Here is a 71,931-nt window from a genome sequence, read left to right as displayed (position 1 = left end):
AATCCTAACCATTAGACCACCAGGTTTGATCCCTGGGTCAGGAATATTCTCTGGAGAAGGGACTGGCTACCCACTCCAGTATCCTTGCCTGGAGAATCCCATGGACAGAGGAGCCTGGTGGGCTACAATCCATGAGGTTGCAAAGAGTTGTACACAACTGAGCAACTAACACATACACACACACACACACACTAATTTATTGCTCCTTTGTACATTCTAAGTTTTTAATGCAATGCATTTTGTTATCACACACAAAAAGGGCACACTAAACTTGGGAGAAGGTAAATATCATTTTTGTCTTTTCCATTATAAATGCCTTTGCTGTATCATCCATTAATTTGTATCAAGCAAATTATTTATAAAGACCTATTTATAATGATCTTTGCTCATGACCATGGGAAGTCTTCCAGCCCATCAAATCGGAGCAACACTGCAAGTAATTTGTATTCTGACAGGGGTTAGTTCCCAGGCTGTAGCAGTGAAAGCACAGAATCCTAACCATTAGACCACCAGGGAATTCCTTGGTATTTTATTAATAGATTCAGGTTTTACATCTTTGGAATTGATTTCACAAAAGTGGTGCTGTGTCCTTCTTAATGGACCACATCAGCAGGTATGTGATGTTATTTTTGTCCCAATAATAGTAATGTTAATTTTGATTACTTAGGTGAAGTGATATCTGCCATGTTTCTCCTCTATAAAACTACTATTTCCCCTTTGTAAGTAGTAAATACTCTGAAGGGAAATACCTAAAAACAATATAAATATCCTGCTGTTTGTTAGCACTTATTTTGGCATCTACCATGACCCTTGCCTGGAATAGTTATTACTATGATAGATGATTCTCTGTTATATTAATTCTAGTTCTATATTAGCTTAAAAATTTTGTTTGATAGCCTTCTTCCCCATTGTAAATCAATACTATAAATATCCCCTAATTAACAATGTTCATTGACACTTTGGGCTTCTCTGGTGGCTCAGATGGCAAAGAATCTGCCTGTAGTATGAGAGACCCAGGTTTGATCCCTGGGTCAGGAAGATCCCATGGAGAAGGGAATGGCAACCTACTCTAGTATTCTTGCTTGAAGAATTCCATGGACAGAGGAGCCTGGGGCCTGGTGGGCAACAGTCCATGGGCTTGCAAAGTGTTGGACACCAACGAGCTACTAACACACATACACACAGTCGATATTTAAGCATATATTTTGTTTTAATGTTTCACCATAAGATTTACTAAACTAGATCATTTTGCTTGTTTCTACTTTTCCCAGTTTTAAATAATGACACAATAAATGTTCTGTAAATACATCTTAGCTCATATTTATCAGTGTCTCCTTAGGATTAATTAGTAAGATTGGAATTAATGAGTCAACAGGTACATATTTCTACAGTCTTGGATCTATTTTATCAAACTATGCTCAAAGAACTCCAAAACTTGAGAACATCAGAGAACTCCTGACTCCAGGGAACATTAATAGACAAGAGCTCACCGAAAAGTCTCCATACCTAATACCTACACTGAAACTAAGCTCTACCCAAGAGCCAACAAGTTCCAGTGCAAGACATACCATGCTAATTCTCCAGAAAAGCAGAAACACAACCCTAGGCATTGAAAGACAGGCTGCTGAAAGCCATGCAAAACCTATAGACACCCCAAACTCACTAGGGACACTTCATTGCACTCCAGAGAGAGAAGAAATCCAGCTCTGCCCACCAGAACATGGATGCAAGCTCCCCCAACCAGGAAACCTTGACAAGCCACTAGTCCAACCCCACCCACAAGGAGCAGACTCCACAATAAAGAGAAACCACAAATGTCCAGCCTACAGAAAGGGCACAGCAATCTAAACAAAATGAAAAGGCAGAGAAATATTCAGCAGGTAAAAGAGCATGATAAATACCCACCAAACCGAACAAAGGAGGAGGAGATAGGGAATCTACCTGAAAAAGAATTCAAAATAATGATAGTAAAATGATCCAAAATCTTGAAAACAAAATAGAGTTATAGATAAATGGACTAGAGACAAGGAATGAGAAGATGCAAAAAATGTTTAACAAGGACCTAGAAGAAATAAAGAAGAGTCAGTCAATAATGAATAATGCAATAACTGAGATCAAAACACTCTGGAGGGAACCAATAGTAGAAAAACTGAGGCAGAAGAGAGGATAAGTGAAGTGGAAGATAGAATGGTGGAAATAAATGAATCAGAGAGGAACAAAGAAAAAAGAATTAAAAGAAATGAATAGAACCTCAGAGACCTCTGAGACAATGTTCAATGCCCCAACTTTCGAATCATGGGTGTCCCAGAAGAAGAAGACAAAAAGAAAGGGCATGAAAAAATACTTACAGAGATAATAGTTGAAAACATCCCTAAAAGGGGAAGGAACTAGCCACCCAAGTCCAAAAAACCAGAGAGTCCCAAACAGGATAAACCAAAGGCAAACCACCCCAAGACACATATTAATTGAACTAGTGAAGATCAAACACAAAGAGCAAATATTAAAAGCAGCAAGGGAAAAGCAACAAATAACAAACACACAAGGGGATTCCCATAAAGATAACAGCTGATCTTTCAACAGAAACTCTTCAGGCCAGAAGGGAATGGCAGGACACACTTAAAGTGATGAAAGAGAAAAACCTACAACCCAGATTACTATACCCAGCAAGGATCTCATTCAGATATGAAGGAGAAATCAAAAGCTTTACAGATAAGCAAAAGCTGAGAGAATTCAGCACCACCAAACCAGCTCTCCAACAAATGCTAAAGGATATTCTCTAGACAGGAAACACAGGAAAGATTTATAAGCTAAAACCCAAAACAACAAAGTAAATGGCAATGGGATCATATTTATTAATAATTACCTTAAATGTAAATGGGTTGAACGCCCCAACCAAAAGGCAAACGCTGGCTGAATGGATACAAAAACAAGACCCCTATATATGCTGTCAACAAGAGACCCACCTCAAACCAAGGGACAAATAGAGACTGAAAGTGAAGGGCTGGGAAAATATATTTCATGCAAATAGAGACCAAAAGAAAGCAGGAGTAGCAATACTCATATCAGATAAAATAGACTTTGAAACAAAGACTATGAAAAGAGACAAAGAGGGATACTACATAATGATCAAAGGATCAATCCCAAGAAGATATAACAATTATAAATATATATGCACCCAACATAGGAGCACCTCAATACATAAAGCAAATGCTAACAAGTATGAAAGGGGAAATTAACAGTAACACAATAATAGTGGGAGACTTTAATACCCAACCCATACCTATAGATAGATCAACCAAACAGAAAATTAGTAAGGAAACACAAGCTTTAAATGATACAGTGGACCAGTTAGACCTAATTGATATCAAAAAAAAGCAGAGACATTACTTTGCCAACAAAGGGTTGTCTAGTTAAGGCTATGGTTTTTCCAGTGGTCATGTATGGATGTGAGAGTTGGACTATAAAGAAAGCTGAGTGCTGAAGAATCGGTCCTTTTGAACTGTGGTGTTGGAGAAGACTCTTGAGAGTCTCTTGGATGCAAGGAGATCCAACCAGTCCATCCTAAAAGAGATCAGTCCTGGGTGTTCATTTGTAGGACTGATGTTGAAGCTGAAGCTCCAATACTTTGGCCACCTGATGTGAAGAGCTGGCTCATTTGAAAAGACCCTGATGCTGGGAAAGATTGAGGGCAGGAGGAGAAGGGGACGACAGAGGATGAGATAGTTGGATGGCATCACCGACTCAACGGACATGGGTTTGGGTGGACTCTGGGAGTTGGTGATGGACTGGGAGGCCTGCTGTGCTGCAGTTCATGGGGTCACAAAGACACGACTGAGCAACTGAACTGAACTGAGGACATTTCACCCCAAAACAATGAGTTTCACCTTTTTCTCAAGTGCACATGGAAGATTCTTCAGGATACATCACATCCAGAGCCATAAATCTAGTCTTGGTAAATTCAAAAAAACTGAAATCATTTCAAGCATATTTTCTGATCGCAATGCGGTAAGATTAGATGCCAACTATAGGAAAAAACTGTTAAAAATACAAACAGATGGAGGCTAAACAACACACTTCTGAATAAGTAACAGATTGTGAAAGAAATAAAAAAGGATATAAATATGCATATAAACAAATGAAAATGACAATACAACAACACCAGACCTACGGGATTCAGTACAAGCAATGCTAAGAGGAAGGCTCATAGCAGTACAAGCTTACCTCAAGAAACAAGAGAAAAGTCAAACAAATAACCTAATTTTACACCTAAAGCTACTAGAAGAAGAAGAAATGAAGAACTCCAAAGGTAGTAGAAAGAAAGAAATCATAAAAATCAGAGCAGAAATAAATGAAAAAGAAAAAATGATACTACAGCAAAAATCAACAAAACTAAAAGCTGTTTCTTTGAGAAGATAAATAAAATAAACAAACCATTGGCCAGACTCATCAAGGAAAAAAGGGAGAAGAATCAAATCAACAAAATTAGAAATAAAAATGGAGAAATCACAACAGATAGCACAGAAATGCAAAGGATCATAAGAGGCTACTATCAGCAACTATATGCCAATAAAATGGACAACCTGGAAGAAATGGACGAATTCTTAAGAAAGTGTAACCTTCCAAAACTGAACAAAGAAGAAATAGAAAATCTTAATAGACCCACCATGAGCATGGAAATCAAAACTGTAATCAGAAATCTTCCAACAAACAAAAGCCCAGGATCAGATGGCTTCACAGGTAAATTCTACCAAAAATTTAGAGAAGTCCTAATACCTATCTTACTCAAACGTTTCCAGAAAATTGAAGGGGAAGGTAAACTTCCAAACTCATTCTGTGAGGCCACCATCACCCTAATACCAAAGCCAGACAAAAATGCCAGTAAAAAAGAAAACTACAGACCAATATCACTGATGAACATAGATGCAAAAATCCTCAACAAAACTCTAGCAAACAGAATCCAACAACATATTAAAAAGATCATACATCATGACCAAGTAGGCTTCATCCCAGGGATGCAAGAATTCTTCAATATTCACAAATGAATCAATGTGATACATCATATTAACAAATTAAAAGATAAAAATCATATGATTATTTCAATAGATGCAGAGAAAGCCTTTAACAAAATTCAACACCCATTTATGATAAAAAAAACTCTCCAGAAATCAGGCATACAAGGAACATACCTCAACATAATAGAAGCCATGTATGATAAACCCACAGCAAACATTATCCTCAATGGTAAAAAATTGAAAACATTCCCTCTAAAGTCAGGAACAAGACGAGAGTGCCCACTCTCACCACTACTCTTCAACATAGTTTTGGGAGTTTTAACCACAGCAATCATAGAAGAAAAAGAAATAAAAGGAATCCAGATTACAAAAGAAGAGTAATACTCTCACTGTTTGCAGATGACATGATCCTCTACACAGAAAACCCTAAAGACACCACCAGAAAATTACTAGAGCTAATCAATGAATATAGTAAAGTTTCAGGATGTAAAATTAATACACAGAAATCCCTTGCATTCCTATACACTAACAGAGAGAAAACAGAAAGAGAAATTAAGGAAACAATCCCATTCACCTTTGCAATGAAAAGAATAAAATACTTATGAATAAATTTACCTAAAGAAATAAAAGACCTATATATAGAAAACTATAAAACACTGATGAAAGAAATCAAAGATGACACAAATAGATGGAGACATATACCATGTTCATGGACCAGAAGAACCAATATAGTGAAAATGAGTACACTACCCAAAGCAATCTATAGATTCAATGCGATCCCTATCAAGCTACCAATGGCATTTTTCACAGAACTAGAACAAATAATTTCACAATTTGTATGGAAACCCAAAAAACCTCAAATAGCCAAAGTCATCTTGAGAAAGAAGAATGGAACTAGACAAATCAACCTGCCTGACTTCAGACTGTACTACAAAGCTATAGTCATCAAGACAGTATGGTATGGGCACAACGACAGAAATATAGATCAATGGAACAAAATAGAAAGCCCAGAGATGAATCCACACACATATGGACACCTTATCTTTGACAAAGTAAGCAAAAATATACAGTGGAGAAAAGACAACCTCTTCAACAAGTGGTTCTGGGAAAACTGGTCAACCACTTGTAAAAGAATGAAACTAGAACATTTTCTAACACCATACACAAAAATAAACTCAAAATAGATTAGAGATCTAAATGTAAGACCAGAAACTATTAAACTCCTAGAGGAAAACAGGCATAACACTCTCTGACATAAATCACAGCAAGATCCTCTATGACCCACAACCCAGAGTAACGGAAATAAAAGCAAAAATAAGCAAATGGGACCTAATTAAACTTAAAAGCTTTTGCACAGTGAAGGAAACTATAAGCAAGGTGAAAAGACAGCCTTCAGAATGGGAGAAAATAATAACAAATGAAGCAACTGACAAAGAATTAATCTCAAAAATATACAAGCAGCTCATGCAGCACAATACCAGAAAAATAAAAGACCCAATCAAAAATGGGCCAAAGAACTAAACAGACATTTCTCCAAAGAAGATGTACAGATGGCTAGTAAACCTATGAAAAGATACTCAACAGCACTCATTATCAGAGAAATGCAAATCAAAACCACAGTGAGGTATAATCTCATGCCAGTCAGAATGGCTGCTATCAAAATGTCTGCAGACAATAAATGCTGGAGAGGATGTGGATAAAAGGGCACCCTCTTACACTGTTGGTGGGAATGCAAACTAGTTCAACCACTGTGGAGAATGGTGTGGAGATTCCTTAAAAAACTGGAACTAGAACTGCCATACGACTGAGGAATCCCACTGCTAGGCATACACACAGAGGAAACCAGAATTGAAAGAGACACTTGTACCCCAATGTACATCCATTTGGCAGATGAATGGATAAGAAAGTTGTGGTACATATACACAATGGAATATTACTCAGCTATTAAAAAGAATACATTTGAGTCAGTTCTCATGAAGTGGATGAAACTGGAGCCTATTATACAGAAAGAAGTAAGTCAGAAAGAGAAACACCAATACAGCATATTAACACATATATATGGAATTTAGAAGGATGGTAATGATGACACTATATACCAGACAGCAAAAGAGACACAGATATAAAGAACAGACTTTCGGACTCTGTGGGAGAAGGCAAGGGTGGGATGACTTGAGAGAATATCACTGAAGCATGTATATTACCATGTGTGAAATAGATGACCAGGCCAAATTCGATGCATGAAACAGGGCACTCAAAGCCAGTGCACTGGGACAACCCAGAGGAATGGGATGGGGAAGGAGATGGGAGGGAGTTCAAGAAGGGGAGACATGTGTACACCCATGGCTGATTCATGTCAATGTGTGGCAGAAACCACCACAATATTGTAAAGTAATTAGCTTCCAATTAAAATACATTAATTAATTCTTAGAAAAAGAAGTGCAAAAAATAATAATAATCTGTGAAATAAGAATGACTCTAGAAACCTTTTGATGGGACATACGATGGCTTCTTAGTGGAAAGCTCAGCTAATTCTGAAATGTTTGCCTATTGAAATTACATCCCAACTAGTAAATAACAACATATTAAGTAAGTTTGCTTTATGTTTTTATCAATTTATTTGTCACCTCTGACTTCTTCCCAAAAGTATCTGAGACTATAATAAGGATGTGTTTATATTCTTCAGCAAACTGATCAAAATAAAGGGATCTTTGAAATTATTACCTTTGGGCAACTTGCACAAACTCTTCACTAGCTTGAACCAGCTCCTCTGCCGTCTTCTCCAAAGAGGCAAACACTTCGTTCTCCATGCCTTTTTTCTCCATTGAGAGGATCAGATGACAAAGCTGAACAGTCATCAGTGAGATGATTCTCTCGATGGCTTTGTTGTCTATCATGGAGCCGACGTCATTCAAGAGGAAAGACTCCATCTGTGGACAGAAGTGTGACACAAATGAGATGGAAAGAAGAAGGCTTGGACTTAACCATCTAGTTAGGATGTAATAGATTACAACAGGTCCAAGTCCCTGCTATGACAGAAGTCAGAGAAATGGTAAAAATTACATTTCAAGCACATCAGAGAGCTTAGGCAGCAAGGATTATGAGACATTAAAATTCCAGAGATGAGAGTCTTTTGGAGATGAGTTAGTATAAATGATTGTTCTCTTGGGGGAATTTGTTAATTCTGGGCACAGTTTGAGGAACAGGGCCTGCTGGACTTCCCCAGTGGTATAGTGGATAGGACTAGCCTGCCAATGCAGGGGACATGAATTCAATCCCTGGTCCAGGAAGATTCCACACACCGAGGAGCAACTACGTCCATGCCACAACTCCTGAAGCCTCAAGCCCTAAAGTCTGTGCTCTGCAACAGAGAGTGGGCCCCACTCGCTGCAGCTAGAGAAAGCCCACACACAGCAATGAAGACCCAGGGCAATCAAAAATGTTAATAAATAAATAAAGAAGAGTTAAGACCAAGTTAAAAAAAAGAAGTGCTAGAGGAAACAAAAAGAAAATTTTTATAATAAAAACACCCTCCCAAACTTTAGAAACATTACATAGTCCAATTGCTGAAAACTAAATATAAAAAGAAAAAAATTATAAGCATCCAGAGAAACAGTTATCCTATCTCTAAAGGAATACTATTAAATTTGACAGGTGACTTCCCCATAGGAAGAAAAGAATCCAAAAGATAATAGAATAACACCTCTAAAGCAATAAAAGAAAATAAATAAATATTTTAAACTTATTTCTTCTGTGTCTTAATGGTTAAAAAATTAAAATATAGAATTTATTTTTATTTAGTATTTTTAAATTTATTGTCTTAGTGGATCATTTTTAATTGGATACCCACACAATATTTCTAGTATGAACTCTGTTCATAAAACATTTTAATGCACCAAAAATGTATTATAAAATAAATTATTCCAGATAAGAAAGAGTTTAAGAGTTTATTCTAGATAAAAAAAATATTACTCCATATAAGAAAAGGAGAATATGATTATTCCTGCCTCTGAGTATGCTTAGATATCATCCAATACCATCTTACAGCAAGAGCATGATTTATAAAAACCATTTGATTCACCTTTGACTGACAACCATGAAAGTGTAGCCACCCACAGAGAACCAACAAGGGGGGAAACACGGACATTTTTGCTTACCTTGATGGGAGATGCTTTCCACATTCTAAGCCAAAGAGCAGAAGACTGGATTCACTGTATATGTAAAAAATCCAGTTTTTTAAAACCAGCCACAGGAATCGATTCACATCCACACTGCAGTTCGAGACTGTGGTATCTCCTGACTGTTAGCTGACTCTGTCACTGACATCACCGACAGTATTACTGGCAATCAAACATCATAATTTATGCATGGAACTATTGAAGGTCTACTGTTTCTGCAATATTGAAAGTCCTGCTTATTTACAGAAACAGGAATCAGATACAGTCTGAGAAAGAATCTAAATGTTTTAATCAATTCAGTCATAAAAATAAGACTCAGCTGTGTGTCTTTGAAAAGTTTTGTTGTGGGCAACTGAAAGGAAATTAGGCTTCTAAAAGTAAGATCGCTAAGCAGTTTAATTAACCTGGCTCGTTTCCAGCTCCCTCATGTGTAGATTTTTGCAAGAATCTGGTTTGTGAGTGAATATTCAGGCTGGTGTTTCCTGGGAACAATAAAAGAAATGGAGTCTTAAAGAGGAGAGGAAATAGAATTAAATATGTATTTAATGTGTGTACTGAGTCCCAAGGGCATCCCTGGTAGCTCAGATGGTAAAGAATCTGCCTGCAATGTGGGAGACCAGGGTTTGATACCTGGGTTGGGAAGATTCCTGGGAGAAGGAAATGGCAACCCACTTCAGTATTCTTGCCTGGAGAATTCCATGGACAGAGGAGCCTGGCACACTACAGTCTGTGGGGTCAGAGTCAAAGAGTCAGACAGGACTGAGTGACTCACACACACACACACACACACTGAGTCCCAGATGTTTTCCGTACATCATCTTCCTTATTTCCTAAAACAATTTAATTAGATAAGTGTTATGAATTTCACTTTGAATTTCTCTTTACAAGTGAGGAAACAAAAGATTGGGGCACATGAATGGTGCCAAACCTTTGAGAATTATTTCCTATTCAAATTATCACTCATTACTCTATTTGCAATAAGTTCCTAAAGACTGCATGGTATCTGAGTTGTGTCTAATCAGGAAATCAGTTTAGGTACTTAAAACAGAGGGAATTTGATTCAAAGAATTAAATATGAAAGCTTTGGGAAGGATAGTTGATTTCAGGCAGTACTTCTGGATATGGTTGAGTGAGGAGACTGTAAAGTGTTTTCCCCTAAAAACAACCATGAAGATGGACATAATTGCCGCCAATCATTTCTGCACTCTGGAAATTGGCCAGAGGCATTTAACAATCTGAGAAGTTTACGCTTGAACAAATGCTGAACTTGGTGGAAATCAATGGCATTCTGGTCTGTGTCTAATCCCATCTCTCCCTTCAACATGGAGTTCTACCAGGGAGGAAAAAGCCATGAGAACTAGCAACTTTTCTTTTGCCGCTAAAGGGGACTCACTCAGTTTGGAGCTGTGGACAATGGCCACACTCAGGATCCTTGTCAGGATCCCACTCAGTGAAAGTGTTTTCCCAGAGCCGGGAGAGTCTAAGAGAGTCAAGGACTCGTTTCTACTGGCCAGAGGTTGAGGTTGTGATTGGGGCAAGCACATTCCCAGCTAACACTTTGCATATATGTAAGAGAGATCAAGAATCCTCAAGCTATTTATGGACTCCTGACTGTCACTAAGGTCTTGGACATAAGCATAGAAAACCAAAAAGCATCCATCAGAAATGAAACCACTTGCACAGACCTGAGAACAGCCTACATCATGAATGGGCTCTTCTGTCTACATACAAATGCATCCGCATAAGATGAAGCCTAACTGGTTTGAGATGTTTGAGTACAATCTCTGTCCAGTCACTGGCTAACCACTGAGCTGTGCAGACATAGGGAAACCATAAAAAACAAGGATAAAAAATAAAAACAAAAATATATTCTTGAGTAAAGCCATCTATGAATATGTGGTTACACACCACAGAAGAGATAGGCAGATTTTGCAGATATAGTCCAAGCAAACTAGTACATGTTGTTGTTCAGCCACTCAGTCATGTTTGACTCTTTGCAACCCTGTGGACTGCAGCATGGAAGGCTTCCTTGTCCTTCACTATCTCCCAGAGTTTGCTCAAACTCATGTCCATTGAGTTGGTGGTACTATCTAACCATCTTATCCTCTGTCACCCCCTTCTCCTCCTGCCCTCAATCTTTTCCAACATCCCAACTTTTCTAATGAGTCAGCTCTTCCAAGGTGGCCAAAGTATTGGAGCTTCAGCATCAGTCCTTCCAATGGACATCCAGGATTGATTTCCTTTAGGCTTGACTAGTTTGATTTCCTTGTTGTCCAAGGGGCTCTCAAGAGTTTTCTCCAGCACCACCGTTTGAAAACATCAATTCTTCAGTGCTCAGCTTTCTTTAAGGTCCAACTTTTACATTCGTTCATGACTACTGGAAAAACCTTAGCTTTGATTCTACAGACCTTGTTGGCAAACTGATGTCTCTGCTTTTTAATACACTGTATAGGTTTGTCACAACTTTAGGCGAAAAAAGAAATCCAGATCACTAAAGTGACCCATTTCTAACAAAAATTATGAGACATGTAAGAAAAAGGAAAGTGTTAACAGTATTTAAGAAAAAAAGGCAATCAATAGAAACTGTCTCTAAGTGACTAAAAATGTTGTTTATTCACAAAAAAGTTATATTAATGTTTTCAAAGCAGATATAGTATGTTCAAAGAAAACTATGTGCAAAGACTTGAAAGACATTAAGATAACAATGAATTTACAAACAGTGCTTCTCAAGGATGGTCCTTGTCAGGGAACTAAGATTCCACATGATGGAACAAATAAGTCCAAGAGCCACAATTAGAGAAAGCTCACAAGCAGCAATGAAGACCCAGTGAAACCAAAAATAGATAAATGATTTTTTAATTTATGCCAAGTGGCAACTTCCTGGATGTCTTGGTTTGAAAAGGTGCCACCAATATGTAGTTAGTTGGTTATTCACAGGTCTGTCACCCTGTGTGTAAACTCTGAGCAGGGATCACATTGCAGAAACGTGATCCAGGCAGAAGGAGGGTGTGGGCTCCACTGAATAGGAGGCATGGGTGTCACCTCAGTCACTGGTACCCTGTAAATCCAGATTTCACAATGTCCTTTGACTGCAGCTCGCTGAGTTATTTTTCTATTTTCCAATATCTCTGCATGGGAGTCATTGCATTCATTCCAGAAAGAACATGAAGACAGAAGAAAATTTACTTCCTCTGACATGGTGAGGTGTGAGGTTTCTTGAAGGTATTCTTGTCCCTTACAACTGTCAACCCCACCCAGAACTGCAGCTGCAGAGATAGTGGAAATAAGTGCTCCTCCAGTTAAAATTCCTCTCGCTAGCATCTGGGAAAATCCAGACTTTCCCAGGAACAGAAGTTCTGTGCAGGCAGCATCTTGTGTCCTCTGTGCCTCGGGGAGCGAAATCTGCAACAAGGATTTGTTAAATATTGAATGAGCAGTTCATGCCTTGAGAATAAAGCATTTCCTGTGTTCCAAAGCCTTTGTTTCAACCACCCATGCTGCTAGAAATACCAACACAGTCTGCAATCTCAGCATTAAGAAGTTCGATTGAAGTGGAAAATATTCTCATTGTGGTATGAGAGATGCTTGGATGGACCTAAAGATATACCCTAGTGCGTCAATTTGATGTCCATTGGCTGCATGGATGGGCTGAATGAGGATAGAGGAGTGCAACACTCTCCAGGCAGAGTGGCTCCAAAAATGTTGAAAAATCTGTTAATTAGCAGATTAACACATTTTTAAAATTTATTTATTTTTAATTTTAAGGTAATTTCTTTACAGTATTGTGTTGGTTTCTACCATACATCAATACGAATCAGTCATAGGTATACATATGTGCCCTCCCTATTGAACCTCCCTCCCACCTCCCACCCCATCCCACTCCTCTAGGTTGTCACAGAGCACCAGGTTTGAGCTCCCTGCGTCATACAGAAAATTCCCACTGGCTACCTATTTTATATACGGTAATGTATACATTTCAATGATACTCTGTCAATTTGTCCCACCCTCTCCCTCTCGCACTGTGTCCACAAGTCTGTTCTCTATGTCTTGGCAGACACCTCTTGACATAAAACGCAGTACAAAAAAAAAAAAAAACAAAAACACAATTCTCAGGACTTCCCTGGTTTTCCAGTGGTTAAGACTCTACACTTCGATTGTAGGGAACTAGGTTTCAATCCCTGGCCAGGAACTAAGATCCCACATGCCCTGCAGTATAGCTTAAAGATAAAAATAAAGCAAAAGCAAACCAAAAGAACCCCATTGATTCTGGTATTACCCACCATTGACAGACCTCGTAGCTTCCTGCAGTCCTGTTCCATAGTCATAATTGTGGGTACATTCTGGTCTCTTGTGGTCCTATTTCCATGGCTCTATTCCATGGTTGGATGTGCTATTGTTCAGTCACTAAGTCATGTCCAGCTCTTTGTGACCCCATGAACTGTGTAGAGGTAGGTCTCCTCTTTGTGTTCATGGGCTGCAAACCCATCCCACTCTCAAGGTCCAGCAGGAATCTAATGGGAAAGGAGTTATCTGGTCACAGCTTACCCCGCTGCCTTAAAAGAATGGCACCAGGATGTGCAGTGGGGCCCTGGCTAGTGTGGGGCATGGGCTGAGCTGGGGTAGGGTCAGGGAACTAGTTCCCACATGCTGCAACTAAGAGTTCACACCTGAAACTACACGATCCCAGTTGTCACAAATTACAAGGGGCGCAGCCAAATAAATTTTTTAACTCTTTTATTGAATGTTACAATATTGCTTCTGTTTTATGTTTCTAAGTATCTTTTTCTTTTCTTTTTTTTTTTTTTTTTTGCCCCCAAAAACGTGGGATCTTAACTCCCTAATGAGGGATCGAAACCACACCGCCTGATTCAGAAGGTGAAGTCTTGATCACATACCACTGGGGAATTCCCAGTAAAAAATTATTAAAAAAAAAAAAAAAAAGACCTGTGTGGTTCATGGACTTTTGTATACAGCATAATATGCAGGAAGAGTGCTGAAATCAGTCTGTCAAAGGCAGAAGGAGTGATTCCAATTAAACTTCTCCTGTATGTGAAAGCTTTTCATTTCATAGTTTCACGTCCTGATTGGAAAAACAAACAAAACTCTCCCATCATGTGTTCACAACAGTTAGGACGTTTTTTTTTCTTCTTTCCTCAGAAAGTATTAAATACCTGCCATGGGAAAGCCTGACAAGAAATGCTGAAATGTAAAACTGAACATGGTCCTTGAGCTTATGATCCAGGGAATGTAACATCATGTGGTTAGCATCATGAGAACAGCAATGCAGGTTCTCTGGGGGCAGAGGGTGTTGTGGGCATTCTTCCTCAGGAAAGGGGTCAACGGCTCCATTGAAGGGTATCTCCAAAATGCTTAGGAGAAACTGAGACCTCAAGCTAAAGAAATAGTAAGTCTTATTTTACTTAGCATAATTATGAGAAAGAAAATGCTGGCTCATTAAAGATTTTGATTAATAAGGACTTTACAATTCATATGGTATTTGGTTCATCTATTTGGGCAGGTTCAGTACACACTCAACATTAAAACACAGTTTCATTTGACTTTGGTATCAGGGCACTTTAGAAACTGGCTGAAGGAGTGTGGGAGACACTGTAGGGAACTTCCAATGGTAAGACTTAATGAAAGGCTATGAATTGAAACTAAGGATGCTGGTTTCAATGAACCATTCCAGTTTCTGATGGGTGGATAGACATGATGAATGCTGTGTTTTGGAAAGATTAACCCAGTAATGATGTTCAGGGAAGAGGGAAGATAAAGGAGCTAAAACAAGAAGAACAGCCAGGAGGCACGAGCAGTAACGGAAGCATGCAATGATTGTGGTGATGTTACAGATGGTAGAAAGTAAAACAACTTTGAGTTGCTTCAGTGTCCAAGTAGGAGACACAAAGAGCGAAGAGAGGGGAAAGGGTGGTTGAGGATTTGCAACTTGCATCTTCAGAGCATCGCCCTTAGGCTGTGTAAAAAATGTCCATCCTACTGTATACTGAAGAACTCTGTTCAGTGTTACGTGGTGGCCTGGATGGGAGGGGAGTTTGGGGGAGAATGGATATCTGTATATACATGACTGAGTTGCTCTGCTGTGCATGTGAATTTGTCTCAGCATTGTTAATTGGCTATACACCAATACAAAATTAAAAGTTAAAAAAAAAAAAGGTCCTGCTTTAGAAGCTCCCATTCTTTAGAAGTTCCCATTCTAGCCAAGTCCTTCTCTATGTGTGTGAGATATCTGTGAGGTCAAGGGGATATGGCCACCCCAAGACTATAATCTTCCCACTTTCTAGACTAGTCTAGATACCTGAGAACCAGAATTCACTGTCCAAGCAGCCCAGCTCCTGGGCACTCACAGCCTTCTTCCCTGGGTCCATGCTCCCAAGGGTCAGTGGCATGGCTAGTGTGGGCACCTCTAGGCCTGCAGGGTGGGAGAAGACCAGCTGTTGTGGGAGGTGTTTGGTAAGTGGGTGGAGCTTAAATTCCCTGGCTACCAGGTGTCCCCATGAATGATGCAGGACTCTTCACAGCATAGGATGGAGTCAAGGAGGTGGGCTGTGGGCAGGGGCCAGGGCCATTTCTTCTGGTATTACCAAGGTCTGGCATGGAACTCCTATGAGTCACAGAATTCTAAAAATCCTGACCTTCCAGGTCATTCTCATAAATATATATTTGTAAGGTAGAGGGATAGACACATTATTTAGCAACTTATTGGCTTGGTTTATACCTTTAAAATATTTAGACATACGGCTCCCTTTTCACTCATTGGAGGATAATTTCTTTACAGTGTTGTCTTGGTTTCTGCCATACATAAACATGAATTAGCCATATGTATACATATGTCCCTCCCTTCTTCCCTTTTCTAGAATCAATCTTTCTAATAGATATGATTATTCAGATTTTGTATTTATGTGTCAGTCTTGGTAAACTGGGTTTTTCAAGAAATTTGTCTATTTTTATCCAAATTGTCAAATTAACTAGCAAAAAATTATTTCTAGTATCTTATTCTTTCTAATGTCTTCAGGATTTCTAGTGATGTCTACTTTTTAATTTTAATACTGGTTCTTTGTGTTTCCTTTCATTTTTGTTTGTTTGGTTTGAATCTGTAACAATTTGAACTGTCTTTAAAATTTTTTTTAAACCTCCTTTTGGCTTACTTACTTTTTTATTGTACATTTGTTTTCCATTTCCTTGGCTTCTTCCCTTATTCCTTCTTTCCTTTCACTTACTTTGGGTTTGATTAGATATTCTTTTTAAATCTCATGACGTGAAAGTTTAGATAGTTGATTTTCAGTCTTTCTTCTAACATATGAACTACAGACTATAAATTTACATTTAAGGACAACTTTAGCTGTGTTATACCAGTTTTGATATACCACATCTTTATTACCATCAGATAGAAAAAAATGTTTGCATATTATTGTGATTTCTTCATTGACTCATGGGCTATTTAGAAGGGTTTTACTTAATTTCCGAGCAGCTTGATTCCACCACAGTCACAGAAATTGTTCAGAATCAATTCAGATCTTTGAAATTTGTTGAGGCTTACTTTATGACCCAGCATTCAATGAGTTTTGATAAATTTCCTACAACTTTGCATTCCACTACTGTTATTGACTGTGCATCCTGCTACCAGGAGAAGAAGGAGAAGGCATGTCCAAATTCTAAGGTCCAGACTTGGAAGAAATGCACAGCACTTCATTTACATAATATGGCAAGTCCATATACCTACATGGCCAGGCCTAATGCAAAGGAAGATGGGAAACAACTCTCAGACAGGGTTTTCCCCAACTAGTATCCCACACAATCTCCACGCTAAGCAAGTCCAGTTAGGAAAAGAGAGGCAGAGAATCTTTCAGTTCAGTTCAGTCGCTCAGTCGTGTCCGACTCTTTGCGACCCCATGAATCACAGCACTCCAGGCCTCCCTGTCCATCACCATCTCCCAGAGTTCACTCAGACTCACATCCATCGAGTCCGTGATGCCATCCAGCCATCTCATCCTCGGTCGTCCCCTTCTCCTCCTGCCCCCAATCCCTCCCAGCATCAGAGTCTTTCCCAATGAGTCGACTCTTCGCATGAGGTGGCCAAAGTACTGGAGTTTCAGCTTCAGCATCATTCCTTCCAAAGAAATCCCAGGGCTGATCTCCTTCAGAATGGACTGGTTGGATCTCCTTGCAGTCCAAGGGACTCTCAAGAGTCTTCTCCAACACCACAGTTCAAAAGCATCAATTCTTCGGTGCTCAGCCTTCTTCACAGTCCAACTCTCACATCCATACATGACCACAGGAAAAACCATAGCCTTGACTAGATGGACCTTAGTCAGCAAAGTAATGTCTCTGCTTTTGAATATACTATCTAGGTTGGTCATAACTTTTCTTCCAAGGAGTAAGCGTCTTTTAATTTCATGGCTGCAGTCACCATCTGCAGTGATTTTGGAGCCCAAAAAATAAAGTCTGACACGGTTTCCACTGTTTCCCCATCTATTTCCCTTGAAGTGATGGGACCAGATGCCATGATCTTCGTTTTCTGAATGTTGAGCTTTAAGTCAACTTTTTCACTCTCCTCTTTCACTTTCATCAAGAGGCTTTTTAGTTCCTCTTCACTTTCTGCCATAAGGGTGGTGTCATCTGCATATCTGAGGTTATTGATATTTCTCCTGGCAATCTTGATTCCAGCTTGTGTTTCTTCCAGCCCAGCGTTTCTCATGATGTACTCTGCATAGAAGTGTAATAAGCAGGGTGACAATATACAACCTTGACGTACTCCTTTTCCTATTTGGAACCAGTCTATTGTTCCATGTCCAGTTCTAACTGTTGCTTCCTGACTTGCATACAGATTTCTCAAAAGGCAGGTCAGGTGGTCTGGTATGCCCATCTCTTTCAGAATTGTCCACAGTTTATTGTGATCCACACAGTCAAAGTCTTTGGCATAGTCAATAAAGCAGAAATAGATGTTTTTCTGGAACTCTCTTGCTTTTTCCATGATCCAGTGGATGTTGGCAATTTGATCTCTGGTTCCTCTGCCTTTTCTAAAACCAGCTTGAACATCAGGAGTTCATGGTTCATGTATTGCTGAAGTCTGGCTTGGAGAATTTTGAGCATTACTTTACTAGCGTGTGAGATGAGTGCAATTGTGTGGTAGTTTGAGCACTGTTTTGCATTGCCTTTCTTTGGAACTGGAATGAAAACTGACCTTTTCCAGTCCTGTGGCCACTGCTGAGTTTTCCAAACTTGCTGGCATATTGAGTGCAGCACTTTCACAGCATCATCTTTCAGGATTTGAAACAGCTCAACTGGAATTCCATCACCTCCACTAGCTTTGTTCGTAGTGATGCTTTCTAAGGCCCACCTGACTTCACATTCCAAGATGTCTGGCTCTAGATTAGTGATCACATCATCATGATTATCTGGCTGGTGAAGACCTTTTTTGTACAGTTCTTCCGTGTATTGTTGCCACCTCTTCTTAATATCTTCTGCTTCTGTTAGGTCCAGACCATTTCTGTCCTTTATCAAGCCCATCTTTGCATGAAATGTTGCCTTGGTATCTAATTTTCTTGAAGAAATCTCTAGTCTTTCCCATTCTGTTGTTTTCCTCTATTTCTTTGCATTGATCGCTGAAGAAGGCTTTCTTATCTCTTCTTGCTATTCTATGGAACTCTGCATTCAGATGCTTATATCTTTCCTTTTCTCCTTTGCTTTTAGCCTCTCTTCTTTTCACAGCTATTTGTAAGGCCTCCTCAGACAGCCATTTTGCTTTTTTTGCATTTCTTGTCCAAGGGGATGGTCTTGATCCCTGTCTCCTGTACAATGTCACGAACCTCATTCCATAGTTCATCAGGCACTCTATCTATCAGATCTAGACCCTTAAATCTATTTCTCACTTCCACTGTATAATCATAAGGGATTTGATTTAGGTCATACTTGAATGGTCTATCTTTACCCATAGCTCAGGTAGAAAATTTGGATTACTCTCTTATGTTTTACCAATCACAATGGCAAAAGGGATGGAGCTGGCCTGTTGGACCAAGTCTGGATATTCATTTTCCAGTGCCCATAATGCACAGTGTTGATCCCACCAGAATCACACAAAGTGGGTTACAAGCAGAAAAATGAGTCCATTATCACAGATAAAGGATGCTGTGCAAAAACTAAAACAAACAAGATAATGTTCACTACAAAATGTAGGTAAGAAAAGGGAGAAAAGAAACGACTGAATTTAGACAGCTAGAGTCCTAATGAAATTCATGGCTGTGGAGCAGTAGAGAGAGAAGCCAGCTTGCAGGGGTGAGTGGGCAGTGCAGGAGGAGTGAGTGAGGAAGAAGGCTGAAAGTGGGTGTCACTGTCAAGATGACTGGCTGTGAATGGCACTTCCCTGGGAAGTGGCTAAGACTCCATGCTTCCAATGCAGCGGGGCCTGGGTTCCAGCACTGGTCAAGGAACTAAGGGTTTGAATGCCGTAACTAAAGATCTTGCATGCCGCAGCCAAATAAATAAATACTTAAGATGACTGGCTGTGAAGAGAAGCGTTACAGTTTTCACCTGAATTCCCCCAAAAGGTGGCCCTGATAAAGGGATTGAGAGCAAGGAGTTTATTTGGTAAGTGATCCCAAGAGAGGTGGGACAGTAAACCAGAAGAAGGAAGGAATCCAACAAGAGAAGATGCATGAATGAACAGGTTACAGCTGTGGACAACTGGAGTGCTTCTGCTGATGACCTTGAATTAAAGTGTAGGAAGTGTGCCTCCCCTCAGATTCATTCACTGGAGGGGTGAGGAAGCTGGGGGACTATCTACCAACTCTCTTTCCTCAGGGATGTTGGACTGCTGGGGGTGGACCTTGAGGGGTGAGCAAATGTAATCACCCCAGCCTTCCTGGGCCTGCTCCATTTCCCCACTGAGCCAGCTTCTCACAGCCAGTGATGCCCCCAGATAGTGCCCCAACTGGAAGCACAAAACAGGGAAGTACTCGCCCCCGGGAGTAAGGGCAAAATGCGAACGAGGAGAGCGCTCTTAACAGTATGCTAGGTAAATACCGTGAGCACTGGGAGAGAAGAGTAATAGATGTGAGGGCTGATGTGGGTAATTTATAAGGAAGTCTAGAAACCTCTGCGAGAAATCCTCTCTCCTTCCCTCAAATGCATCAAAAATTGTTTCCTAAAAGGAATTCAGAGTGAGATCAGGACTGAACGGACTTCAAAGTACCACCCTCCCCTCACTCATAAGGAGAAATGGGTCTGAAGAAGGGAAAACGAGTGACCCATCGCTGGTAAGAGCAGGGCAGATCCAGGGCTCCCCTGCCTGTATGCAGGGAACCAACAACCTTAGTCGCTCAGTGGGGACCCACTCTTTACGACCCTATGGACTGTAGATCGCCAAGCTCTTCTGGCCATGGGATTTCCCAGGCAAGCCTACTGGAGTGGGTTGCCATTTCCTTCTCCAGAGGATCTTGCCCACCCAGGAATTGAACCCCAGTCTCTTGTGTCTCCTGCATTGGCAGGTGGATTCTTTACCACTAAGCCACCAGGGAAGTCCCATGCCAGTGACCTAAGGAATCTAAAGTCACCTCCAACCTCCGGCTGTGCGCCACCCAGGAGGTCTCAGAAGGTGAAAGGAGCATTCGCCCCAAAGGAAACCAGCAGCCACAGGAACGCTTCTGGTTCTCTGCGGTCTTTAAACAGGAGAGTAAAAGAGCATCGTAGACACAGAGTGAAGCCTTAGAACTTGCTTTTAATCCATAAAATGTCCCCTTGAAATAGCAGGTAGAAAGCTACTAGAGCAAACTCCCTGAAAAGTGATCCTCCAACACCGCCCAGTCCCCGCCCCTCGACAGTGACCCTGGGCTCGGGAGGACCGCCCCAGTTTCCGGTCCTCTCCAGGGCCCGCACCTGCCGCCGCGCTCCCCCTCCTCCAGCCAGCCCCCGCACCCTCAGGCTCAGGGGGGCGGCCCGGGGAGGGTGCCAGGTGCGCATGTGGGTACAAGCCTCCACCCGGTAGCCAGCCGCAGAGCCGGCCGCACGGAATCACGGGGCGGAGGCGGGGCCGCGCCGGTGGTGGGAGTGGCCTCACCCAGGATGGGCGGGGCCGCGCCGGGGGTGGGCGCGGCGTCCCGGTTGCGCTCGCGGCTCCAGCAGACGCGCAGGCGCCCGACCGTGGGCAGCCTCCGGGACCCGGGAGTCGCTGGGGGCGGGCGTGGGGGCGCTGTCGGAGCGTGCAGGGCGGGGCCGGAGCGGGGCGGGCACGCGGCTAGCGCCCGGGCTGGTCCCTAGTAGAGCCGCCGCCCGGCCGGCTGGTCTCTGCGGCGGCTGCCGGGGCGGCCCGGGCGCGCGGCCTTTCGCCATGTACACCTTCGTGGTGCGCGACGAGAACAGCAGCGTCTACGCCGAGGTGTCCCGGCTGCTGCTCGCCACCGGCCACTGGAAGCGGCTGCGGCGGGACAACCCCAGGTTCAACCTGATGCTGGGAGAAAGGAACCGGCTGCCCTTCGGCAGACTGGGTGAGCGTCCCCGTTTTGCGCCCTCCTGCTCCTTCCCTCCCCCCGTAGGAGCGCTTTTGTTTAAGGTCGGAAACCTTTTCCTCTCCGTCGTTCCTCGGTCAGATTGAAAACTGCATCCGTAGAGGGCCAGGCGCAGCGTTTTTCTTGCCTTCTCGTGCCCTCGATCGAATTTGGGGCGGGAGTGGCTGTGCGGGCCACTGGGACGGCAGCTGCCTCCTGACAATGACCGGTCCCCACAGCCCTCTCCCCCCGGGGGTGTCGGTCTCTCCGGGGACGGGGAGCCGAGACCGCTTGTTCCCCGGATTCCCCAGGGCCCGACACCCCCAAATCGGGCAGGTTGGCTGGGCGGATCGCCGGGCGGTTCGAGGCTCCGCTAGCCGGGGACGGATGTCTGTCTGGCTGGAGCCCTCTTGCAAATTTCCTCCTCTGAGGATTCCGCCCTGCCTGTGTGGGCTCGGGAGGGGTGCTTGTGTGTGTTGAAAGCCCTGAGCATTGAGTTCCCCGAAGACTCAAATAAACTGTCAGGGGATTTGGAAAAGACCTCTGAATTCCAAAACCAGTGAGCCCAGCCCGGCGAAGGGCGGAAGGGTGTCTGATTTTGGACCATTCCTTAGACCACCAAAGAACACGTTTCCGCAGTTGCGTGTTGAATGCAGATTTTTCGTGACACTGGATTCTCTGTCCGGCTCTCTCAGAGGGAGTTCCCTTCGCGCCCATGGTTGCAGCAGGCAGCACAACATCTCCATATCCGCCTGTAGGAAGGGGCTGGAGAAGGAGAGGACCAGCGGCTCCTTTTTAGATGACGTAATCCAGAAGTTGTGCGGATCACTTCCTTTCACATCCCATTGACCTGAGCACAGTCTCACGGCCACTCCTCACTGCACAGTCATCCGGGAATTGCAGCCTCACTCGAGGTCGCCAGTGCGCCCTGCCAAAATTCCCCTGGGTTTGGGACCCCAACATATTGCCAAAGAGTGGAAGGAGAGGACTGATAATGAGAAAAAGTCATCTGTGCCTTGGAGGGCTTCCCGAAGAGGGCAGTGTCCTACCTCTAGCAGAAGAGAATGTTTTTAGAAATAGGTGTGGTCAGAGGGTGGAGAGATGGAAGAGGCAAAGAATGAAAATAGCCATTTGAAATTGACTTGCCCTTGCTGAGGGCTTCCCTGGTGGCTCAGCAGTGAAGAATCCACCTGCCAATGCAGGAGACATGAGTTCAGTCTCCAGATGGAGAAGATTCCCTGGAGAAGGAAATGGCAACGCTCTCCAGCATTTTTGCCTGGAGAATCCCATGGACAGAGAAGCCTGGCGGCCTAGAGTCCATGGAATCGCAAAGAATCAGACACAACTTAGCGACCAAACAATAAGCCCTTGATGAGCTTACAGAAAGAGCACAGTTGGGAGGGGAGCAGTAGAATTGTAATGATCTGAGCAGTGAAGGGGGTTCACCCTATTCTTACTGAAATTTCATTAAAATGGGACCACGAACAACTCTTTATTCTTACACAAATTTCTAGTGTATGATGGGGACTCCATGGAAGAGCTGATTCCAACCCCCAGAAATTCTGGAATATAGAGAATGTGCCTGGAGATTGCCTTTTGTTAAACTGTCTCCCCAGGAAGCCCTCAGCAAGAATACCTTCCCTGAAAGAAAAAGACCTGCTTATTGTTGAGAATGTTAAATTTCCTCCTTGCTCTCTCTGCTTCCCTGCCTGACAGACTTTCTTCTTTGGACTGGGTGATACCTAGCTGAAAGAGCTGAGGTTGGAATCCTAAAATTAAAAGCTGACAACAATCCTTCAATAAAAAATAAGTAAATTAGAAAAAAAAAAAATGACAACAGTGGCTCAGTGGTGGTGGAAGCAGGGGCCATCAGCACTGCTGAGGGGCTCAGCACTAGGGTGTAGAAGCAGAATTCTAGAAGGTCCAAAACCTACACCGGTACCATGAAGTCAGCAGTTGCTCAGTAAACATTTGGTTTTTATGAGAAAGCTGAGGGCTTCCTGGGGAGATAAAAGGCAATCTCCAGGCACATTCTCTTATTCCAGGATTTCTGGGGGTTGGAATCAGTCCTTCGATGCAGTCCCCATCATACAACAGAAACTTGTATGACATTAACTCCCAAGCATCCTGATTGGGAGTTTGATGTTAGCAAATGCAAAGTATTCTATATATGTATAACTGAATCACTTTGCTGTATAGCCAGAAATAACAACTGTGTGCATGTGCACTAAGTCTCTTCAGTTGTGTCCAACTCTTTGCAACGCTATGGACTGTAGTCCACCAGGCTCCTCTGTCCATGAGATTCTCCAGGCAAGAATACTGGACTGGGTTGCAATGCCCTCCTCCAGGGGATCATCCGTACCAAGGGATCAAACCTGCGACTCCTGCATTGTAGGTGGATTCTTTACCACTGAGCCACCGGGGAAGCCCCAATTCAACTCTAGTCCAATATAAAATAAAAATTAAAAAAAGAAATTCTAAAAAAGAGTGTCAGCCAAAAAATAAACAAACCCTTATACGTCAATAAAATTTATTTTGAAGATTAGTTTCTTAAAAGCAAGCAAAAAAAAAAAAAAAAGGCAAAACAGCATCCCACAGCCAGGTGGTTATATGACTTCAGTATTAGGGGTATTTACCTTTTGTACACAGTGAGAAACCCAAGGAGATGGCCCAGCCAGATAAAGGCCCAAGAATGCTGGTGCCATGGAGATGAGAAGGTGGGCAGTTTAGGTGTGAACCAGTCCACCTGTCTTAGGGAGATAATAAGAGCTAGTTAGTGCCTGAAAATTATTTGATTATATGCTGTCCTCTGATGAACTATTCTCTCATCTGGCATCTTCAATTCTAACTCCCTTTGTTTCATTCCTCTTTTGTGTGGGTGAAAACTCAGTGCATTTTGTTAGGATGTTAAATATACATTGAGGCTTTTGTAGAGATTATCATACTGCGTGAAATAAGTCACACAGAGAAACACAAATATTATGTGTCACATATATGTGAAATCTAAGAAAAAATAGTACAAATGAATTTGTTTACAAAACAGAAACTGACTCACAGACATAGAAAAGAAACTTATGGTTACCAAAGAGGAGGGAGGGGAAGGGAAAAATTAGGCCTATGAGATTAACCAATCCACACTACTATATATAAAATAGATGAAAAAGAAGGGTTTATTGTATAGCACAGGGAATTATATTCAATATCTTGTAATGGATATGATTATTAAATACTTACAGTGGAAAAGAATCTGAAATATATATAGAGAGATATATGTATAACTGAATCACTGCTGTACATCTGAAAGTAATATAATATTATAAATCAATTAAAAGTTTTTTAATTGAGGCTTTTGTTTTTATTTGTATCCTTCTGCTTTAGTTTTATAGAGGCGGGGGCATGCAGTGCAACCTACTGTAAATGAGTTTCCCTGTGGGAGTATGCACAGAAGTATGCACATATTCTCAGGGCTCCTGAATTTATAGACACGACCTCTCCACCATCTCCTCTCAGCTAGCTAATGGCTCTCCTAAAAGTTTGCAGAGGTAGACATGCTCGCAAATAGCAGGATCTTAGTTCTACTGCCTTCATCGATGGCTGTAGAGAGCAAGGGTAGCAACTTCAGAAGTCTGACCATTTGAGTCTACTGTGTAGAGATTATTAAATCCATGTGTTAAGCCACGAGTCGGGTACAGTGGGGATCCAGGAGAGGCAAAACAGAAAATACTTGTCCACCCTAGGAACAAAGGCAGCAGTGGTCCTTGGCAGACCTATGATACTGGTATAATCTCCACTCTGGGAAGGGTGAGAATTGCGAGCCGAAAACTGAGCAAAGGGTCATTGAGGCGCAGGGCAACAGAATCACTCTCTTTTCAACACCCAGGCTGATAATGGGGGAAAGATGAGCTGAGCATGACACGCTTGCTCTATGTCCTATATGCAAGTGCTGACATTGTTTTCCATCGGAGTAATGGTCTATTTCCTTTCTGAACCTCCTCTCTGCTTCACAGGTCATGAGCCTGGGCTGATGCAGTTGGTGAATTACTACAGAGGGGCCGACAAATTGTGTCGCAAAGCATCTTTAGTGAAGTAAGTGTTCTTTAAGACCCAGTGTTTTCCATTGTCACATAAACGTAAGCTTTCATCCTGAAGCACTTAAGCAGAATGTGGAATTGTCATTTAAGGGTGAAAATACTTTCATTTAGTAAGCAATCAAAGATGAGTTTTGGTGTGTGTGTGTGTGTGTTGCCACATTGCCGGAATCTTAGTTCCCTGACCAGGGATCAAACCTGTGCCTCCTGCATTGGAAACTAGGAGTCTTAACCACTGGACTGCCAGGGAAGTCCCCAAATATTAGTTTTGATTGTTATCCAAACTTTGCTGTATGTGTCTGGTAAAGCCTGCCTGTCTCTTACATGAGGGGCTTCCCTGGTGGCTCAGTGGTAAAAAAATCTGCCTGCTAATCCACAGGTTCGATCCCTGGGTCAGGAATATTCCCCAGGAATGGCAACCACTCCAGTATTCTTGCCTGGAGAATCCCATGGACAGAGGAGCCTGGCGGGCTACTGTCCGTGGGGTCGCAGAGTTGGGCACGACTTAGCGACTCAACAATAACAACAACTCATAGGTGAGGATTCCTTGAAGCAGAGCCTAAGACGGGGCTTCTCATGGCAGTGATTAATGAGGAGAGGGCTCGCAGGAGAAACTCATTGAGAACCAGGGAAGCCCAGGAAGCAGCCAAGCAAAGAGGTGGTTTCAGCTGAAATCTCAACTCAGCCTGATTCCATGGAAATTGGAACAAACGGCCCCTTGATAGTCTAGACTCTGATGTCGGTCAGCCACTGGCTATGGGAGGACACAACTTCCCAGCATTTCTAGGCAGCAGCTGGTCCCTGGAGAAGGGGTGCACATGTGCTTATAGCAGTCAACTCGCAGCAGCCAGGGTCCCCTCAGAAAGGACACCTGGGGAGAATATACCAGTATCTACCTCACTGCCCATCTCTGAGCAGTTCGCTTATGGCTTGCTGCCAAAAGAACAGCATCATGGGACTTCCCTGATGGTCCAGTGGTTAAGACTCAAAGTGGTTAAGTCAGTCCAGTGTCCGACTCTTTGTGACCTATGGACTGTAGCCTGCCAGGCTCCTCTGTCCATAGGAACCTCCAGGCAAGAATACTGGAGTGGGTTGCCATTTCCTCTTCAATGCAGGGTGCACGAGTTCCATCCCTGGTCGGGGAACTAAGATCTCATATGCCTTGCTATGGGACAGAACAAAACAAAAAAAGAAGAGCGGTGTCATAAGGTGGAAGGGGGCTGCCTGATCCAGTGATTAAGATCTAGGATCAGCAGCTTGGGTTTTAATTTCAACTCTTCTTAACAGCTTGGGCAAATTTTCTAATCCCTCTAAGCCTCAGTGCATCCTTCACAAAGAGGTTGTAATGCACAGAATGTCTGTAACAGTGGCACAGACGGAGCATTTGACCCTATGCCTTCATTTCCTTTTCTGTAAAATGAGGATAATAATAGCAACTACCTCAGGGTTGTTGTAAGGGTTAGTTGAATTAATTTATGTAAAGTCTTGGACTCATCCGAGGGTCAGAGTCCATATTGCATAAATGAAAGAGGGGTGGGGCCCCTAAAATCAGGTCTCCAGGATTCCCTCCACGGTGACTAGTGTGAGTGTGTATGTAGCCAAACACATCACTTAGGTAAGACAACACTAGAAGCCATGACTCAATGAAAACACTCTTCCCCAGTCATGCTGCTTTTCGGGCTCTAGATATTTACTAACTTGTGTTGATAGGAATATTTCCACCTTTTGGCTCAGACTCACTGCCCTCAGTAACTTATGCACCACTTCTCCCTGTGATGGATTTTCATGATTTATCAGCTACTCCTAAAGGAGAACAAAGCTTCATAAAGTCTTCTTTTTACATATTTGCGTATTTATTTGTTTTTAAACGTTTATTTACTTGACTGCATCGGATCTTAGTTGTGACATAGAATCTTTGTTGCATCATTCAAGATCTTTCGTTGTAGTGCAAGGATTCTCTAGTTACGGTGTGCGGGCTTAGTTGTTCCATAGTCTTTGGAATCTTAGTTCCCTGACCGGAGATCAAACCCATGTCCCCTGCATTGCAAGGTGGATTCTTAACCGCTGGACCACCAGAGAAGTCCCCTTATTTACATATTTAGAACTCAGAAGTTTGTTTCACAAGAACTAGAAGTAGAAGTGGGATTGTTTATTGAGGTTATCATTTAGGTATTTTGATAAAATGCTTGTTCATTCTGTGATTTTTTTTCTAAAGATAAAGGTAGGATTTTTTTTTTTTTGAGTAAAAAGCAGAGGATACTGTGAAAAGTAATGTTCTCTATATTTGCATACTTGGCAGCTAAGATAAAATGGAGAGAGTTCAGAGCTAGAGGCATGAGTAGATCTGAGTAAGTGTCTGGATCTCTGTGGCCTTGGACAGTGCTACTCAGAATTCCCACGTCCCACCTGTGAGGATGTCGGGGATCATGCCCGCTTCTTGCTTCCCCAAGGCATGTGACGTGGTCTGTTATGGCACCCTATACATGGCGACGTGACTTACGTGGGCTGGGGGTTGTCATCATCCTCTAAACTTCCTTCATTCTCTCAGGTGTCCTGTGAAGGACTGCGGTCATTCCCTTTGTCCCATAGTTTATATGGCTCAAAGTGAAAGTAAAAGTGTTAGTTACTCAGTCGTGTCCAACTCTTTTTGACTCCATGGACTGTAGCCCACCAGGGTCCTCTCCATGGGATTTTCCAGGCAGGATACTGGAGTGGGTTGCCATGCCCTTCTCCAGGGGTTCTTCCTGACCCAGGGGTTGAACCCAGGTTTCTTGCGTGGCTGGGAGATTCAAAATAAAGAAAATAGAGTGCTAGCTGCATGTATCATTTAAATTACCTAGCAGCCCCATTAAAATGAGTACAAAGATGGCTTCCCTGGTGGCTCAGTGGTAAAGAATCTGCCTGCCAATGCAGGAGACTGGGTTTCCATCCCTGATGCAAGATCCCACAGGCCTCAGAACAACTAAGCCCGTGTACCACAACTACTGAGCCTGTGCTCTAGAGCTTGGGAGCCACACTACTGAGCCCACAGGCCCTATAGCCCGTGCTCTGCAACAAGAGAAGCCACCACAATGAGAAGCCCGTGTACCACAACTAGAGAGTAGCCTCCACTCGCCACAACTAGGGAAAAGTCCGTGCAGTAACGAAGGCCCAGACAGCCAAAAAAAATAATTAATTAGTTGATTGATTAATTTAAAAAATATGAGTACAAAGACATTGTACAATTTATTTTAGTAATATATTTTATTTAACCAAATAATTCTAAAATGTCAGTTTGACATGTAATTAATATAAAAAACAACTAATGAGATATATTATTTTTGTATTCAAGTCTTCAGAATCTGGTGTGTATTTTATATTTGTAGCATGTCTAAACTCAAACATTAAATTTTCATTGGTGTGCTTCCCAGGAGGTGTAGTGGTTAAGACTCTGCTCTTCGACTGCAAGGGGGCACAGGTTCGATCCCTGGTTGGGAATTAAGATCCTGCATGCCTTGGGGTGTGGGGGAAGAAAAAGAAAAAAAGACATATGCAGCATGGATATAGATGAAAAAGTATAAATCACAAGGCCATTTTTTATCTTTGATTATTGAGTGAAATAATAATTGAAAAGAATGATTTGGTAAGCGTTCCTCTTATTTTAAGAAAATGTGAATTGGAGTTAACAATACAAGAACCCTGGTAAAATTCTTCTATCTCTTACTCAGGGGCATTGGTAAAGAAAACAGTATCATTAAATTCATCATCTTGTGTTTCTTCCATTCTTCATTGTATCATTTGCAAGTATGTACTGAACCATTTTAACAATTTATCCATACTGAGTACAAATGTTTTTAGTATGTGTCGATATGTATCATGCAATAGAATGTAGCAACAAAGCAAAAAAAAACACAAGCAAACATCAGTCTATTCAGTTCAGTTCAGTCGCTCAGTCGTGTCCAACTCTTTGTGACCCCCTGGCAGCACGCCAGGCCTCCCTGTCCATCACCAGCTCCTGGAGTTCACTGAAACTCACGTCCATCGAGTCCATGATGCCATCCAGCCATCTCATCTTCTGTTGTCCCCTTCTCCTCCTGTCCTCAATCCCTCCCAGCATCAGTCTTTTCCAATGAGTCAACTCTTTGCATGAGGTGGCCAAAGTATTGGAGTTTCAGCTTCAGCATCATTCCTTCCAAAGAACACCCAGGGCTGATCTCCTTCAGAATGGACTGGTTGGATCTCCTTGCAGTCCAAGGGACTCTCAAGTGTCTTCTCCAACACCACAGTTCAAAAGCATCAATTCTTCTGCGCTCATTAAATCCCAGTAAATCCAGACTTTAACCCAGGTTAGCTGAAGCAATGTCTGTCACGATAGAAACTATTTTATCACATATAGATGGAATTCACCTGACAAATGTAAAGATTAGGGAATATATTTACCATGAGTTTCTATTTTAGGCTGCAGTTTGACAATATTTTTTCATATATTTGGAAATCTTTTGAGGCAAAATATACAAATTATTAATTGGGCAGCTTATATCACCCAGCTCATCTAAAGATAAGGAAAAATATTTCAAATTTTTCAAATTTTGATTCAATCTTTGATATTGTTAGAAATGCTTTGTACTCTCTGGGCAGTTATTGGTGGCTTAACTAAAGACCATTCACTTTTTGTAAAATATTTTTTTAGGCTTTCCTCAAAATTCTTTTACTACATTTCCATCTAAAATGATACTGTTTTTTTGTGTAAGAATCCAAGCCATTTCATAGCTGAACAAAATTACAAACCCAGATCCTTTTAAAAATGTTTAAAGTTTTTTTTCCTGTGGAGTTTTTAATTCTGATTTTAGCCACTAATTTCATTGTTTGTTTTTTGACTGTTGAAAGGTAAACACTTATCGAATTCCTTATGTTTCTTGAAAATGTCCCCTTTATACAACAAACTTCATTTTCCCTTCCACTGCTGCTGCTGCTAAGTCGCATCAGTCATTTCTGACTCTCTGCGACCCCGTAGATGGCAGCCCACCAGGCTTCCCCATCCCTGGGATTCTCCAGGCAAGAACACTAGAGTGGGTTGCCATTTCCTTCTCCAATGGATGAAAGTGAAAAGTGAAAGTGAAGTCGCTCAGTCATGTCCGACTCTTAGCCACCCCATGGACTGCAGCCTACCAGGCTCCTCCGTCCATGGGATTTTCCAGGCAAGAGTACTGGAGTGGGCTGCCATTGCCTTCTCCAAAACACAGCAGATTTTAATTGCTGTCCATGGTGAAATTTGTGACACACATTTGAATGTATTCTAGTGCTTATTTTTCCTTTATTGTGTGGTTATAGCTCTAGCTTCTGCATCTCCACTCAGTTTTATATCAGTAGTATACCTTTGTTTTAAATTGAAGAACTTGTCCATACACATTTTTTTTTAATTAGAAAAATAATTATGCTTGCTTACCAATTATGAATACCTAGCTATTACTAGGGCTTCCCAGGTGGCTTAGTGGTAAAGAATCACCTACAGGAAATACAGGTTCAATCCCTGGTTCAGGAAAATCCCCTGAAGAAGGAAATGGCAACACACTTCGGTATTCTTGCCTGAGAAGTTTCATGGACAGAGGAACCTAGAGGGCCACAGGCTGTGGGGTCATAAAGAGTTGGACACAACTTACTGAGTAAACAACAACAAGGCTATCACTATAACTTGTGCTATGAGCATAATAAGCATGTTATAGCGCTTCATCAGTGCCTGGAAAACAATCACATGAATCCATCTATTGTCCACAAGCAGAACAGTGATGCTTTTATGTTTAATACCAGAAGCAGCATGTGCACCCGACACACAGGCCACCCTCCAGCAGCAGCATCTTAGGTCATCCACTGGTGAAAGGGAAACATCATCTTGCCAAACAGTACTGTTGTGCTTCATGGAAACTTATCTTACTATGCTTCAACTTTTAAATTAAAACATAGTTGGAAATTCAGTTCCTGAGTTGCATTGGCCACTTTTCAAGTGCTGCGAAGCACTTGAAAGTTCCATGTGGCTCATGGCCACCATATCAGATGGTGCAGATAGAGCCGAATGGCCTGTGAGTAGAAATGCATGGTTTGGTTTTTTTTGTTTTGTTTTGTTATTTTGAGTTCTTTAAGTTAAATTCCATTGCCTCTGACTTAAAAAGAAAGTGAAAGTGAAAGTCACTCAGTTGTGTCTGACTCTTTGTGACCCCTATAAGTCCATGGAATTTTCCAGGCCAGAATACTGGAGTGGGTAGCCTTTCCCTTTGTCCAGGGAATTTTCACAACCTAGGGATCGAACCCAGGTCTCCCACATTGCAGGTGGATTCTTTACCAGCTAAGCCACAAGGGAAGCCCAAGAATACTGGAGTGGGTAGCCTGTCCCTTCTCCAGAGGATCTTCCTGACCCAGGAATTGAACCGGTGTCTCCTGCATTGCAGGCGGATTCCTTACTGAGCTATCAGAGAAGAGCTTTATTTAAAAATCTCAATTAATAGTTTCTTTTCATTATTTCTGCTGTTGGCTCACTGGCTGAGTTTTGCTGATTACAGACCAGGCTCTGGCATTTCTGTTTTAGAGAGACAAGGAAGTGCAGCTCAGGGGACGCTTGTGAGTGTCTTTGGCTAGGTTCTTCCCTCCTCTGATTCCTGGGGACCAAGGATGGGTTTAGAGTCAGGACTTGGGAACGATTCAGGGCTTGCATCCTGCCTGTTCCTCACTACCTTTATGATGTTGGGAAGTTCACTTCTCTGTGACCCAGTACCTCATCCATGAAAGGTGATGCTGGTGCCTCCCCCTACGGATCTCATTGGGAAGGCGATGCCGAGGGAAGCCCTTGTGTTTATTAAGTGCTTGATGTTATATCCCCCTTGTTTTGTTATTTGGGAGGCAGGAGATGTGTTTAATTATGACCATTAGAGTCCTGTGTTCCAGTAGAAAGACTCTTCCTAGGAATTCCCTGGCAGTCCAGTGACTCAGGTGTGATCCCTGGTCTGGGAACTAAGATCCTTCAAATTCCGAAGTATTAGGCTTTTCTCTCCAGAGTTGGGCCAAGGTAGTATTTTTGCTAGTATTCCAGATAGTTTCCTCAATTCTCCACTTGGTTTTGTTAGTGTAGGTCTAGCTTGGCTATAGCATATTTGTTGGAAATATGTTGTTTCAGGATCACTGCAAATTAAGTTTCCTTAGTGATGCATTTTAAGAGGAGTTAAAGTTCTGGACATTAAGCCCCTTTGGAATTCCATGGAGTGTGCCTGTAAGGTCTTGTATAACAGCTGTGTGCTGCTCTGTGGTCCATTGGAGGTCTGCCCAGTGAGGCCAAGAGTGAGGCGTGGGATAAGGAGACCAGCTCTGGGCCCTGGCCATGCCTCCTTGGAGAGCTCTGGGGCGAAGCACTGGCTTTTCTGAATAGAGAGAGAGACTGTTCTCAGAAGAGAGATTGACCTTCTATCATCTGCCAGGCTCATCAAAACCAGCCCAGAACTGGCTGAGTCCTGCACATGGTTCCCTGAGTCCTACGTGATTTATCCAACCAACCTCAAGACCCCAGTTGCTCCAGCTCAGAATGGAATCCATCCACCGCTCCATAGTTCAAGGACAGATGAGAGAGAATTCTTCCTGGCTTCATATAACAGAAAGAAAGAGGAGGGAGAGGGCAACGTTTGGATTGCAAAGTCATCAGCCGGAGCCAAAGGTGAGTTGGCATCACTGCCCCTTCTCCCTTCCCTGCAGGTACTTGATATGCTTTGTTAGATTCAAATGATGTCTTTAGATGAGTGACTAGAGACCACATCTAGTTACACAACTTAAAATATCTAGGTTCTGATGACCTAGAAATGTATATCTCCAAATCACTTACAGTAAGTCCTCCATGTTCGAATTAGTTCCATTCTGAGAGCACATTCATAAGCCCAGTTTGTTTGTGTGTGTGCTTAGTCACTCAGTTGTGTCCGGCTCTTGGCAGCCCCATGGACTGTAGCCCACCAGGCTCCTCTGTCCATGGGATTCTCCTGGCAAGAATACTGGAGTGAGTAGACATTCCCTTCTCCAGGGGATCTTCCCATAGGTACCCAACTAACACAATCAGCCATATAGGACTGTACTGTAATAGATTTATAATACTTTTCACACAAATAAGACATTTAAAAAAAAATAAGCATTTTTCATCTCACAGTACAGTACCTTGAAAAGTACAGCAGCACAGTGCAACAGCTGGCACCAGGGGCTGGCATCGAGTGAACGGGCAAGAAGAGTTACTGATGGAGGAGGTGGGAGATGGTACAGCTGAAGGGTCATCAGCAATAGGGGACGAAGGGCAAGCTGCACAACCACTTGCAGAGGATGCAGCCCGTGACAGTGTACTCCAGACGCATGAACTCCCTTACGTGATTTTGACATACAAACGCACGTTCTCATCTTTGAAGGTTTGTGTGTAGGGGACTTACTGTATACTAAAATAAAGTAAAATAAAATAAGCAAAAGTGTCTCTAGCTGAGGGCTTTCTCTTTAAGCTCCAAACCCAATGGTAAGCATTTTCAACTTAACATGTCTGATGTAGAACCTTTTGTTTCCTTTCAAACTATACCCACCCCAGCCTGCTCCTCTTTCTGCCTGCTCATGGAGTACATGATCCCACTTTTCACCCAGCCTCTGAACCCCAAACCTGGGAGTCCTTCTTGCCTGCTCTTTGCTTTACAGTCAACCTCTAACACATCAGCAAGTCTTGCTAACTTTACCTTTAAAATAGAGTCTCAAATAGAACTTTTCTTACCATTTCCACTGCTCTCACTTGACACCAAAGCTCCTGTTCTCTCTAACCTAGGTAATTACAATGCCTTTCCACAGCAGCTCTCCTGCTCTTGGGCCCAGTGATGTTTTAAAAATGGAAACATGATCATATTACTCCCCACTCAAGACTTACCAGCTGGCTCCCTGAGGCAACTAGAATAAACTCAAGTCCTGCTAGAAGTCGACACCACTTGATATTTGCCCGTTTCTCTGATCTCACCCCCATCCTTGGCCTTGCTCCCTGTACTGTAGCCAGGAAGCCTGCCTAGAGTCCCTCAAATACTCTGAATTCATCTCTGTACCTGGAACGCACTTCCACGAGCTGTTTTCTCAGCTCAGATGGTGCCTTGTCAGAGAGGCTTGTCTGATCTAAAATAGCCTCTATGTCCGTTGCTTTCTATCCTTTCCCCTGCTTTAATTTTCCATCCCTGCACTAACCTTTTCCAGCACGCTATTACTTATTAGTTTATCTCTTCATCTCCTCCATAATCCTGCAAGCTCCATGTAAACACAGACTTTGTCTTCTTCATCTCTGTACCTTCCCTGCAGGCTCTTAATAAATGTGTGTGAATGAATGCACTGAAGGCGTAACGTGTGCCATAGCTCAGGCTTAAAGTAAGGCAGTTGCCAATGTAATGATCACATAGACATGGTCCTTCTCTATAACTACTATCATATGCTGTCTTAAAAACCATCCCATTTTGAACTTACGCTTCTTTGATTGCCTTGAAAGACTGTCTGGCCATTGGTACTCATTTTTTTTTTTTTTTAAATCAAAATCAACTTCATTATTATTTCCAACCTCACTTCTGATCTTATAAACAATACAGGTTCATTATAGGAAGTTAGAATGTACAGATACTATTATTCCCCTATTATAAATTAAAACACCTATTACCATCATTTTGGTAATTATCTCTTTTTTTAAAAAAAACTTTTTATTCTGTATTGGGGATTAGCTGATTAACAGTGTTGTGATTTTCTGGTTTAGATAAACAACTAAGGGACTCAGCCATACATACACATGTATCCATTCTCCCCCAAACTCCCCTCCCATCCAGGCTGCCACATAACATTGAATCAAGTTCCCTGTGCTGTATAGCAGGTCCTTGTTAGTTATCCATTTTAAATACAGCAGTGTGTACATGTCCATCCCAAATTCCCTAACTATCCCTTGTCTCCATTCTTCTCCCTGACACGTTGGAACTTATTTTTATCCCAGGCCCAGTGGACCTCACCTTTTTCACGAACTGTGAGACAGAAGGGCATCACCTGGAATCCTCAGGTGCCTCACCTACCTCTCCCTCCCCTCCTGTGACCTCTTCTGCAGAACTGTCCCCTAGCTTTGTGCCAGTAGTAAACAGGGGAATTGGAAGAGGAAATAGTCGTCTAGAGTATTTCAGATTCCTCCTGTGGATGGAGACTTGAGTCAGGGTGGCCACCATGAGGACATCTTGCGTCCTTGTGTCAGGGACTTGACCGGCACGAGAACGGGGAGTGAGGCAGGCCTTGGGCAGAAGGACATGTCAGGTCATGGCGGTGATCCCACCCTGGTGGTCCCTGGACCCTCAGCAACACAAGACAGAGAGTGATGCTCAGCAGCAGAGGGAGATACAGACAGAATTAATGCCAAACAGAGAAGACATTTCACTTTAGGAGCTGAGGAGATTAGTGGTGTGGATTTGTTTTATTTGGGAATTACAAAATGAAATGAATAGCTGAATGAATGAATTGTATTCTTGTTAAACAAACACATAGTACCTAGCATTCTGGGTATAGTTGGCGTAACTTGACACTATTCAGAGCAAGCCAGTGTTTACCGTCTCCACCGCCCATCTTGGATCTGAGTCACCTTCACCGTCATCTGGAGCATTCTCCCAATCTCCACACAGGACAGTAGACAGAGATCCTATTAGAGCAGAGTCAGACCGTGTCACATTTGTACTCAGCACTGTCTCTGGGACCAGGGTAGCACCTGACAATCAACGGAGGATCAATATATATATTGAGTGAATGAATGAATGTATAGATGGATGGATGAATAAGAGAAATAATGAACATTTGGAGGTAGAGATAAATGAGACAGACATGATTCTCTTGCGCTCATGGACCCACAGTCTAGTCAGAAAGAAGGCTAATGATGCTAATTTCCAGATGGAAACATTTTTCAAAAGTTTTTGAAAACAAAAACTATGATACAAATCTCCATAGCACCTTTATAAGACCCAAATATATATGTATATGTATAACTGAATTAACTCTGCTATACCCCTGAAACTAACACAACATTGAAAATCAACTATACTCCAATATAAAATAAAAGTTTTTTAAAAAGCCAAACAACAGTGGATACAACCCAAATGTCCATACATTGATCGATTGAAAAAAATGTGGTATAGCCATCCACACAGTGGAATATTTAGTCATAGAAAGGTGGAAAGGCATATTGACACATGCTGCAATATGGATGAAGCTTGAAAAAAACTATGTTAATGAAAGAATCTAGACCAAAAAAGGCCCTTTACTATTTATTTCCATTTATATGAAATCTCTAGATTCGGCAAACCTATGGAGATAGAAAGTAGGTTGGTTAGTGGTCATCAGAGGCTTGGGTGAGGAAGGAATGGGTATAAGTGTTTAGTGGGTATGAAGTTTGGGGGGAAGTGATGAAAACATTCTAAAATTAGATTGTAGTAATGGTTGCAAACCTCTCGAATATACTAAAGACCATTGAATTTTACACTTTAAAAGGGTGAATTTTATAGTATGAAAATATCAAAGCTCTTTTAAAATATTGCATCCATTACTTAATGTTGAGGGACACTTTTTCTTGGGGTATAGTTGATTTACAATGTTGTGTTAGTTTCAGGTGTACAGCAAAGTGAATCAGTTATACATATACATATATCCACTCTTTTTAGGTTATTTTCCCATATAGGTCATTATCAAGTATTGAGTAGAGTTCCCTGTGCTATACAGTAGGTCCTTATTAGTTATCTGTTTTATATGTAGGAGTTCAGTTCAGTCGCTCAGTCATGTCCAACTCTTTGTGACCCCATAGGTCGCAGCATGCCAGGCCTCTGTTCATCATCAACTCCTGGAGTTTACTCAAACTCATGTCCATCGAGTTGGTGATGCCATCCAGCCATCTCATCCTCTGTCATCCCCTTCTCCTCCTGCCCCCAATCCCTCCCAGCATCAGGGTCTTTTCCAATGAGTCAACTCTTCGCATGAGGTGGCCAGAGTATTGGAGTTTCAGCTTTAGCATCAGTCCTTCCAATGAACACCCAGGACTGATCTCCTTTAGGATAGACTGGTTGGATCTCCTTGCAGTCCAAGGGACTCTCAAGAGTTCTCCAACACCACAGTTCAAAAGAATCAATTCTTCGATGCTCAGCCTTCTTCACAGTCCAACTCTCACATCCATACATGACCACAGGAAAAACCATAGCCTTAACTAGATGGACCTTTGTTGGCAAAGTAATATCTCTGCTTTCGAATATGCTATCTAGGTTGGTCATAACTTATCTTCCAAGGAGTAAGCATCTTAATTTCATGGCTGCAACTACCATCTGCAGTGATTTTGGAGCCCTCAAAAATCAAGTCTGATACTGTTTCCACTGTCTCCATCTATTTCCCATGAAGTGATGGGACCAGATTCCATGATCTTAGTTTTCTGAATGTTGAGCTTTAAGCCAACTTTTTCACTCTCCTCTTTCATCAAGAGGCTCTTTAGTTCCTCTACACTTTCTGCCGTAAGGGTGGTGTCATCTGCATATCTGAGGTTATTGATAATTCTTCCGGCAATCTTGATCCCAGCTTGTGCTTCTTCCAATACGTATGTTCAGGTAAATCCCAGTCTCACAGTTTATCCCTCTCCCCTTCACCCCTGGTAACCATAAGATTGTTTTCTACATCTGTGACTCTGTTTCTGTTCTGTAAATAAGTTCATTTGTACCTTTTTTTTTTTTAGATTTCACATATTAGTGGTATCCTATGATATTTGTCTTTTTCTGTCTGACTGACTTTACTCAGTATGATTATCTCTCAGTTGATGGACACTTTGAATGTATCCAGTGTTTTCTATTATAGTGCTGCAAGAATGTCCTATTACATTTGTCTTCATGCCGTAACCTTACTGATGTTTCTGTAAAATATAGTGTTTCCAGTGGGTTTATTGGTTATAAGCAACACACAACCTTTATTGTGATACCAGTGACCAAGAGTAGTGGCCTGTATTCAGCGCGCTCAGATTTTGAATATCCATCAAAATGAAATTTCATGGTTAGAGCCTGCCATGATGGTGTTTACAATCCTACGTAAATAGAGAGTAGGACTGGATAATGCAGGTGCTTTTGTAGGGAGACAGGAGAATAAGATGGAAGGAGGGAAGGGATGGAGAAGAAAAGCGAGCCGGCCAGTAACAGCCTCCTGTCGGCTGTCCGCATTTCCCTTCTGGCTTTGCAGAGAGCTTTTCTTTTTCCTCTTGGGATGAACCGGACTGATCTGGCTTTGCTTTTGCCCTGTTAGGTGAAGGCATCCTCATCTCCTCAGATGCTACAGAACTGTTGGATTTCATAGACAACCAAGGCCAGGTGCACGTGATCCAGAAATACCTGGAGCGCCCTCTGCTCCTGGAGCCCGGTCATCGCAAGTTTGACATCCGGTAACACATCCACATCTGGAGTTTTTGTTTTTCAAATCTGGGAAAAATGCAATCGTGCGTGATGACCAATGTGATCTGGAGTGTGAGAAAGTACTGGACCGCATTCAATGTCACCCAAGTTGGGCTTCCCTGGTGGCTCAGAGAGCAAAGAATCTGCCCACAGTGCATTGATCCCTGGGTGGGAAAGATCCCCTGGAGAAGGGAATGGCAATCCACTCCAGTATTCCTGCCTGGAGAATCCCATGGACAGAGGAGTTTGGCAGGCTACAGTCCATGGGGTCGCACAGAGTTGGATACGACTGAGTGACTAGCACTTTCAAGCTGAGTGGCTGAACGGGACTGAGTTTCTGTACTTCATTTTCTGGTTTTCTGTCACTCTTTCTCTTGTCTTTCTATAAAATGTGGCTAAGATGATGAATTTCCTCTCTTTCTTTTTCTTTTAGTATTCTCTCTTTTAAAAGCTGTCTATGGCTGCACCGGATCTCTGTTGCTGCACACAGGCTTTCTCTAGCTGCGGCGAGCGGGGACTACTCTCTAGTTGTGGTGCGCAGGCTTCTCGTTGCAGTGGCTTCTCTTGCTGTGTAGCACAAAACTCTAGTTCTAGGGCTTTCGGGCTTCAGTGGTCGTGGCACATGGGCTTAGTTGCCCCATGGCATGTGAGATCTTCCCAGACCAGGGATTGAACCCGTGTTCCTGCACTGGCGAGATTCTAAACCACTGGTCCACTGGGGAAGTCCCTTTAATATTCTTTTTACTGGAGATGACTGCTGCTGCTGCTGCTGCTGCTGCTAAGTCGCTTCAGTCGTGTCCAACTCTGTGCGACCCCATAGACGGCAGCCCACCAGGCTCCACCCTCTCTGGGATCTGGAGATGACTAGTGGATCCAAAAGGAAGGGCATCAGTGTGTGGGGCTTGCTTATGAAAGAAGCAAAGAGATATACACAGACACAGCAGATCGCATGACCCTGCTAAAGGCTGTGTCCTCCCTCTATTATCTGAGTCCCACTTTTTAACGGTTTCTTGAACACACCTTAGGGTTTTGGACTTTATGTTTCCAAGAAAGGACATGGCAAGGAGAAAGAGGTTGTGGGTGCTTTCAAAAGCTGCATAGCCCTGGCCCCAGCTTGCCCCAGGCCTTTCTATCATCACCCAACCAGGACTCTCTCACCTTCATGTCTTCACTTTGACTTATTGCTTCTCAAACACCTGTCTTGTCAGACCAGGTTCAGTAGGAACAGTCTTCCTAAGATTACTAAAAGAGTAAACTTGGCAACTGGGGGTTTCATATTAACCGTAAAAACCAGCCCACTCAGATCTCTTCAAAATACTGTGTCTTTTGAATGGACCAAAGTCTCCTTGTCAGTTATGGTGAAATGTTTTCTTTGCCTCATTACAGTGATAATTTCCTCTTTTGGCTAATTGTCATGGCTTGCCTTATGTAACTTTATTTATTTTAATATTTGTTTATTTATTTTTGGATGCATTGTGTCTTCCTTGCAGCGCGGGGGCTTCTCTCTAGTTGTGGTGTGGAGGCTCAGTTGCCCCACAGCATGTGAGATCTTAGTTCCCCGACCAGGCATCAAACCTGCATCCCCTGCATTGCAAGGCAGCTTCTTAACCACTGGCTCACCAGGGAAGTTTGTAACCTCGTTCCTCTGTTTTTAGAAACTACCTCCTTGCTCTGTTTCCTCCCAAAATAGTCAAGGTGTGGGCATGATAAAAAGAACATGGAGAAGCTTTTGATAACTTGAATAAAATAGTGTGTTTTTTTTTGACTTTGCAGAAGCTGGGTCTTGGTGGATCATCAGTTTAATATCTACCTCTATAGAGAGGGTGTCCTTCGGACTGCTTCAGAACCATATCATATGGATAATTTCCAAGATAAAACCTGCCACTTGACCAATCACTGCATTCAGAAGGAGTACTCAAAGAACTATGGGAAGTATGAAGAAGGGAACGAAATGTTCTTTGAGGCATTCAATCAGTACCTAACAAGTGCTTTGAACATCACCCTGGAAAGTAGTATCTTACTACAAATCAAACATATAATAAGGTAACCTAATCCTGTCTCTTTTGGTTAAGTGTGTCTTGAAGGAGCTTTGGGAGTTTGTGCCTCTCAAGGAATTGTTCCATTTTAATTGTCTAATTTAAGGAAAAAAATTATTTGTTATATCCCTTTATTATCCTTTTAATATCTATATGATCTGTAGTGATGAAGCTTTTTAAAATCCTTATGCTTAATCCTTCGATTACTTTATATGGGTAATTTATATCTTCTCTCTTTCACTTGGGCAGGTTGGTTAGAGGCTTATCAGTTTTATTAATCTCTTCTAAAAGTCAGCATTTGGCTTTATAGATTTTGTCTGCCATTTTTGTTTTCAATTTCCTCATGTTCTTGATTATTTTTATTCTTCTGCTTTTGAGGGGTTTGTTTTCCTCTTCTTTTTCTAGTTTCCCTAAAGTAAAAGGTCAGATCACTGATTTGAGATATTTTTTTTTACATATAAGCCATTAATGCCATCAGCTTTCCTATAAGAACTCGTTAGCTGCATCCCACAGATTTTGCTGTCATGTTTTTGTTTTCATTTTATTAAAATACTTTCTAGTTTCCTGTGACTTCATCTTTGACTTATGTGTTATTTAGCAATTTTTGCTGAATTTCCAAATATTTGGGATTCTCAAGGAATTTTCATTTCATTGTGGTCAGAGAACAAACTTTGTATGGTTTTGAATTTGTTAAAGTTTGTTTCATGGTCCAGAATATGGTCTATCTTTACTTATTTAAATTTTTTTCTTAATATGGTCCATCTTAGTGAATGTTCCACATGTACTAAAAATAATGTTTATTCTGCTGTAGTTGAGCAGGGTGTTCTATAAATGCCCATTAGGTGAAGGCAGTTGGTAGTGTCATTCAAGTCTTTTGTATTCTTGCTGATTTTCTGTTCTACTTGTTCTGTCCATTATTGAGAGGTAAAACTTTGGAAGTCTCCAAGTATAATTGTGGACCTGTCTATGTCTCCTTTTCCTTTTATTTGTTTTTTGCTTTGTATATTTTGAAGATCTGTTTTCAGGTGCATATACATTCAGAGTTGTTATTTCTTTGGGAAGAATTGACCTCGTTATCATTATGTAGTTCCTGTCTTTATCTCTGGTAATTTTTCTTATTTTGAAGTCTATTTTGCCTGATATTAGTATAGTCACTCCAGCTTTCTTTTGATTAATAATTTGTATGTTTTCACCCCTTTACTCCTCCTCTCTACTGTATAATTAAAATGGGCTTCTGATAGACATATCGTTGGCTTTTGTTTTGTTTTGCTTTTAATCCAGTGTATCATCTGGTTTTCAGTCGTTGTGTTTGTACCATTCTCATTCTAAGTAACTACTGGCTTGATGAAATTTACATCCACTGTGTTATCATTCATTGTCCATTTGTCCCCTCTTTTTTTTTTTTTTTTTTTTTCATTTCCTTGTTTCTTGCCTTCTTCTGAATTGTTTGAACTATTTTAGAGTTCTGTTGAGTATTTGGCTATATCTCTTTGTATTTTTGTTTGTTTTAATGGTTACTCCAGGGATTATGATATACATAAACCTAATATGTAATAGATTATCTTGTTGGATTAAAAAAAAGACCAAACTGTATCCTGTTTACAAGAAACCCACTTTACATACAAAGGAGGGAAACACTCTTTTACATTTACCCAGATGTTTGCTCTTTCCTTTGCTCTTGCTTCAGCACTAAAATTCCAAGTTTCATGTCCCTTCAGACTTCAGGATTTCTTTTAGAGCAGTTCTGCTGGTGATAAGTCCTCTCGATTTTCCATCGTCTTAGAATGTCTTGGTTTCTCCTTATTCCTGAAGGATTTTATCACTCAGTTCAGTTCAGTCGCTCAGTCATGTCCAACTCTTTGCGACCCCATGAATCGCAGCACGCCAGGCCTTCCTGTCCATCACCAACTCCCGGAGTTCACTCAGACTCACATCCATCGAGTCCGTGATGCCATCCAGCCATCTCATCCTCGGTCGTCCCCTTCTCCTCCTGCCCCCAATCCCTCCCAGCATCAGAGTCTTCCAATGAGTCAACTCTTTGCATGAGGTGGCCAAAGTATTGGAGTTTCAGCCTTAGCATCAGTCCTTCCAATGAACACCCAGGACTGATCTCCTTTAGAATGGACTGGTTGGATCTCATAATGTCACGCAAAAAATTACGAACTGGCCCTATTCATATAAATTGAAAAACAAGCAAAGCTAAGTAATACATTATTTGGAGAAATGTACATATATGGTAAAAATCTAGTGAATTTTAAGTTATGCATACATTCATCTAATCATAATGCAAATCAGGATATAAAATATTTACGACATCCTAAAAGATACCCTTGAACTCCCTCAAAATATATACTCTCTGCCAGAGATAGCCACTCTGACTTTTATCACCATAGATCCTTTTTGCTTGTTCTTAAACTTAATATAAGTGGAATTATACTGCAGTTCTTGCTTTGGGTTCCGATTTTTTCAATATTGTTTCTGTGTCATATTCCATTGTGTGAGTGGTCCATGGTTTATCCTTTCTGGAGTTGATGGACCTCTGGGTTTTCTCTCATATTTTAGACCTGTAACCACTCTGAATTGTTTTATGTCAAGTGTCGTGTTTTTCTGGAAATACATCCTGTTGACCCAGGCTCACTTGTACATGTGACTGTCCCTTCCCCACCACGTTTTGGTGTCCCTTCCTGTTGTAAATCAGGTGGTCATTTATGCGAGAGTCTGTTCCTGGGATCTCTGTTCTGTTCTGTTCTGTGTCTGTGTATCTGCCCTGTCGCTGCCACCCTGTCATGATGACTGAACCTTTTTCCTTAATGTGTTCTTATACTGGGCTTCCCTGATGGCTCAGTGGTAAAGAATCTGCCTGCCAACTCAGGAGATGCGTGAGGTTTAATCCCTGGGTTGGGAATATCCCCTGGAGAAAGAAATGGCAACCCACTCCAGTATTCTTGCCTGGAGAATCCCTATGGACAGAGGAACCTGGCAGGCTACAGTCCATGGGGTCACAAAGTGTCAGACACGACTGAGCAACTAAACAATAAAAATAACAACATTCTTACATAGAGTCCAACAGAATAATTACAAGGCTCAGAGTTCCATTTCTTCAGGGATTATACGTGCTTAGAATTCTGACACCAGACAAATCAAATATACTGAAGAAAGAATTCCTATTTTAGGCAGAAGATGTATTTGATATTTGCTATCCCCCTCCTTCCCATTGTTCTGTGCCACTCAGACAGTGTTCCTACTCAAGAGCTATAAAAGCTCCTCCTGAATCTTATGTTCTTTTTTTTCTCCCCCAGCTAACTTCCCCCAGACTTCCTACTCCAGCTAAAAAAAAAATTAGATACACTATATTTAAAAAAAATTCTTCTAAAGTGATTTATTAACTTGAACTCCCAACAAATAAAAAATATTTTGTTTTGATTTGGTTCTGACTTCTGATTTTTCCTATAAGTGCTGGAGTGTAATGTTTCTTTTGCTTTTTATTCTTTATCCTTTAGTATTGTTTTTGTATTTAAGAAAAATTTTTAAATGTAATAAACTTTTTATCATGAGAACCCATTAAATTTTAAATTTTTTCTTAATTATAATATTGTAAAGAACATTTAATTACAGAAGTCAAGGGTATTCTCTCATAGAGATGAAATACAGAAACTGCAGAATACAGAAGCCCCAGTTCTTCTTTAAAGTCATAAGCCAAAACCTACTTATAAGACACATCTTTTTGCTTCTACATATACAGCTGAGTAGGACAGCTTTCTCTGATATCCTTAGAGTCATCCTGACATACTGTGTTCACTAAGATAAATATTTTTCCCCAACATCCAGTTGAGAGAAAAATCAGGAAAGAGTTTTATAAAATAAAAGTGACTTGGAGGTTAGAGGTGAATAGGAGAAGAAATTTTATTCCAACTGGTTCTTAAATAGCTGTCAAAATGATTTTTAAAGGTTTGAACACATCTATAGAAAGCTTTTCCCCTTCGTAGAAAAAAAGAAGGAAACTGATGATTTTGGGTGGGGGACTGTTGGAGGGAGGTTGGGGAAGCAAGACCGTGATTCCAAGTTCACAGAAGCCTCAATTCTCTTGTTGTTTATTATTTATTTTAAGATTTTTACTTATTTTTGGCTGTGCTGAATCTTCTTTGCTGGGTGGACTTTTCTCTAGCTGCGGTTGCAGGGGCTACTCTTCACTGAAGCACCAGGCTTCTCATTGTGGTGGCCTCTCATTGCAGAGCATGCTCGATAGTTGTGGTACACCGGCATGGTTGCCCTGCAGCATGTGGGGTCTTCCCAGCTCAGGAGTTGAACCCGTGTCCCATGCATTGGCAAGCAGATTCTTAACTACTGTACCACCAGGGAAGCCCCAGTTCTTCTTTAAAGTCATAAGCCAAAACCTACTTATAAGACACATCTTTTTCCTTCTAAATATACAGCTTGCATAGGAGAACTATCTCTGATATTCTTAGAGTCATCCTGACATACTGTGTTTACTGAAATAAATATTTTGCCCCAATATCCAATTGAGGGAAAAACCAGGGAAGAGTTTTATAAAATAGAAATGGCATAGACTTTCTGGGATGTTGTACTGGATAAGAGTTCTTTCTCATTCATAAGTAATAGATTTATGACTATCCAAAATTAATGATAAATTAATAAAATATACTTGTTCACTAGTAACAGCATTCATTAGATGCCTCCCAGCTTCCAGGAGGTATGACAAGTTCTTTAGGTAGTTATATCACTGAACCATCTCAGCACTGGGAATATGTGTTATTTTTACCCCAATTTCACAGACAATGACATCAACACTTGGCTTAAAGAGGTTAAAAAATTTGTCTGAGATTCTGGCTTCGGCAGCATGACCTCAGGCTTCATGTACTGTTTCATCATGGTTTCTAAGATTCACTTTCAACTTTACCTTGTCACTAAAATCCTCTAATTTTTGCAAACAGTAGTTGACCTTAATACAGTCCCATATTTCAATATCTTGTTTCAGCATATAAGGCTTTTAGTTAAAAGCAACAAAGTGGAGCTTGTGAAAGAAATGAATGAGATCAGCCTTCTCCTTGCAAATTCTGTGTCACAAAATGGTGGGCCATTTTTTTTAATATGGCAACAATATATAGAAGTGTTTTGTTTATTATCAGCAGATGTGATAGCAGCCCACCCGTTGGAGGAACCCACACTTAAAGGAACTGTGATGACTCAGCGCTTGCTGGGAAAGCAGCCAATACTTGTCAGAATAAGAGTGATGGCAGAGTTTTCTAACAAATAAGTTGCATCTCCTTGAATAATCTATTGGTAATACATTTAAAAGAGAGAATTAAGCCAAGGCCAGTTTTCATTGGCACACTGGATGTAAAATCATCCAAGCACCCCTCCCCTGGTCTTGCTGCCCAGACCACCCCATCCTCAGCAAGCTCTTCCCTGTGCCCTGTAGGAGCTGCCTCATGAGCATAGAGCCCGCTATCAGCACCAAGCACCTCCCTTACCAGAGCTTCCAGCTCTTCGGCTTTGACTTCATGGTGGACGAGGAGCTGAAGGTCTGGCTCATCGAAGTCAACGGCGCCCCTGCTTGTGCTCAGTAAGTCTGAACACCACTGGGGGGTTTTTTGTGTGTGCGTGTTTTTATTGGGCTATAGTTACTTTACAATGTTGTGTTGATTTCTGCTGTACAACGAAATGAATCAGCTACATGGGTAATATATCCCCTCCCTCTTGACTCTCCCTCCCACCGCCTCATCCCACCCCTCTAGGTCATCACAGAGCACCCAGCTGAGCTCACTGTGCTATACAGCAGCTTCCCGCTAGCTAGCGGTTTTACACTTGATAGTGTATATATGTATCAGTCCTAATCTTCCAGTTTGTCCCACCCTCCCCTCCCCTCGTGTGTCCACGTGTTCACTCTCTACATCTGCATGTCTGTTTCTACCCTGCAAATAGATTTGTCTGTTCCACTTTTCTAGATTCCACATATATGCATTAATATGTGGTATTTGTTTTTCTCTTTCTGACTTCACTCTGTATGACAGACTCTAGGTCCATCCATGTCTCTACAAATGACCCAATGTCATTCCTTTTTATGGCTGAGTAATATAGTCCACTGTATACGTACCACATCTTCTTATTCATTCATCTGTTGATAGACATCTAGGTTGCGTCCATGTCCTGGCCATTGTAAATAGTGGTTCAGTGAACATTGGTATGCCTGTGTCTTTTTGAATGAGATATCACCTCACACGGGTTAGAATGGCCATCATCAAAAAATATATAAACAATAAGTGCTGGGGAGGGTGTGGAGGAAAGGGAATCCTGTAGCACTATTGTTTGGAATGTAAATTAGCCAGAATGGAGAACAGTATGAAGGTTCCTTAAAAAACTAAAAATGGAACTACCGCCACTGGATTTTAACAAGTGGGAATTTGGTTCCACAGGTGGGGTAGTCTGTCTTGACACGGGGTGAGCTCCCATTTCCGGGGTGTCTAAGAATGCTTGCTAAGTCCTTCAGCATGTCCAACTCTTTTCAACCCCATGGAGCCCACTAGGCTCCTCTGCCCATGGGATTCTCCAGGGGATCTTCCCAAACCAGGAATCGAACGCATGTCTCTTGGGTCTCCTGCATTGGCAGGTGGGTTCTTTACCGCTAGCACCACCTGGGAAGCGCATTACTGGGTCTTCTAGCACAGACCCTTTCAATGATGTCAAGGAGGATGTACCAGCGATGGTAGTGCTTTGGTTGGACCCTGGCCAGCAGGGGGCCTTGTCGAGTCATTCCCTTTTCCATCTCCTTCCCATATGAACTGAGCATTTAGCCTGTGCTGAGGTGGGTGGTGGATGCCGTGAAAGTTCCAAACGAAGCCAGTAGTAGCAGCCAAGACCCTCTTGTGTGGCAAGGTGATGGGTCAGCTGGTCCCATGAGCGGGGGAGATAGTGATGAGCAAGCATTTCAGGGGCTCCCTGGACAGGAGGTGGTCTGAGAAGGTGCCATGGACATGGTGAAGCTGGGTTGGAAGAGGAGAGAGTCACCTGTGCCAAGGGGAAAGGGAGCCAGCCTCCAGCCGCACCTTGCTCTGGGCCAGGCTCTAGGGCAGATGTGCAGATGAGCAGACCCTGCCCTCAGGGAGCTTCCACTCCTCCTGGGAGGAGTCTGGCTGCAGCATGGCGTGAGTGTTGTGGGGTAAGAAAAGGTGAGGGTATAGGTGAGTTGGAGTTTACCTATGGGAAACCTTCCATGTATGGGAGTCATTCGCACTTCATCCTCAAAGGTTGCAGCTTCATCCGTGCCTGCAGCTAACGGTACTTGTTAGGTCCCTGTCACCTGCCTGGCCCCGGATTGGGCTCTGGGTCTCAGCCTTTGTACCGAGAGACCTAGGTCCACCCTTTGTAGAGGGAGACTGGGAAGGATCAAGGACAAGACAAATATAGATGACAGACTGGGATACACGCTGTCATAGAGTGAAAGATGTTAGAAGATAATAAAATTGAGCACAAGGTCCCCTTGGGAGGTGATGCTTGGGACTGAGATCTGAAGGAGGAGGAGAGTGAGGGAGGCTGGGGTGGAGGGGTATGGAACCTTTCACATTCTCCCTTCATCACGTCCTTAGGGGTGCCTGCCTTCTCCTGTCCTTCCTGTCAGCTGTACGTCCCTCCTTGTGCTCTGACGCAGTCCCCTCCCTCCAGGCAGGAGGGCAGGATGAGGATGCTGTGCTCAGCTACCTTCTCCCTCTTTGCTGAATACTTCCCACCAGCATGTGGTACCCAGCAGATTTCCCCAGTGATTACAAAGAACCCTCCTGGACTGCCCTGGTGGTCCAGTGGTTAAGACTCCATGCGTCTCATACAGAGGGCACAAGCTCAGTCCCTAGTCAGGGAACTAAGATCCCACATGACCGCTGTGCAGTGAGGCCAAAAGGAAAAAAAAAGGCCCTCCTCTGATGCCCTGTTCTGCTCCACTGACCACTTCCTCCCTGCTCCCTTCACAGCCACACATTTTTTTTTGGCCACTCTGCATGGTGTGTGGGATCTTATTAGTTTTCCGACTCAGGATCGAACCTGCACCCCTTGCACTAGAAGCACAGTCTTAACCTTAATCCTTAATCCTTAAGTCTTAACCTTAATCCTGGACCACCAGGGAAATGCCCACAGCCACACATCTGGAGAAGCCACATCTGCACACACTGTCTCCTCTTCCTCAGTCCCCATCCACACTGTGGTCCGCTCCAGGCTGCCTTCCATCCACTTTCACAGAAACTGCCCTTTCCAGGTCTCCAGCCAAGCCCATCTTGCACTCCTGGATTTTAAAGCCAGCCAATTACATTGTATCCCTGAGTCCCAGGCCAGTATCTGCACCTGTCTTCCCGGCATCCTGCGAGGAGCTGTGTGGATGTCCAGTGGGCGTCCCACCCCAGAGCTGCCCATCTCAGTGAATGTCCAGCTCCCCTCTTTTGGGGTCCTGAGCCAGAAACCCAACTAAGACCCAGCCTCCCCCTTTCCATGACCCCCAAGGTTCTGTCCATCAGGCCTGGTCAATTCTGCCTCCAGCTTTGGCTCAAGGGTTGGCGTCTAGTCTCTGGATAGGAAGGTGGATCTCCCTCTTTTATTCATGTAAGGATTGAAGGCTAGAGAGGGCAGAGAAACAGCAATTTCTCAGTTCACTTGGAGTGATGAGTAATATCCTTGACCTCTTTTTCCGTTAGTGGCATCCACACACTGGCGAAGGCTCACTTGCTTGCTGAGATGCTCTGCAGGATCTGGTCATGCTGGAGCCTGACAGAGGCCTCTAGTGAAAAGCCACTGGGCATCAGGGTTTGTTGTCTTCTCTGGGCTGCATCTCGCTAGCGCCTCAAAGCTACTTCCCATCTGCTGGATCCCCTTTGCTCAGAGTCCTGATGAGAGCAGTGGGGTCTAGCAGAAGAGCGGGGTTTTGAGAAACATGTAAAAATGAGCATCCTTAAAGAGTCCACTGGAGGAGGGAGCTGGACACTGCCCAGTCAATTATTGTATGAATTATTTTGAGTTACAGTTGCTGTCATAGAAAAGAAACAGATTCTATCTTCTAGAAGAAGTGAAGTGAAAGTGTTAGTTACTCAGTCATATCCGACTCTGCGACCCCATGTACTGTAGCTTTCCAGGCTCCTCTGTCCATGGGATTCTCCAGGGAGGAGTACTAGAGTGGGGAGCCAATCACTTCTCCAGGGGACCTTCCTGACCCAGCAATTGAACCCAGGTCTTCTGCATTGCAGGTGGATTCTATACCACTGAGCCACAAGGGAAGCTCGTCTATCTTTTAGGTGCATAATTTTGAGAAGGGAGAGCTCTTGAAATGGGGGGCTTATTATGAGGTGGCTTGGAAAGCCCCTAGGGACCCAGGCCACACCATGAGATGGATGGGTCCTGTTCTTACGCTGAAGGAAGTAAACTTTTTTTTTTTAATACAACAATGATATATGATTTTTCCTGATTTTTTTTTTTTTTTTTTTTTGGCCATGCCTCAAGGCATGGAGGATCTTAGTTCCCCAACTATGGATCAAACCTGTGCCCTCTGCATTGGAAGGGAAAGTCTTAACCACTGGACCATCAGGGAAGCCCATGAAGGAAATAAACTTTCAAATGCCTTTATCCTTGCTTCCTAAAGGACAAATGGGAAGGGAGTTGATGGAGATGATGATACGATGGTGTAGTCAAAGGAAAGCCTTTATTCAGGAGGCATGGTTTCATTGTTGTGCAGATGTTAAAACAGGACTTACTTATCTTGCTGTATGAACATAGCAGGATGTTCAAAGACCCATACTTGCTTGTATATTGGGTGCTTCCTGTGCCAGAAATAGTGGAGTTGTTAGTTGACTTGACGAGGTTGAAGCTATGTCCTCTCCGCCCACCCCCAGCATCCCTTTCAGAAAAGCTTTCCCAAGGTGACTAACGACATGCTTCATGGAACACCAAACACTGTCTGTTTCAATGGCTCTGGCTCTTGGTGACGTGCCAAGACCCAAGACTCCTAAGACCCAAGCTACCACCCCTCCCGCGCGGGCCTCCTGATCATTGTCCCTTCAGAAGGGGAAGGTTGAGTGGTGTAGCCTAGACCCTGGGGCTTGATCCATGTAGACAGAAGAAGCAGGGGCTGAGGGGCTGGGGGGAGGGGAGATAGGAAAGAGCAGACATCTCGCAGGAGAAACGAAGGTCAGCCGGTAGTTAGGGCTTACCAAGACAGACAAGAGAAGCATGGCTTTGCCCGAGCTCTCTTCCCAGAGGGCCTTACAAAAGGTTAGGACATAGCAATTCCAGCCTCAAGGGCAGTAGAAGGGGATGAGGGTGGGAGAATAGCAGAGATTTGCCGCTGGATCAGGAGGGACCGCAATTCGGTTGTGAAGATTCCCCACCTGGTGGAGATTGGGAGATAGCATCTTCTGGAAGTCAGGACAGTGAAGACCTCTGTTCCTCCAGGTTGGGCTGGCCTAGACTCCGGCCACCTGTATCCCAGCAGTCCTGAGCAAGTTAGGCACATAGCAAATAGGCACATCTGGCCCAGAGCATCGTCTCAGATGTGGGTTTTCTCTTTGAACCACATGTCTCTGGTTTTTCCCTTTGTTGACATGAGTGTGTGCTAAGTCGCTTCAGTCATGTCCAACTCTTTGCAACCCCATGGACTGTAGCCCAACAGGCTCCTCTGTCCATGGGGTTCTCCAGGCAAGAATACTGGAGTGGGTTGCCATGCCCTCCTCCAGGGGATCTTCCTGACCCAGGGATCAAACCTGAATCTCTTACATCTCCTACATTGGCAGGCAGGTTCTTCATCACTAGCGCCACCTGGGAAGCCCTCCCTGTGTTGGAGCCAGTCCTAAAAGAGCTCGCCTCATACACTGCTGTGTGAAGCAGACAAAAGTCCTGTAGGGAACAAGGGGGTGTGGACTTTGAGGGCCTCCTTATAGCTCTGGATGGGAGGTTTTCCTCCTTGGCTTTGGTGGTTCCTTGGCCTCTGGCTGAAGTCCAGGTGCCAGCATGTGGCGTCAGGCCCCACCTTGTCCCCTGCCTCACACTGCAGTGGTCTCCTTTCCCAGATTTCCTGAGTTCTCTGCTTGGTGGTGCCCCTCCCTATATTTGCATGGCCCTTCCTCTCTCTCACCCTCCTCTCTTTCTCCCTCCCCTCCTTTGTCTCTGTATCTCACCCTCATTCTTTTTTATTTATTATTTTTAATTGTTATTGGAGTATAGTTGCTTTACAACAAAGTGAATCAGCTGTACAACAGAGTGAATCAGCTATGGAAGTGTTTGTCACTTGGTCCTGTCCGACTCTGTGACCCCATGGACTGTAGTCCATCAGGCTCCTTTGTCCATGGGATTCTTCAGGCAAGAATACTGGAGGGGGTAGCCATTCCTTTCTTCAGGGGAATCTTCCCAACCCAGGGATTGAACCTGGGTCTCCTGCATTGCAGGCAGATTCTTTACCATCTGAGCCACCAGGGAAGTCCACGAATCAACTATACTTATACATATATGCCCTCTTCTTTAGATTGCCTTCCCATTTAGCTCACCACAGAGCACCGAGTAGAGTCCCTTATGCTATGCAGTAAGTTCTCATTAGTTATCTATTTTATATAAATGCATAGTGTATGTGCATCAACCCCAATCTCTCAGTTCATCCCACCCACCCCTTCCCGCTTTGATGTCCATACATTTGTTTCTACGTCTGTGTCTCTGTTTCTGCTTTGCAAATGAGAGGACTTGTAAAGAAGTGTGGTGTGTGTATACAGTGGAACACTACTCAGCCCTAAAAAGGAACAGAATTTTATCATTTGTAGAGACATGGATGGAATCAGAGAATGTCATACAGAGTGAAGGCAGTCAGAAACAGAAATATTGTATATTAACATGTATATGTGGCCTCTAGAAAAATGGTACTGATGATCTTACCACCCTCGTTCTCTGTGTCTGACTCCCCTCTCCTTCCTCCTCTTTTCTGCCCTGTCATCCATTCTCTGTCCGTTGTCACTCATTCTCCAGGTCTCAGATGAGCTATTACTCTGAGGAGTCTTCCTTAAAGGCCCCTCAACCACAGCACGTGGGTGCTTTCCTTGGGGAGAGCCTGTGTCTCCATGTGTACCCCCCACAGACAGGCAAGATGGCCCTGTTCTCTTTGGAATTGCCTGTCTCCCCTGCAGTTAGTTAGAGCAGGCGTTGCCTTGTCTGTTCACCTGCAAGACCTTCCAGAAATATCCATTAAGTGGATGCTTTATCTTCATGCAGTAGTACTTCCTACAGTATTTGTATGGACAGTTGGCACGTGTCTTATAAATACCAGGTGGAATTTTGGGGCAGATCCTGGTGAAAGAGCTTCCTAGGTGGTGCAGTGGTAAAGAATCCACCTGCCAATGCAGAGAAACCAGAGACTCGGGTTCAATCTCTGGGTCAGGAAGATCCCCTGGAGAATGAAATGGCAACCCACTCCAGTATTCTTGCCTGGGAAATCCCATGGACAGAGGAGCCTGGTTGGCTATAGTCCATGGAGTTGGAAGAGAGTTGGATAGGACCTAGCAACTAAACAATCCTGATTTAAAAAAAAAAAAAAAAACACCTTTGATTTTCTCCTGCACTTTGATGTGCATCCTCAATAACAGATCTCCAAACCTGTTTCAGGAAGCTTTATGCAGAGCTGTGCCAGGGCATCGTGGACATAGCCATTGCCAGCGTCTTCCCACCCCCGGATGCGGAGCAGCAGCCCCCCCAGCCGGCCACCTTCATCAAGCTGTGACCCAGGGAGGTGCGCAGAGATGCCTCAGAAGAAGCACGTGAGGGGGCCCTGCCCCAGGGGAAGGAGATGTGTCTGAATTGCTGTCAAGCGCAACTCGGAGAGACGTGCTGGGAGAAAACAAAGGAGCTTCCCCCAGGAGTGATTGGTTGCCCAGAGGTCCCCAGGTGAAGCTCTCGGCCCTGCTACGGAAATTGGAAAACTGCAGCACATTTCTCAGACGGGAGAGCCAGATATTCTTCTAAGGGGCAAAAACAGGGATGTACTTACTTTACTTCTCATTCTTTGAAAAGATCTGAATTATATCCTAAGGCAGCGCTCTGAGCAGCAGGGCTTCTCCTGCCCAGGGGTGGCAGCCGTCAGACCTGGTTGGTGACTGTCCACTGCTGCGTTAGTGCCTTAGCTCTGTGCCCAGCTGCGGCCTCCGGTCTGGGGTGGGGACGGGATGTGAGAGCTCTCAGGAGGTGGCCAATGAGTCCCCCCAGCTCGTCCCGGTCACTCCCCCAACCGTCTGGACACGTGCTCACCATCTGTCCCTGGGGCCTGGCTGTGCAGGCGCCGCCTCGCCGCCAGAGGGCGTGCTCACCCCGATCCTGATGGTGTCTGGCCGGTCACCAGTCAGGGCTGGCGTGGACTGGGCGCCGAACGCTGCTCTCAGTCTGCTCTCTGCATGTTTTAGAAACCAAGCAGCAAAGTTTGCTGTGAACCCATAAGCATTCAATAAGCATGAGAGAGGAAAAAACACGATGTCTTGCTTTACTTAATAGCTGGGTGTGTGTGGGTGGTGGGATGGGTCTTTGAAATATGACGATGGTGATTCTCAAATCTCCTTGTTTTAACCAGAATTCTACATGCCCTTTGGACAGGTTCCCTTTTGTTCATTTTTCGGAGGATTTAACTTTTGTTAGAAAGCCCTCCAGGAGAGTAGAATTCCCCTCACCCTACCCCACCCCAGGGGGCTCCTCCCCATTTTGTTTTTCTTGCTCTTTATACACCTTTTTTAGGAGTTGGAAGGTTAGGTTTTGTTCCAGGGAAGATTTTTCGTCTCCTTGTTCCTCTCAACGTCCGGGAGAGCCTGTGGATCAGTGTATGTCTCGCCCAAAAGGGAGAATCTCTTGAAATGGAAAAGGTGTGGTTTCGGAGCGGCACATGGCACCCTGTCAATCAGCAAACGTTAGCAGTGTCCCCTTAGGTGTAGTTTCTACTACCCACGGCATGGATGAATATTCTACAGACTTTCCGGGAGGCCACCTCACTAGCAAGAAGGAGCCCCCACATGCCACTTATGTCCAGTGTGAGCTGAGTGCACAATGCATGGGAATCCCCGCAGACCCACTGAACAGGCATGCACCCTCCACCCCAGGACCCTGGGCCTGGGGGTGGGGATAGGTGCCATCCTTCTCTCTGGCACAGGTGCCCTCCCTTATTCATCTCCATTTGTCATCAGAAAAGAGTTCTGCAGCCGGGAGAGACTTTTTTACAAAGCAAAGAAAAAGCAGCTTCAAATATGATGAGATGTGGGAGCTGATGGTAAAAAAAGGAATGATGGAAATGATTTCATGGATGCACCAGTGGGTGTGGGATGTGAAAGTATTGTGTCTCAGTGAAGTGGAGGAAGGCCCAGCCGGCTGGGCTCACCCGGCAGTTTAGAATTAAAAAATAAACATGCCAGAGGTTACCCAGAATGTATAGATGATGAAGTTTGCATCCAGAGCAAAATAAAACAAGTGTTACTGAAATCCTAGAGGCCCAGAGCAGCTGATGGGTTAGTGTTTGGGGAGATTCTGAGTAGACTGTGGGCAGGTGCGCACCCATGGAAAAAGTGTAGGGTTCTGGGGCTTGGGAAGTCTGTGTGGGCCAGTGATGGGAAAAGTAGGGAGGTTTCGGGGACTTCCCTGGCTGTTCAGTGGTTAAGACCCCACACTTGCACTAGAGGGGGCACCGGTTCAATCCCTGGTTGGGGAACTAAGGTCCTGCATGCTGCCCAGAGTGGCCAAAAAACAAGAGGGAAAAAAAAGCGGGGAGAATTTTGTAGTCCCGTCACAAGCAAATGCAGATTTGTAATGATCTTTTGGACCTAAATTACAGGGACATTTGAGAATTTTCCAGTGTCTTTTACAGTGGCACAACGAAGAATCCAGGTGTTAGGAAGTCTGTGGATTTTGATGGGTTTTCTAAGAAAACAGAATTGATAGCAATATATGTGAGGGAAGAAAGGCTTTAAAGAGGAAGTTATGCTTCATTCCTCATGTGGTTTCAAATAAGTATCTGTTTTGTGCATTTATGTCTGATCAGGGAGAGCAGCTGGCACAGAACTCTTCCATATCCTTCAGTGGTATCTGTGGCACAGATGGTCATGCCTCGCCCCCGTCAGTCTTCATCCGTGTAGTCTGTGTTCATGTCGCCAGTTGCTAGGGAAGGAGGTGGTGGTGGTGTTTGGAGATGTTGATTTCAGTCTCAACTCATTGGCTGCACAGCATCAGAAAAACCCCTGAACCTCTGTGCCTTAGTTTCTTATCTTGTGGAAGAACTTGTTGCCTGATCCAGGGACTACCTCAAGGGCATTCAGTGAGAACACAGATTAGGAAGCCTGGAGAGCCCTGAGGACCGAGGTTCTCAATGCAGATAATTTGCTGGAGTCACTGGGGAAGCTTTAAAGAATGTTGGTGTCCACACCTCCCTCCTCATGGCCCCTGGCCCATTAGGCCTGAACCTCAGGCGTCAGATGCATTGAGATGCCTCGAACCACTGCTGGAGAAGGAAGGACAGATAACATTATTACCTTGGAAGAATCCAATAAGGGTTAGAGATTTTCTTTAAATTCCTTTTGGAAGGCCAGGCATTTCTTTAAGGATGATCGGATGCTGACGTGATATACAGCATATTCCATCCAAACAAGTTCTCTCTGCTCCCCGTCATAGCCTTTGGAAACTCAGCCGTGCTTTCATATACTTAAATCTGCTTTCATCTACTTTGTGAAGCCTTGTTGTCAAATGTAACCAGATATGAATTTATAAATCTGCTAAATATGTGTTAGGGTTACAAATGAATTATTGAGAGGAAAGCCCTTCTGTCTCACTGGACTCCTGTGATGACTGTAAACTCTGTTTCCCCAGGACATGAAAGTGCCTCAGTGTCTGTCTGATAAAGTGGAGCAGGTGCTGGTGGACTTAACCAGCTAATGTGGTGTTTCAGGAGCGCCTCAGGGTGATGGTCCCAGACTCAGGATGTCTGGTTGTGCCAGAAACAGACGGACCCACGAGCTGTGGTAACACTACGAAGGGTGTTTCCATTAAAGTGGAGGTTGTGTCAAGCAGGGGTGCGTCCAGCCTTGCCATGGGTCGTGGGGACTCTACCAGAGAAGACAACGTGCTGGAGAGGGTCCCCGCAGCACTAGTGGGTGCCGTGGAGAAAACTGTCTCTGCTCCTGGACACAGAATCTGTACCTAAGAGGAAATGACTTTTGAAACAAGGCAATTCTATGAATGTTTGAATGCCTGGAGCATTAAAGGAATTGTATTCAAGTGTTTTTGTCCCCTTTGGTTCTCTCATCTTACTGTGGGTGTTGACTGTCCTCCGATATGCCTGGTTATTGGAATCTGTGATTCTGTTAAACTAGAGGCAGGCAGACTTTTTCTATAAAGGGCTAGGTAGAAAATATTCTAGGCTTTGCAAGCCCAACTAGGTCTCTCTTGCATATTCTTCTTTATTTTTCCTTAACTCTTAAAAAATATTAAGAAAACAAAACTTAGCTCACGGGCCATGCAAAAATAAGCACACACATGGCCATTGTTTGTTGACCTAAGAACGTTGGTATGTAAGCCAATAGACTTGTCCTTTAAAACTGTGAGCTGCTCCAGGATGATGCACTGAGCAATTTCAGCTACCAAAATCGAGTCCATCATGTTTTACATGACATGTGTATTATCTGAATCATGCTGCAGATTGTGTGCTTTAAAGTGAGGCTCCTTCTCCAACTAGCCAGAAGTTCAGGAAGTCCTTAAGACTTTACTAAGGCCATATAAATACCAGCAGGCATATCCTAGCGGCTTCCCTTGTAGCTCAGTTGGTAAAGAATCTGCCTGCAATGCAAGAGACCTGGGTTTGATTCCTGGGTCAGGAAGATCCCCCAGAGAAGGGAATGGCAACCCACTCCAGTATTCTTACCTGAAGAATCCCATGGACAGAGGAGCCTGGCAGGCTACAGTCCATGGGGTCGTTAAGAGTCGAACACAATTTAGCGACTAAACCATCACCACATCAGTACCTGCTGGTCTCACCTCAGACCCTAGAAAGGGCTTCACTTATGTAAACTGTAATTAAACTTGTAACTTGTGGACAAACCATCCAACTGAGGCTGGATGCTTTGAACTCCTTTCCCGTGTATAGTTGGCCTGCCTTGCATAGCAGCTTCCACACCAGAAACCTTGGCTTAAACATCCCACTCCAAACAGGTTTCTGATGTGACATAACACATACCCACTGGATTCAGTGGGGACTGCATGGGTAGGATGCAGAGATCAGCAGACAGGCATGGACCCAGGCAGGCAGCTACTTATAATTCTGAGAGTGGACAGGTTCAAAGAACTTTTAGAGTCTGGTCCCATTTGCTGTTAGTAGCTGCCCCCTCCCCTTAAGCTGATATTCTCCCATGGCCTAAAACTTCCAGTAATATTTTAAAGAGGTTTTCCCCAAAGCATCCCTAAAGACAAAAGAAAATGAGTCCCTGTCCATGGGATACTTGCTGGCACAACTTCAAGATTGCTACAATCAAAATTCGTTTTCAAAATTCACAGGTGAAGACATCAGGGGGAATAGTGGAGTAAGACCCTCTGAAAATCCCATCTTGCATAAAACAATGAGAACAGTGGCAAATTAGCCAAAAGCTTGCAACAATCCAGGAAGCATTTATTAAAGAAAAATGTTTACATATTGATAAGAACAGCAAGTTTGGTGATGTTTTAACTTGCCCCATTTTCATCTCCTTTATATCATCTCTGTGATATCATCTTTATATCATCTCTGTGATAGCCTTGGAAACTAAGAGCCTCAGAGTCTTGGTGAAACCCAGCAGCCTAGCAGCCATTAGAGGGTACAGAATGGTGCTGGAGCTCACCCAAAGCTCCATCCCTAATGAGGTGTTCTTATTTGGCCTGACTGGCAGTTTCATGTAAGTCCTCATCTTAGAGTTTATTTTATTTGACCCGTCTTAGAGTGTGCCCACTGTGAGCAGCCTATCCCTGGGTGCATTTTGTTAAAAAATAATCAGCAACAACTGTTTAACACCTCAACTTGCTGAGATGGTTTTAGCAGCTGGAAGAACAAAAAACTTAGAAGGGAAAGATGGGGAATGAGATGTTCATAAGTTTTGAAAAGCTTCAGTATATTCCTAAAAATACAAGTGTAGGCTGTGTATGTGCCCAGAGGAGAACTGAATTCCCTCAGCCTTCACCTCTGTCTGACTAGGAGGATATTCACAAGCAGGAAGTGAAGACTAAGGCAGGGATGTAAACTGCTTGCCTGAGCATGAAGGCATACCTTTCACACAGACACAAACATACACACACAGTCCTGTGCCAAAGACTGGGAGACGTACTTGTTCCAAGTGTTTAAGGAAATCTCTGTAGAATCATTAGTTGACCACTAAGCTGATAGAGCAGACCCTTCAGTGGCCATACATCAAAAAATACAGGCTTGACAGAACTAGTTCAGGAAAGTCACTAAAAAAACAACAATAAACCCTGAGGAGGGAAGAGTGGTTTTCCAACATTGCCCCATAGTATTATCAACGTTTTCATCACAAGTTATGGGACATGCAAAGAAAAAGAAAGCATGCCCCGCAGAGGGAACAGTCCATAGGAATCATCCCTGAAGACGCGCAGGCATGGAACTTAACTACAGAAACACTTTAATTCAGCTGTTTAAAATATGTTTAAAGAAATAAAAGAGAATGGTGCGTCACCAAAGATACAATATCATTAAAGAAATAGAAATTGTTTTCTGAATAAAGCAAAGTAGAAATTTTGGCATTGGAAAGTATGATAAAGCAAATGAAAAATTTAATAGAGGTGTTCAAAAGCAGGTTTGAGCTGGCAAAAGAAGAGGAATCAGTGAATCTGAATTCAGTTGAGATCATCTAGTCTGAGGAATAGAAAGAAAAAAGAATGAGGGAAAATGAACAGGCTCCAGAAATATATATGTACAGCAACATAGACATAATAGGAATCCTAACACGTACTAGAAGAAGTAGTCAAAAACTTTCCCTCTGATGAAAACCACTAAAACGCATTCAAGAGGTTCAGTGAACTCTAAATAGAATAGATTCAAAGAGATCCACCCCAAGACACATTAACCACTAAGAAAATGACTTTAATATATAGTAAAAAGGGACATGGGAACTAAAATATTACACTGTGCCACTTAGTCACTCAGTTGTGTCCGCCTCTTTGTGACCCCTATGGACTGTAGCCTGCCAGGCTCCTCTGTCCATGGGGATTCTCCAGGGAAGAATACTGGAATGGGTTGCCATGCCCTCCTCCAGGGTATCTTCCCAACCCAGGGATTGAACCCAGGTCTCCCGCATTGCAGACGGATTCTTTACCATCTGAGCCACCAGAGAAGCCCTGGTGGAAAATATTACACTAGAAAATATTTAACAAAAGAAAAGGCAGTAATGAAGGAATGGGGGGAGGTAGGAGGCATATACAAAGCAAATAGCAAAATGTAGACATAAATTCCTATCTTATCAGTAATTTCACTAAATGCAAATGGATTAAAGACTCCAATCAAAAGGTAGAGACTGGCAAAATGGATAAAAAACCAAAACAACCACAATCCAACTCTATGCTATCTACAAGAGACGGTCTTTAGATTCAAAGACACAAGAGGTGAAGGTATGAGAAAAAATATACCATCAAACAGTAACTCAGAGAGCGCTTAGATGGCCAAACAAATATTAGATAAAATAGGCTTTAAGAAAAAAATTGTCACTACAGGCAAAGGACATTTTACAATAATAAAAAGATGAGTCCATCAGGAGATACAACAATTATAAACACATCCACCTAACAAAAGAGTCCCAAGATACATGAGGCAAAAAATGGCAGAACTGGACAGAAATAGACATTCAATAACAATAGTTGGAATTTTCAATCTCCCATTTTGAATAATGTCTAGAAGATCAACAATGATATAAAAAACCATATAAACTAGCCAGATCTAACAAGTATCTATAGAACACTCTACCCAACTATATATTTAATATATTTGTATAGCAAATATACATTTTTTCAAGTACAGATGGAACATTCTCAGGAATAAACCATATGGTACACCATAAAGCCTCAATGAATTATGAAATCATACTACATATGTTCTCTGACCACAATGAAATAAAACTAGAAACCATTGACAAATCTGGGAAAATCACAAATCTATGAATATTAAAAAACTCAGTCATAAATAGCCAATGGATTGAAGAAATAAGTCACAAGGGAAATTAGCACTTTGAGATAAATGAAAATGAAAACATACCAAAACTTCTGGGATGCAGTTAAAGCCATGCCTAAAGGAAATTTTATATCTTTAAAAGACTATTTTTAAGAAAGATCTCAAATCAATAACCTAACCTCCCACCTTAAGAAATTAGAAGAGTAATCTAAATTCAAAGAAAGTAGAAAGATAGAAAGAAACAATAAAGGTGTGTGGAAATAAATGAATTAGAGAATAGAAAAACAATAGATAAAATCAATGAGTCCAAAAGTTGGCACTTCAAAGAAGATCAACAAAATTGAGAAACCTTTAGCTAGACTGGTGAAGAAAAAATATAAAGAACTCAGATTACTAAAATAAGGAATGAGACAGGGATATTACTACAAATAAAAAGGATTATAGGGGAATCCTATAAACAACTGTAGGCCAGCAAATTAGATGCCATGGGCATATTCCTAGAAAGACATTTAAACTGATGAAACTGACTCAAGAAGATAAATGCTGAATAAACCTAAAAAGAGACTGAAAAATGGACCAAGTATCTAAACAGACATTTCTCCAAAGAAAATATACAAATGGTAACACATGAAAATGTGCTCAATATCACGTCATTAGAGAAATACAGAAATCACGAATAGATACTGCCTCACGTGTACTTCAGTTCAATCGCTCAGTCGTGTCCGACTCTTTGCGACCCCATGAATCACAGCACTCCAGGCCTCCCTGTCCACGTACTTAGGTGGATATAATTTTTAAAACACAGAGGGTAAATACTGGTGAAGACAGGATAAAGTAAAACCCTCATACATTGCTAGTGGGAAATTAAAATTGTACAGCTGCTTTTGGAAAAAACTGGCAGTACCTCAAAAAGTTAGTTACCATATGTCCCATAAATAGCTGTAGCACCCAAGAGAATTGAAAACATATGTCTGTACAAAAACTTGTGCATGGATGTTTCTAGCAGCATTACTCCCAACAGTCAAAGGCAGAAACAATCCAAATGTCCATCAACAGGTGAACAGATTAACAAAATGGGTCTCCATACAATGGGTTCTTAATCAGCTGTGAAAAGAATGAAGAACTAAATATGCTGAGACATGGATGAAACTTGAAAGCAGTGGAGAGACAGGAATGATGATCAACCTTTTTAAGATCCGTGTTCTAAAGGGGACAAGAAAGAGATCAGTGAGCTGTTTTCTAACAGCTTTTCCAGCAAGTTTGTATGCTGATGGAAATGGTTGCACCTGTCATAATCCCCTCATTCTCCTACCTTCCTGACCAAGAGAGAGGGAATAGAGGAAGAGAGTTTTTCCTAAAAGTAGCAGTCGCTGTAAAGGAAGAGAAGGCAGAATTTAGGTCACAACTGCACACATCTTGGGAGATTTGATGGTGTAAACATAAGAAAGAAACAGAGGATAATTTTTAAAATTGATACAGGAATGAGAATTACCACCTGACCTAGGTAAAGGTGGAATTGCGTCAGGTGGACATTTCTCTAAGCGGTGAATGGATTTATTATCTTAATTGTGATGACAGCTTCATCACGGAAGCCCAGGAGGTATATACCTAGGTCAAAACTTACCAGCGCGTACCCTTTAAACAGGTGTAGTTTATCGTGTGTGTTATACCGCGTACACAACAGAGCTGTTAAACGCACATACACAGGAAAGATTACACTGAAAGACAGCTGCAGACAGTCTCCGATAAATCGTTTTCTGGGGAGATGAATGGAGTATAGGATTTAGAGACTCAAAGCATCCCTGGAGGTCCAGTGGTTAAGAGTCTGCATTTCCACTGCAGGGGGCACAGGTTTGATCCCTGGTCAGGGAACTAAGATCCCCGGATCCCTGGGTTGGGAAAGATCCCCTGGAGAAGGGAATGGCAACCCACTCCAGTGTTCTTGCCCGGGCAATCCCATGGACAGAGGAGCCTAGAGGGCTAGAGTCCATGGGGTCGCAAGGAGTTGAACATGACTTAGCGACTAAAGGATATTAGGGCTAGGACGCCCGCCTGCACACACGTTGCCGGCTCCGGCTCAAGACTCGAGTCTAGACGACGCGGGGAGGGGCTAATGGGGGTAGGACCACCGCTAGACGGTCCCAGTGATGAACCTTCCCGACTTAACCCCTTACCCTGGTCTGAGTAGAGGGCAGTCGGTTTGGTGCCCAACTGCTTTTTCCTTGAAGCCAGAACTCTGGTTGGGTGTCACCCCGAGAGTCTGCATCAATATTGGATCGCAAAGTGGTCAAGGAAAGAGAAGGAAATCTTTGAACATCACTCTCCGCCGGTCCTAAACCGCAAATGAAAGATGGAGATTTCACACGCGGAATTGTCCGTGGAGCGGACTTCTCCTTTGTGAGTGGAGAACGGAGATCTACAGGGGTGGACGCCGGAAGAGGGGAGACGGGGCCGATCCGCCGCTCTCCGACTGTGCAGGATTTTGAACGGGCCCACTTGCTCCAAGTATTAGTTTCTAGTCGACCCTGTAAAATCTGAGGACCCAGGGCCGGCAGACCAAGAGGAACTACATTTCCCAGCAGGTCATGGGTGCTGGGCACCGGGCGGTGTTTCCGGCGTGTGTGGAGCAGTCCCTGGCGCCCGGTGTGCAGGCTAACTCATGGATCCCGGCGGCCGGTGGCGAAACCTGCCCAGTGGGCCCAGCCTAAAGCATTTGACCGACTCCTCTTACGGGATCCCGCGGGAGCAGCAAAAGCCAGCGTTGCAGGAGCTGACGCGGGCGCATGTCGAGTCTTTCAACTACGCTGTGCGCGAGGGGCTCAGCCACGCGGTGCAGGTGAGCTTGGCCTCCTCCCAGCCGTTCCTCAATTTGGGGTTCTCCGGCGCCTCTAGCCCCTGCTACAGGCGGGTGGAGCAAAGGGGCCTGGCGGCGCGGCGGATGGGGTGCGGGGTGTGTGAGGCGCTGGAGGAGGAAGAGGGAGAGGTGAGTGAGGCTGGGGGCCTGGAAGAGGGGAGGAGGGATCCAGGAGACGGGGGAGTTGGGCACAGGCCCAGCGCCGGGTTATGTCGAGGAAGGTGCCAGTGAGGCATTAAAGCGAGATTCAGTGGGAAAGCTTTGGTCCTCCTTAAGAGATTGGTAACGTCATTAGGTAACATTTACTCCAAACTAAAGTGATTGGTCTAGAGGGTGATGGTAGCAGGCTTCAGGTTAAAATAATGGGGTAGGGTCTCATTTAGTAAGCATCCCGGTGTCTCCGGGCACTGGGCTCTGACAGTGAGGGAGAGGCAGACCTATGTAAGAGAGAGTTCTTGCTTGCAGTCGTGTTTTGGGTGAAGGTGGTGGAGCTGTGATGGAGGAGGAAATGGCAACCCACGCCAGTATTCTTGCCTGGAGAATCCCAGGGATGGAGGAACCTGGTGGGCTGCAGTCTATGGAGTCGCACAGAGTCCGCACGACTGAAGCGACTTAGCAGCAGCAGGTGGAGCTGTGAAGGCAGTCAGTGCCAGTACTCTGGAGCAATGCTCTTGCCAAGGGGCTATGTAGGGTACTTCGGGGGCACAGAGGAGGGAGGTGCAGCTAACCCAGGGCAGGACCTCATGAATCCAAGAGAAGAGTGCGTTCCCTCCAGGGGGAGTGCAGGAGCAGAGCTCAGGGGTCTCTACCCTATGCTTTTGTTGGGTAGGGCTTGTTCTGCAGGAGGGGTGGAGAGAATGTTGAAAGCTGCGCCAGTTTCTGATGCTTGAACTCTCTTCTACAAATAATGGGGGAGCCATCGAGGCTTCTTCGAAGATTAATACTGCTTCTCCCGTTTGCAAAAGATGAAATATTTTTGTCTGATGGGAAATAATTTCTGTCGTGCCTGGACTCATTGTATCATGTCTATGAGAAAAATTGTAAATCTGCTTATAAGTTAATTGACCCTGGGATTTATTAAAACAATGAAAAAGAGTCCAGCGTTGAGATGATCAAGGAATCTTTCCGCTAAAATGGGTTCTCTGGTAGCTCAGACGGTAAAGAATCTGCAATGCAGGAGACCCAGGTTCAGTCCCTGGGTCAGGAAGATCCCCTGGAGGAGGGAATGGCAACCCACTCCAGTACTCTTGAGGAAGAGCTTGACAGGATTACAATCCATGGGGTCGCAAAGAGTTGGACACTGCTTAGCAACTGAACAACAACATATGCACAAAGAGAGTACAAAGTAAAATGTGGAGCAGAAATAAATTAGGAGTTTGGGATTAACATATACACACTACTGAAGTCAGGTACTTGGTTCAGAGGACAGCTTTGTCCGTAAACAGCTATATCCCTAGAACCTATTATAGAATCCAACAGTCAGTAGACCAAAAAATCTTCTTAATGCTGTTTTAGGTACTTAGGACATGAGTAGCCCAGATGTAGTGTTGGCTCTTTTTAGATGTGTTGCATTAGCATGATAGCCATCAGTGCTTGTAGAACACCTGAAATTTGAAAGTCTTTGAGAGAAAGTGCCTTGCAAGTGCAAGCGGTTGACTGTCTCAACTGTATTTCAGGCCGTCCCTCCCTTTGAATTTGCTTTCAAAGATGAGCGGATCTCTCTCACCATTGTGGATGCCGTCATCAGTCCTCCAGCCGTTCCCAAAGGGAGCATCTGCAAAGAGCTCAATGTTTATCCAGCAGAGTGCCGAGGCCGGAGGAGCACCTACCGGGGAAAGCTGACAGTGAGTATGAGTGACAGCGTGCGACTCACACACTGTACATTTTTTTGAATAAGCCCAGTGCTTAATACAGTTTATACCAGAATTTGGCTTTCTCAGTGCTGTTGTCCGAGAGATCCCATGTTTTAAACCTAAAGCATAAAATCATTTAGTTTATGGTCCTCTGCCTTAATCTTTTAAGATACTCATCTATTCTTTTTTTATATACATTTTTTTTTCAGTATTCTATTGTGGTTTATCACAGGATATTGAATATAGTTCCCTGTGTAGGACCTTGTTATTCATCCATTCTAACTAATAGCTTCCATCTACCAACCCCAAAGTCCCAGTCCATCCCTCTGTCTCCCTCCCCTAGAATACTCATTTATTCCTACAGATCTAGATAGTCCCCCCACTTTTTTTTTTTAACTTTTTTCTCTCTCTCATTTTCACTTAGGCCGATATCAGCTGGTCAGTGAATGGAATCTCAAAAGGAGTCATTAAGCAGTTTCTGGGCTACGTTCCCATCATGGTGAAATCCAAGCTTTGCAACTTATACAGCCTTCCTCCAAAAGCCCTCATCGAGCACCACGAAGAAGCAGAGGTACCTACAGGGGAGCCGTGCCCTGAAAGACCTGATAACAGTAGAAAGGGCCAGAACTGGGAGTGTGAGAACAGAAAGCTTGTCAGGGAGTTCAGTTTTCTTTCTCTGCTTTAATTTCTAGATGGGTAACAGGGGCCTTGATGTCTTGTCTATGCTCTGTGTAGGCTTCATAACAAGTCTCAGATGAGACAGTGTATGAAAAAGAACACTCTAGGGGTTTCCCTGGTAGTCCAGTGGTTAAGACTTCATGCTTCCACTTCAAGTGGTATGGATTCAATCCCTGGTGGGAGAGTTAAGTCCCACATGCTGTGTGGCATCAGCACAAAAAGGAAAGAGAGGAGGAGCAAATGGCAACCCACTCCAGTGTTCTTGCCTGGGTAATCCCACGGCCAGGGGAGCCTGGCCGGCTACAGTCCATGGGGTCACAGAGTTGGACATGTCTTAACGTTTAAACAACAACAAGATGGATTTGTCAGTTTCTATTACGTGAGTACCATAAGAAGCTAAATACTTAAAAGCATTATTTGTGATTTAAAAAAAAAAGAACTCTTCAGTTAGAGAATATTACTATTTGTGGGGGGTAATTGGTAGGTTTTTCCCTAATTTTCTGAATGATACATATTTAAAGATGTATTTGAATTTTTACAGCTCTCTCAACATTTTAACCCACAAAACATGTCTAATATGTCTGCTTTACCTACAGTTGAACTCTGTGGATGTATTAAATGCTTCATATACCCTCCCTTCAGCTCAGTTAGGTGGCTTGGGTTGATGTGCAGACTCTGCCTACAACAGGGAGACTGTATTATGTGGTGGGAAGAGGCCTTTGATGGCAGATCTGGGTTTGACAGCCAGCTGTTCCACTTCACCCTTGTGCACCTTTGGGGAGTTTAATCTCCCTGAGGCTCAGTTTTCTCTTTTGAAAATGGCATGTAGTTCTCCCACTTGTGCTGACATAGAGCACCCAGCATGATATACCTGCTCTGTGTATGTGTGTGCGTGTGCCTGTGCATGCATGATATACCTGCTCTATGTGTGTGTGTGTGTGTGCACACACGCACGGACTCAGTCGTGTCTGACTCTTGCAACCCCATGAACTGTAGCCCACCAGGCTCCTCTGTCCATGGGATTTCCCAGGCAAAAATACTGGATCAGGTTGCCATTTCCTCCTCTAGGGGATATTCCCAACCCAGGGATCAAACCCACGTCATCTTGTGTCTCCTGCATTGGCAGATGGATTCTTTACCACTGAGCCACCAGGGAGGCCCATGCCGGATTCGTGAGAAACCATACTCGTGTGGAAACAAAACCATTACTGTTTTCAACTTTCGACTTTGGAATAAATTGTTTTTGGTTTTTAATGTCATTGAAGAGTGCAGTCATTTTAGGGATAAGAATGTGGCAGGTTATGTCCAACCTGTCTGGTCGAAGGAAGTACCATGATTTCCTTCCATACTTTTCTCCCAAGTCTTTACAGCCTTTTTAATGTGCTTGAGAAGATTTAATTAAGTCAGCAGTTTCCCAGGGACCCACAGGTCCTCTTGCCTAAGGGCACTTCTTGTGCACATCTGGTTAGGAATGAGGGTGATACTTGCCCTTGTTCAGTATCATGTTTGCGGGTAGTTATGTGTCTTTGTTTAAAAAATTTTAATTCATCTCTTTGGCAGGAAATGGGAGGCTATTTTATCATCAATGGCATTGAGAAAGTCATCCGAATGTTGATTATGCCTCGCAGAAATTTCCCCATTGCAATGGTAAGACCAAAGTGGAAAAGCAGAGGGCCTGGCTACACTCAGTATGGTAAGTTGCAGGGATATTTGGAATGTTCTTTCAGAAATATTTAAGCTGTTTTATTAAAAGTAGATGTATCCACATAGAGTCCGATATTTTTCTCTCATATATATAATTTTTGATTTGTTTTTCTGTTAAGCAATTCTGTGCTATAAATTCATAGTGGGACACCTAATTTCTACTGTGTTCAATTTTTTTTTTTGAACAGTATGAACTTTTTTTTTAAGAAATTATTTTATTTATTTTTTATTGTGCTGGGTCTCCGTTGCTACACAGGCTTTTCTCTAGTTGCAGCGAGCGGGGGATACTCTCTAGTTGCAGTGCATGGGGTTCTCGTTTCGGTGACTTTGCACAGGCTCTTAGGGTGCCGTGGGCTTCGGTAGTTACCCCATGTGGGCTCAATAGCTGTGGCTCACAGGCTTAGTTACTCTGTGGCATGTGGGATCTTTCCAGATCTCAGGGATCAAACCCATGTCTCATGCATTGGCAGGTGGATTCTTCACCACCATCAGGGAAGCCCCTGAACATGAGTTTTTATGTTATTGCTTACGATACTGAAGGCTGGCTGACTTGGCCAGAGGTGGGTCTGGGCCTCTGAATTCTTCCAGTTCAGGAGGCACGGCATTTGCCTTGGTCTCTGACTGATAGCAACCTGACTTCTGTTTGATCACTCTCCATGACAGGGCCTGGCTTCTCAAGATAGCATTTTGCAGTCTGGAATCCTATACTTAAACATTGTATTCTTACAATTGAGCTAAAAATCTGTCTCTGATTATAGCCGTGGATACTATGCTTAATGGTAGTGTTGCTGAGTTTTTGATTATTTGCTTTGTTTGTTTCAATAGGAGTTTCAATGCACTGTGTGAGAGAGGAACATTCTGCTGTCAATATGAACCTTCACTACTTGGAAAATGGCACGGTTATGTTGAACTTTATTTACCGGAAAGAACTGTTTTTCCTTCCTTTGGGATTTGCACTTAAGGTGTGACTTACTGAATATACTTCTTCTGTTAGGAAGCGAATCATTGGAAATGCAAAATGAATAGGTCGTCCTCATCAGCATTCATGCTATGCTAATATCCACTGCTCCATAACAAATTACCTCAAAATGCAGTGGTTAAAACATGACTAAATATTTCTCTCTCTATTTCTGTGAAAGTATTTCTCTATTTCTTGAGAGTAGCTCCTGATTTGGGCAGTTCTGGCCAGGGTCTCAGGAGGTTGCCATGAGATGTCAGTGGGGGCTGCTACTGTGTAGAAGGGTCGCCCAGGGCTGCCGAATCCCCTTCTGAGGTCGATTGAGCTTGGCTGGCAAGTCAGTGCAGGCTCTTGGCAGGGGGTCTCAGTTCCTCTTCACAGGCCTTTCCACAGGCTACTTGAGGCACCTGTCTTCCCCAGAGAGTTCACCAGGAGAATGAGGCTGGACCTGCAGTGCCCGTCACGACCCAGCCTTGAGAGTCACACTTCAGCTTCTCTGCCATACTCCCTTGGTCACACAGGCCAGTCCTGTTCAAGGCAGAGGAGACCAAGGTTGTGGGTACCAAGAGGGAAGGGTCACTGGGACATCTTGGTGTCTCCCATACAAGTGTGACCCTTATTTTGAAGAGCTCGCTTAGACTCAGCAATAGTAGAGGGCTGATTTTTCTTGGGTTTTAAAAAGAAATAGGGGAGAACCATTACTAAATGATGGTTAACAATTTTGAAAAAACAACTGTTTTTTGTATATATGTGGAATTTTAAAAGATGGTAATGATGACCCTATATACGAGACAACAAAAGAGACACAGATATAAAGAACAGACTTTTGGATTCTCTGGGAGATGACAAGGGTGGGATGATTTGAGAGGATAGCATTGAAACATGCATATTACCATATGTGAAATAGATGACCAGTCCAAGTGTGATGCATGAAACAGGGCACTCAAAGCCGGTGCACTGGGACAACCCAGAGGGTTGGGATGGGGAGGGCGGCGGGATGGGGGTGTGGGGTGGGGGACACATGTATACCCGTGACTGATTCATGCTAATGTATGGCAGAAACCACCACAATATTGTAAATTAATTAACCTTCAGTTAGAATAAATTAATTAAAGGATCTTTTTCCTTTCTTTCCTAGGCACTCGTCAGCTTTTCCGATTATCAGATTTTTCAGGAGCTCATCAAAGGAAAGGAGGATGACTCTTTCTTTAGGAACTCGGTTTCTCAGATGTTAAGGATCGTAATGGAAGAGGGATGTTCCACACAAAAACAGGTCCTTAACTATCTGGGGGAGCGCTTCAGAGTGAAACTCAACCTTCCTGACTGGTACCCAAACGAACAAGCTGCAGAGTTTCTGTTCAAGTACGTGAAACTGTTTCTTAGGGTTGGACAGTGTCTGTGGTTACCAGTAAGGATATACAGGGGGCTGGTGAGTCATCGGGAAATCAGAATAGCCCTGGGGGTGGGATTCTGGTGTAGCGAGATAGGAGCTAACTTTGTTCCTGCAGCCATCCTCACCTTTCTCTTCCTGCTAGCTTCCTGTTTTATATTGTACTTTTAAGGTTTTATGTTGAAATAACTTCAGACTTCCAACTCACCAGTTTATTAACATCTTCCCTACTTTCTCTGCATATACGTCATTTTTCTTTGTGCATTATCTGAAAGCTGCAGGCATCATGTCCCTTTATTTCCCCAAGGCTGGGACTCTGTCTTCTGTATCCACTGTGTAATTGTTAAAGGAGCCCTGCTGTAGTCCTCCACTGAGCAATCTGTAGCCACAAGCCACATTCAGGGCCATTTTAACTGAGAAACTGAGTGGTTTTTTTTTTAATTGATTTAAATTTAAATAGCCATTTATGGCCTGTCCCTACAGTCCTAGATTTTGTGAGTCTGTGCTGTTCTTTTGCTAATGTTGCCAGCAAAAGTGAAAAGCAGTTTTTGGAAAATGACTGAAGACGTCTGGGGTAAATGTGGATTGGGGACCTTGGTTAGTAGGACATCGGATAGTATCAGTAGCTGGATTAAGCTTTCTCTTTCGGCAGCCAGTGTATCTGTATCCACCTGAAATCCAACACTGAGAAGTTCTATGTGCTTTGTCTCATGACCCGGAAGCTCTTTGCTTTAGCCAAAGGAGAGTGCATGGAGGAGAATCCTGACAGTTTAATGAACCAGGAGGTTCTAACTCCTGGTCAGCTCTTCCTCATGTTTCTGAAGGTAAGTGCAGGCTGTTTCACCCTGGAGCATCGTTACCTCTTGTGGGATGGTGTGGCCATATTCATCAGTATTGTTTCTTGCATGTTTATAATTTCTAGTTTGAGCTTTTTTTTTGTAGGGTTGTTTTTTATTTTTCCTTCTATTTTTTGTTTATTTAGCAGTAAGGGACTTAATCAGAGGTCTTAGCTTATGGCAGGTTCAGGACTTTCTTTAATATCTTTAT

General features: G+C 43.2%; 2 protein-coding genes across 4 annotated transcripts in view; both read left to right on the top strand.

The window, feature by feature from the left end:
* The first annotated feature begins 21,527 nt into the window (after nucleotides 1-21,527).
* Nucleotides 21,528-57,457, top strand: TTL (tubulin tyrosine ligase). Its single transcript, XM_068972144.1, has 7 exons — nucleotides 21,528-21,684; nucleotides 25,692-25,770; nucleotides 33,215-33,447; nucleotides 39,072-39,207; nucleotides 40,991-41,260; nucleotides 46,694-46,837; nucleotides 53,887-57,457. Exons 1-7 carry the CDS (start codon nucleotides 21,528-21,530, stop codon nucleotides 53,999-54,001), a joined length of 1,134 nt encoding a protein of 377 aa, XP_068828245.1. The 3' UTR covers nucleotides 54,002-57,457.
* Nucleotides 57,458-64,094: 6,637 nt separating this feature from the next.
* The window catches only part of POLR1B (RNA polymerase I subunit B), a 22,175-nt gene continuing 14,338 nt past the window's right edge, over nucleotides 64,095-71,931 (top strand). Inside the window, exons 1-7 of one of the 3 annotated variants that reach the window (XM_068985716.1) lie at nucleotides 64,095-64,283; nucleotides 65,978-66,145; nucleotides 66,579-66,725; nucleotides 68,393-68,525; nucleotides 69,362-69,498; nucleotides 70,633-70,856; nucleotides 71,537-71,708. In XM_068985716.1, coding sequence (XP_068841817.1) covers nucleotides 64,107-64,283; nucleotides 65,978-66,145; nucleotides 66,579-66,725; nucleotides 68,393-68,525; nucleotides 69,362-69,498; nucleotides 70,633-70,856; nucleotides 71,537-71,708 — 1,158 coding nt within the window. In that variant the 5' untranslated portion in view covers nucleotides 64,095-64,106. The remainder of the gene's footprint in view (nucleotides 64,284-65,977; nucleotides 66,146-66,578; nucleotides 66,726-68,392; nucleotides 68,526-69,361; nucleotides 69,499-70,632; nucleotides 70,857-71,536; nucleotides 71,709-71,931) is intronic. The other 2 variants (XM_068985634.1, XM_068985576.1) reach the window with 2 other exon arrangements.

Source organism: Capricornis sumatraensis, chromosome 1 (genome assembly GCF_032405125.1).
Source record: "Capricornis sumatraensis isolate serow.1 chromosome 1, serow.2, whole genome shotgun sequence".
Taxonomy (NCBI): domain Eukaryota; kingdom Metazoa; phylum Chordata; class Mammalia; order Artiodactyla; family Bovidae; genus Capricornis; species Capricornis sumatraensis.
Note: the sequence above shows the minus strand (reverse complement) of the source record. Positions and strands in the feature narration are given on the sequence as shown.

What these genes read in the sequence shown, in the direction of transcription:
- TTL (XM_068972144.1), top strand. Translation starts at nt 21,528, where the DNA reads ATGTACACCTTCGTGGTGCGCGACGAGAACAGCAGCGTCTACGCCGAG. An exon ending in CGCAAAGCATCTTTAGTGAA is followed by an intron (nt 25,771 to 33,214) that starts GTAAGTGTTCTT and finishes ATCATCTGCCAG; the next exon opens with GCTCATCAAAACCAGCCCAG. An exon ending in CAAATCAAACATATAATAAG is followed by an intron (nt 41,261 to 46,693) that starts GTAACCTAATCC and finishes TGTGCCCTGTAG; the next exon opens with GAGCTGCCTCATGAGCATAG.